The sequence below is a fragment of the Neophocaena asiaeorientalis genome, unplaced genomic scaffold, assembly GCF_003031525.2.
Source record: "Neophocaena asiaeorientalis asiaeorientalis breed wild unplaced genomic scaffold, Neophocaena_asiaeorientalis_V1.1 scaffold629, whole genome shotgun sequence".
In the NCBI taxonomy this organism is placed as follows: domain Eukaryota; kingdom Metazoa; phylum Chordata; class Mammalia; order Artiodactyla; family Phocoenidae; genus Neophocaena; species Neophocaena asiaeorientalis.
In genome coordinates, this window is record NW_020175468.1 from 824,825 (window position 1) to 884,688 (window position 59,864).

A 59,864-nucleotide genomic window follows, 5' to 3' on the forward strand; every position below is an offset into this window, starting at 1 on the left:
GCTGGGGAAGTGAGCATATCCTCTGTGACTTCATGGAGACAGGACTCTTGGAAGCTTGTGCCTCGTTTTCCCCCAGACTTTGCCACACCTTTTCCCTTTGCTGATTTTGCCTGGTATACTTTCATGGTAATACATCAGTTATGTGCTAAATCTTGGGAGTCCTAAGGAATCACTGAATCTGGGCGTTGTCTTAGGGACCTCCAGCACACCTGCCAAATATCCATTCACTTCCTTCTCCTTTTCTGCCAGATTCTCCAGACATTCCTTGGCTTATGGCAGCATAACTGATGTCTGCCTCTGTCTTCACATGGTCTCATCTTCCCTGTGTGTTTCTTCTCAGTGTGTCTGGTATAAGACACTCATTGGATTTTAGGGCCTACCTGGATAATCCTGGATGTTCTCATCTTGAGATCCCTATAATTACATCTGCAAAGACCCTTTTACCAAATCAGATCACATTCACGTGTTCATGGGGTTACGATGTGAACATATCTTTGGGTGGGGGGGTGGCACCATTCAACCCACTACAAAGGAGTATGTGGACACGTGATTTTAAGGGGAAAAAATGTCCAGAGCCTGACTTCTATATGTCTTCTTTCCCAAAACTGATCTGTGTGAGAAGTCTTCTGCCATTCTTCTGCCAGGCTTTGTGCTGTGCTGGTTTTCCTTTCCCATATTCCGTTTCTCATTCATGCTACTTATACTTCACAGAAGCAAGGCATACCTCTCCCCATGTAGATTGTTATGTTTTACTGCCTCAGGGGCATCAAATAAGGGACGGTTAGAAGCACTGGCCTTGACTTAAGGTGGGTAAACAGCAGCAGTGACAGCATCTGGGCCCAGAGGGAATATATCACCCAAATGAACGTACTCTTCACTCCACAGGTCCTGGCTTCGAGGAGCAAGAGAAATCAAGTAAAGGATGAGGAGGATGTTCCTGGAGTTGCATATGGTCATTTCGTGGGACATCCGTTACCTGAGACTGAGATTTTGGAACAGAAACTTAGGGCAGATCCAGAAGAGACTAAAAACAACATCCTAGTTACTTGGCATTTCACAAAACAAGATGATGAAGGCTCAGGTGACTTTTGGTTTGTTTTATTCTTGATTCCCTCATGGATTTCCAGAAGGCTGAAGAAAAAAGCAGTCCAATTAAATGAAAAGTATAAATTGGGAAAAGATGGGCTCTGGGGAGAAATAAACTACCTTCAAAATCATGATGAAGTAGAATCAGATATATATTGTTCGTAGATTTCGTACTACATGACCAATGTTGGTATATAATGTATGACTCTGCAGGTCCCTCCTGGTTACATAAACCATCAACTTGCATGTAATCTGTCAGCCACTGCAACCAGAGAATCATGAAAAGTTATTTGATATGCATTGAATCTGAGGAGAAGGCAGATAATTTCCTCAGGAGATGTCACAATTTCATGGTACTTAAGTCTTGGGAAATTTCTTTGATGGTTTCTTTCTAGAGGTGATAACATGCATTGTGTTCATAGCATTCTTCTAATACTGATAGATATACAAGCAGGTTGTGTATGGCTGTTTCTTATATGATTATTCTGAGTCCTCTGCTGGACTAGACCAAGTAGAATTCAGTGCACAGAGTTTTTCAAAAGACCACAGCTTGGTGACTTATATACCCACACTTGTTTTGGGCTGGTTTTATCCTTGAATAAAACCTAAAGTGCCCAGGAAAATGTAAGGTTTGCCCAGTTATCAAAGGACATCTGTGAACAGGTTGTAGAATGGGTGTTTCAGTACAGATTTGGCCACAGGGAGTTATAAATTCTTGTTTGGTAATGGCTTGGGTTTTTGAGATCCACAGTTTGCTTTAGAACTTTACCTTATCTCAGAAAATACAGAGCCCTTCCGTGTGTTCAAAATCTAGTTATTACTGTACTTTTCGTACCCAAAAATGTTAAATATTTTGTGTAGACAGGAAAGAGCTAGACGTTGTTATATTTAATTGGAATAAAATTAGTGAACTATATTGAAAAGAAGAACTCATCTAAATATTGAAACTAGCAAAATAATAATCATCAAATTGATGTTTGGTCAGTTTAAAGCAATTACATCTAATCGTGGTACTGCTACTGTGCCATTCAACGAGGTACCAGTATTTCTGTGTGTGATGACGGTTATTATGTATTGACACTAAATTTAAATTCCCAAGTTGATAGAGCTATTGAAAATGAAATAATTGATCGAGTAATAAGGAAAATTTAACCAGAAAAAGTTCAATTGCTTATAAAATTTTGATAAATGAAAGAGAATATCCCCCCAAGAATCTAGTTGTTACCTCCCACCTCCTTATTGTCTTTATTTTATTTATTTGCCTTTATTTTAATTAAACAAATGATTCTTTGTGGTATAATTATATATATATTTATATATATATATATAACTTTATATATAGTTCCTAAAACCTTTGGAATTTCCTGAGAGACAGGAGTGTCTTTTTTTATCCATAACAAGCCCCTTTGAGCCATATGTGAGTTTATGCTAATTAGGTGACTCAGGATGGGCCCCTAGAGAGCTTCAGGGTGGGAGCTGATCCCCAGAAAGACCAAGCCTTGATTGGAACTTCTGGCTCTACCCTCTGATCTCAGTAGACAGGAGAGGGGCTGGAGATTGAGCTCTATCACTTGTAGGCAGTGGTTTAATCAGTTATGCCTATGTAATGGAACGTCCATAAAAACCCCAACGGGGTTCAGAGAGCTTCCAAGTAGGCAAACAGTCCACTTTCTGGGATGGTGACTCACCCCAACTCGACAGGGACAGAGGCCCTTGCACTCAGGACCCTTTTAGATTTGGCTCTATGAGCCTCTTCATGTGACCATTCATTTGTGTCCTTCATAATAAACTATAAAAGTAAGCATAATAATTTCCTGAGTTCTGTGAGTGGTTCTAACAAATTATCAAACCTTAGCAGAGAAGTTATGGGAACCCCCGAATTTGTAGCTAAGTTGGACACAAGTGCAGGGAACCTGGAATCTGGGACTTTGGACTGGTGGCTGAAGTGAAGGCAGTCTTGTGGGACTGAGCTCTTTAGCCTGTGGAGCCTGATGGTAACTCTGAGTTGTGTCAGATTAGGATTGAATTCAAAGACCAACTGTTAGGACAAAAGATGCTCCTAGTGCTTTTATCACTTAGGAGACTACAAGGTTTTAGGAGCGCTAAGCCGGCAACCAGGGACAGAGAACATTATATATATTTTCTATTATTTCACACCTTCCATTTCAATAATGAGAGAAACACTCTTATCGCATGGACTGTGTTGTTACAGGGATCGCTGACACTGAAGGATGTGGCCGTGGACTTCACATGGGAGGAGTGGCAGCTCCTGGACCCTGATCAGAAGGACCTGTACAGGGACGTGATGCTGGAGAACTATAGCAACCTGGTGTCCGTAGGTGAGGACGGCTCCCCTGTGCCCCTTGGATGGTGACTTTTCTTTCTTCAGCTTCTGAAAGAGTTGTTGCGTCTGTGGTGCTCTGAAGTGGGAGATTTTCAATCTCCTCCCCCCGGCCCCAGATGAGAAGGTATAATCTCTCCGCGGTTTAGAGACAAGCCTTTAATTTCCAGACATGCAGATCGTGCAGTCCCTAAAGTGTACCATTCTCATAGCATCACAGATCCCTAGTGCCATTTGATGAGCCTAAGTCTTCTGTTATTTCCCACGAACAGGGTATCAAGTTAACAAACCTGATATACTCTCCATGTTGGAACAAGGAGAACCACCATGGACCTTAGAAGATGAAGTTCACAGTCACCCCCATCCAGGTAAGTGAGAGAGAACCAGCAAGAGGGGGAAGGCTGTGGAAATCACTTTCTAGTCCTTTAGAGAAGGCATCCCAGTGGTGAGGGTGTCTGAAGATATAGAAACAGCCTCCATGTATCCCTTTCCTCATATGAGAGCTCTTTTTCTGTGCAAAAACTTAGAGGAAAGTATACCACTTTATCTCATCTTGGAATGAATCCCTGTTTATTTCTTCTTAGATGTCAACTTTCCCCCTCCTAGGATTATTCTTGCTTGGTTTTTCAAATCCTCCCATTCTTCACTTGTTAGAGTATAATTTTATGTTCCTTTCACATCTCTTGGTATGAAATTCCTCCTTCCGTGTCTCTCTTCTAAGACAAAACTTTGAATTCATCATTGTCTTCTGACTCATACACCTTCCTGCTCCATTGTGAAATATTTATTTCCCTTTACGACATCCAACTGCACCCCAGGTGCCTTACTCTTGTAGTAATGTGGTCTCTTAATGTGTATTCATCTGCTTGCTTGACTTCTTTTTACCCTCTCTGAGATTCTTCAAAGGTTCTGTTGTCATCCCTCTGCTCTGTCTCATAGGCTATAAAACCTTACTTTATTCAAATGTGTTAAGCTCTTTGTGGAGACTTGCAATTGACATGTCCCTTAACACTGTCTAATATACCTGCTGGTACCATATATTTTAACCTGTCTCCATGGCAGTTCCCAATGAGTTCACTCTTTTTGTGTGAGAAACTAGAACCATCTTCCCTCCCAGAAAATCCCTTTCCAACATCCTTTTTAAAATTGAGATTCTCTTGTACTTCTGTACATCTTAAATCCTGGCATTACCTTGAATCTTCTCTACCTTCTGGGATCCTGTATTTAATGCCTCTGCTGTTCCTGTTCTTTGTGTAATTAGGAAAGACGTTTCTAAAATTTCTCATTCTCATTTCCTAGCCTAAACAAAATCATAAAACCTCATGCCCACCTTACTGTAGTTCCTTTTTATATTTGTTAATCATTCTCTTAGTTAAACTTTAGATTTTGTTGCTGGATTCTTTTCCCTAAAGCTATCCTTTTCCTCCTCATAGTCTGATGGCATTAAGTCCCAGTTGACCATATTACTATGACATAGAAATTTCTCTTCTATCAAACACCTAAGTCCCCACTCTCAAAGAGGAGGCAGAAATTTAACAAAAATAGAGTTTCAGTTCTATAAGATGAAAAGAGTTAATGGAGAGAGATAGTGGTGATGGTTATACACCATTGTGAATGCATTTTTTTTTTTTTTTTTTTTTTTTGTGGTACGTGGGCCTCTCACTATTGTGGCCTCTCCCGCTGCAGAGCACAGGCTCCGGATGCGCAGGCCCAGCGGCCATGGCTCACGGGCCCAGCCGCTCCGCGGCACGTGGGATCCTCCCGGACCGGGGCACGAACCCGCGTCCCCCGCATCGGCAGGCACACTCCCAACCACCGCGCCACCAGGGAAGCCCCTGTGAATGCATTTTAATACACTGAACTGTACACTCAGAAATGATTAAGATGGTAAATTTTGTGTTATGTGTAATTTATCACAATAAAAATAAATGGGAAAAAATACACAGATACTATGTCTGGTGGTGAAAACGACTGTAAACCCCAAACCATCAGCATGGAAAATGGGGTAATAACTGGGGGTTTGCAATAGGTCATTTGGTCACATAGGGCCTTGTCATCCATTTCAAACACTTGATTTTCCTCCTAATGAGAAAACCTTTAGAAGGATTAGGGTATAGCAGTGACGGGATATAATTTATGTTTTAGAGGTATCACCTTGGCTATCAGTAGAAAATAGACTGGAATAGGCAGGTGTTGAAGCAGAAAACCAGATGTGAGACCTGGTTGTTGGTGACTTCAACCCAGCTTGAGGATGGTATGAAAAGATTCTGGAACAATAAAGACTGAATTTGCCACTTAAGTAGGTATGGGGTATATTTGTTTCCTAGGTAACAAATTACCACAAACTGTGTGACTTGAAACAACCGAAATGTATTCTCACGGTTTTAGATGCTAGAATTTGAAAATCAAGATATTGGTAGAGCCATGCTCCCTTTCAAAGACCTAGGAATGAATCCTTTCTTGTCTATTCGTTGCTTCTGGTGTGGCCAGAAATCTTTGATGTTCCTTAGATTGTAGACATGTCATTCCAGTCTTTGCCTCTCTTATTACATGACCTTCTCCCTGTATGTCTCTGTGTGTCTGTAGCCAAATCTCCGTCTCCTTAGAAGGACCCCAGTCATTGGATTAGGGTTCACTCCAATCCATTTTGACCTCGTCTTAACTTGATTACATATGCAAAGACCCTGATTCCAAATAGGGTCACATTCATAGCTACTAGGGGTTAGGGTTTAAACATCTCTTTGGGGGACATATTCAACCCACAATATGGAGTGTGAGAGGGGAAAAAGCAGATGGAAGATGATGCTAAGTATTTTTGATAGAAGAGACTAAATTTAGTGGGAAACAAAGAAATGTCTTTCAGAGCGAAGATTTTATGAGCAAAGCTAGGACAAATCATGTAATATTTACAAATTAAGCTTTTTAACCTGTGAAATGTTTCTGCTATCATTGAAGGCTGTACAAAATTCAAGTAAATGGTAAATATAGAGACTATTTCAGAAATTTAGAAGAAAAGTAGCCTAAAGTGGTATAGAGGGAATGAAGAGTGATAGTATCATAAAGTATCTTAGGTGAGAGAAATAGCTCAGTTTTGAATTAAGATGATAAGGAAACATGGCAAGAAACTGGAAATGTGCAAGGCCATGTGGGGACTGTCAAAAGATTGGCCTGAAACCAGCCATGTGGAGACCAATGTTTGAAAGTATTTGTTGGGGAGCTAGTGGAGTGGAAACTTGGATAAACTGGGTACATCATGGTAATGTAAACTTTTATCACCAGGCTTACTGTTGTGACTTTTGTGGTTAATAATAAAGGAGGCATGGTGGAGGTTAGGTTTTGTATATTCTAATTCTAGATAGTCTTATTTTTAACCTCGGTGGCAGCATTATAGAAATAATAAGGTATAGCCAGATGTTCTAAGAAAAACTAAAGATAAAATTGTCACGTCTTGATTCAGGAGGAAGGTGGTCCTATAAGACCCTTTAATTAATGCCAGCAGAGACATTACTGTATGATTAAGGAAGAAGACGCTGTTGTTGGCAAGTTGAGAGATTAGTATATCAGGGACAATGAAATGGGAAAAGTCCACCATGACATCCATACAGGTACAGAATAGTGAAGAAGGTGAGCATTCCCATGTCTGGTGCAGCAGATCTGCTTCTAAAAAAGGCTGTGCCCCACTAGCCTGTTGTGAAAGTCCATCAGGATCATCATGTCCCTTTCTGTGGGAACGTATGAGAATGTGTCACAGCTCCATGCAAGGTTAGAATGTGAGATTGGTGCTTTGGGAAAGTGAATTTGATGATGGTCTACCTAACGAAGAAGAATGGCAAGTTTTATCAACAGGATGAGCACCCAAGAGTCTGTTAGAATTTTCTTGAAATCATGACCTGTATGTCCAACATTCTGAGTTGCCTCTTTGATGTATATGTTCTAACACCCACGTCTTCTTCTTTCTCTACCAGCGTGGTTATGTTAGGGTCTCTTCAGAGGGCTCTAAGAATCCCAAAACTCTATGTTGACTGACTAAAGCTTTCGTCTGTGCCTTCATCTTTTTTCAGTCTTCATGTTTCTCAGAAAGTGATCTCATACAATACTCTGACCTTAAATAATATATATTTCTTTGTTTTGGGTTTTTGTTTTTGTTTTTTTGGCTGCACCATGCAGCTTGTGGGATCTTAATTCCCCAACCAGGATTGAACCTGGGCCCATGGCAGTGAAAGTGCCAAGTCCTAATCACTGGACTGCCAGGGAAGTCCCCTTAAATAATATTTACATACTGATGTTTCCACATTGCTATTTTCAGTCAAGACCTTACTCAAGTCTTATCATCTGACTGGCTTTTCCGTGTCTGTGCTTGGATATTATCTCAAAAATGATATGTTTCAAAATGTACTTGGTTTTTCCCTCACATTCTGAACTTGGTTTCCCTCACATTCTGAAGTTCGGCGATATTCCTCATCTTGTTAAAAGGCACTACCCAACTACCCAATGGGTCAAGCCAAATACTCAGGCGTGCACTTTGATTCCCTCTTTTGTTACCTCTCCTCACATCAAATCCATTAGTGAGTCTTGTTTATCCTTCCTTCCAAATAAATCCTGATATCTTCCACTTCTTATTTCCTTTGCTTCTTCAAATCACTGTCACACTTGGAACTGCCTACTTTATTCCTTATCTTATTTGTTTATTGTTTCCCTTTCCACCCATAGAATATGGCTTCAGTGAAAGTAAAGAATTTTTACCCTGACGGCTGTTATCTTTTGGGTTGTTTGGCGTTTTATATTACTCTGTCTTTAACAATTTCCAAGAGACAGGAGTTAGTGTTTAATGGATACAGAGTTTTTCAGATGGGGAAGATGAAAAAGAACTAGAGATGAATGGTCGTGATGGTTGTACAACAATGTGATTGTACTTAATGCCACATAAATATACACTTAAAAATGGTAAAATTTATCTTATGTATATTTAACAATTGTGAAAAGTTTTTTTTTAAAAAAAGATAAGGTACTTTTATACTTGGAATTTCTTTTATATTTGATATCATAGGTTTTCCATTAAAGAGCCAGCTCACCCCAAGGTATTTTTTTTAAGTCTTTATTGAATTTGTTGCAATATTGCTTCTGTTTTATGTTTTGGTTTTATGGCCATGAGGCATGCGGGATCCCAGCTCCCCAACAAGGCACCGAACCCACACCCTCTGCATTGGAAGGTGAAGTCTTAACCACTGGACCACCAGGGAAGTCCCCCAGGGTATTTTTGAAGCAGTTTTATTCCATATGATACTCATGGAAGGGTTAATTGTTCTCTTTCCTAGAAACTGATAAAGTGGATGATCATATGCAGCCACACTGGCAAAACCAAAATATACTGAAGAGGTTGGAACAGTGTTATGAACAGAATACATTTGAGAATATTATTTATCAGAGCAAAAGTTGTTTTCCTTTGAGGCCAAATCATGATGTATTTGATTTACATGGGAAAACTTTGAAATCATATTTAGATGTAATCAACCTGAGTACAAGCTGCAAAAAAATGGAGCCTGCTGAGTTTAATGGAGATAGGAGATCCTTTCTCCATGCTGATCATGAGCAAACTCATACTGAAATTAAACATCGGGACATACACAAAATAGAGAACACCCACGAATGTACTGAATGTGGGAAAGCCTTCCTCAAGAAGTCTCGGCTCAATGAACATAAGAGAATTCATACAGGAAAGAAACCCCACAGATGTAGTGTCTGTGGGAAAACCTTCTCCAAGAAGTTCAAGCTCACTGAACATCAGCAAACTCACAAAGGAGAGAAACCCCATGAGTGCTGTGAATGTGGAAAAGCCTTCCTCAGGAAATTTCAGCTTACTGAACATCAGAAGACTCATACAGGAAATAAACCCCATGTATGCAGTGTATGTGCGAAAGCATTCTACAGAAAGTTCAAGCTAACTGAACACCAGAGAACTCATACAGGAGAGAAACCCTATGAATGTCCTGAATGTGGCAAAGCCTTCTTTAGGAAGGCAGAGCTTGTTATACATCAGAGAAACAAAAGAGGAGAAAAACCCCATGTATGCAATGAGTGTGGGAAAGGTTTCTCCAGAAAATCACAGCTCATCCTGCACCAGAAAATTCATACAGGAGAGAAATCTTATATATGCAGTGAATGTGGAAAAGGTTTCATACAGAAGGGCAATCTTATTATACATCAACGAACTCACACTGGAGAGAAACCCTATGGATGCACTGAATGTGGTAAGGCCTTCAGCCAGAAGGCATGCCTCATAGCACATCAGCGATTTCATACAGGAAAGACTCCCTTTGTATGTACTGACTGTGGAAAATCTTGTTCACAGAAATCAGGACTCATTAAACATCAGAGAATTCACACAGGAGAGAAACCTTATGCATGCAGTGACTGTGGGAAAGCCTTCACTACAAAGACAATGCTCATTGTCCATCAAAGAACTCACACGGGAGAGAGGCCCTATGGATGCAATGAGTGTGAGAAAGCTTTCTCCCACATGTCATGCTTGGTTAAACATAAGAGGACACACACGAGAGAGAAACAAGTAGATTCAGTGAAGGTGGAATATCCTTCCACAAAGGGTCACAGTTTATTAGATACTAGTGAACTCATGCAGGGGGAAAACACTGTTAATATGGTGACTGTGCAGGTGCCTTCTGCAACCCCTCAGACATCATTAAACATCAGTGGGCTCCTAGCAGATAGGAATGTAGTCCTTATGGAACAGCCAGAGGCCAGAGGTGCACCCTCAGGAGATAACAGAGAGTTTGTGCAGGAGAGAAACTTCATGAATGCAATGAATGTGGTTATGCCTTCAGTGGTCAATTATATCTTATTTTATGTCACAAAAAACACATAGGAAAAAACTGGTACATTCTATTTGGAAAAGCCTTGAGCAATAATGTATAGCTGATTATATGGTTATGTATAAAAAGCAAACCTATGAAGGCAGAGGTTAGGAAAGCTGTGTTTTGGAAGATAGACCCTATTATCAGTGATTACCAATGTCATCAGTGAGCTTATAGTGTGTAAAAATATGAGAGTGGTAAAGTCCTTCCCTCAATAGGTGTCACTATATACTGGAGAGAAACTTGGAAGGCAGTGAATGTGGCAGGGTTTTCTGCCCCATCCATTAGCTGATGAAATCATATACAAATAAAACACTGTGAACACACTAATTGTGGAATATCTTACTAAAGTTCTTGTGAATCAAAGCCTGTGAAAATGAGAAACATTCGAGAGCTTTATGTACCAATTCCCACTTCATAATACATTACACAATATACCTGATGTACATTTTTGGACAGGAAACCTTGAACAATATTCCTAGTTACTATGCTTATGATTCCATAATTTTAAGGAGAAAGACAGTCTACCCCACATCACTGGTTAAGGTTATCATGTTATACTCATTTCTCCTAATTGTGGATTCTTTTTCTTTTTTTTTTTTTTTTTTTCTTTTTTTTTTTTTTTTGCGGTACGTGGGCCTCTCACTGTTGTGGCCTCTCCCGTTGCGGAGCACAGGCTCCAGACACACAGGCTCAGCAGCCATGGCTCATGGGCCCAGCTGCTCGGCATGTGGGATCTTCCCGGACCGGGGCGCGAACCCGCGTCCCCTGCATCGGCAGGCGGACTCTCAGCCACTGCGCCACCAGGGAAGCCCCTCTTTTTCTTTTTTTTAAAAAAAAAAATTATCTTCAATGCCCACCCAATATATGATTAGCTGCTGCATTTCTTAGGCTCTAAATTTATTTAAATATTATTTCAGACAACTGAATTCCCTCACAACAGAAATGAATATTAAATTCATAAATATAACTTAATGTCCTTGGATGAGCTTAAGTTCAATTTATAAATAAGACTAAGCATTATACCATAAAGGTCACTATAAATGTGATTTTAAAAATTTTCTAGACTTGAAAAGGTAGTGAAATCAGGTTTGCAAAATGAACTGAAAGCCCAAGGACAATTAGTAATTTAAACCTATAAATTAACTAACAAAATACATTCCAACATAACTCTTGGTAGTTTTTTTCCTGAAAACATGAAAATAAAATGGGCAATTTGAACACAAATTAAGATGACTCTTCTTGCTTCCATCCTAGCTCTCTCTTCTCTGATTATCCAAATTATTCTCAGAATCCTGGGAATATGAAAATCTAAACCGGATAACTATTCAGCTGCATTCTTCCCTCTGGAGATAGCTCCCTGCCCAACCCTTCCCTTTGCCTCACTGATGGAATTGATATAGATGTCAGGAAGAATGTTGGGGTGGTTCCATTTCCTCTCAACTAAGGGACTCTCGAGTCTTACATGTTTGAGTGTCACATGAGGAAGAGAAAAGTAGATCATCATAGAATCAACTGTGGCCTGGTATCATACTTCACAGAGCTGGATCGACTGAATCAGATTGGGAATAGGTCAAGGAGCTCTGGAAGTGTGGGCTCAATCTGGTTCTAGACTGGAATACTATAGGCCTTTAACCAATCTGGCAAATATTTTCAGAATCTCTATAATTACTGAGCTGTAGCCAGGAGTAATGTCAGTAGGGACTGGCATAAAACTGATGTAGTGTTAAGGTTCAGACCAAGTCTACTGCTGGAAAACTGGGATTTGAGGAAGAGCATGAGGTCAGGTCCCTTAGGGAGAAGCTAGGAGTGGAGGTATGTAAGTAGATGAGGTATCTTAGTGGCATTGTAAATGATTTCTAAAAAACACATGATGTAAAAACTTAGAATTACTTGAAGAGAACATCTCAATTGTTTTCTTAAGGATTTTAATGTGGAATATATGAGGATTTTAGATCATGTATAAACATTGCTATATCAGTTTCAATACAAAGAAGAAATATAACAAATATCAAATAACAAATATCATCTTCCTGAGTTTGTGCTCAAATATAAGGTCTTGAATGTAAGTTATAGTCTGTAAAATTTAGACTGTAAGCTTCATGAAGAAGTAACAAGTACTTCTACTGTTTAGGGACCTTCTGTTAACCCCTATATACCAGATGTCTAGAATGCCTGACAAAGAGTAGGCACTCATTGTTAATTGGCTGAGTCTCATCCAATAAGCAGTCCGGTCTTGCTCAACTGAGATCTAAAGTAGGATCAGAAAGGACCAAACTGTTTCCAAGTAACTTTAATGTATCTCAAAACAAACCTCAAGAATATTTATAGGAGTGCAAACACATTAATTAACAATGTTTGTCATCCAACCAAAAATTACCAAGCATGCATAAAAGCCAGAAAGTGTGACCAATATTGAGAAAAACCAATCAGAAGTGACCAGAAACTGACGTTGCTAGATTGAGCAAACAAGGACAGTATGATAACTGTATAAAGTTATAACTGTATTCCATTGGATCAAAAAGGCAGAGAAGTGATTAACATGTTAATTATAACAATGTGTAATGGAGTTTAAAAAATATTTTATATGTTACATGTTCATATTTTATAAGCCCTCCCATAATATTGTTTCTTCATTCACTATCTTGAGAAGAGAGTGGAGGGCAGTTTGAGAGATTTCCATCTGGCGTTCCTCACAATGATACCTCTTACCCCATTGGCTGAGAACTCAAGGCTTTTCTCTTTTTAATAAAAGCTTTTATTAGCTTTTGTTCTCTTTGTACGTGAGTTTCTTTTGCCTTGTCATCAACTTCACTGGTCTTTTCTTTTGCATACCCTAATAGGTTAAAAAACTGCTCATGCTTTTTAAGACCCCCCCAACACAGCCCCTTGTATCATTTTGGATAGTTTCTATTGCTGTGTCTTCAAGTTAACTAATCTTTTCCTATGCCATGTCTAATTGCCATTAATTCCATCAGTGTATGTTTTCTTTCAAATTGTAGTTTTTAATCTCTAGAAATTTGACTTGGGACTTTCTTTTTATATCTTTCACATCTCTATTTAACATGGTTTACTTTTAACCTATTTGTCACTTAATATTTAAAGTGGTTTTCTAGAAGGTAACATATAGTTAGGCCTTGCTTTTTTATCGAGTTGACAATATGTCTTTTTATTGGGGTGTTTAAATCATTTATGTTTAATGTGAGAATGTAGTTAGGTTGAGATTAAAAATGTACAATTTGCTATTCATCCCATCTATTTTTTTTTTTAATTTATATTTTTGGCTTGTGCTGGGTCTTCGTTGCTGTGCGTGGGCTTCCTCTAGTTGCAGCAAGCGGGGGCTACTCTTTGTTGTGGTGCACGGGCTTCTCATCACGGTGGCCTCTCCTGTTGCAGAGCACAGGCTCCCGGCACACAGGCCTCAGTAGTTGTGCAACGCAGGCTCAGTAGCTGTGGCGCACGGGCTTAGTTGCTCCGCAGCATGTGGGATCTTCCTGGGCCAGGGCTCGAACCCGTGTACCCTGCATTGGCAGGCAGATTCTTAACCACTGTGCTACCAGGGAAGCCCCCATCTATTCTTTGCTCCCCTTTTCCTACCATGTTTTGGAGTAACTGAGTATGTCTTATGATTATTTATCTTCTTTGTTGGCTTATTTTATTTACTTATTTATTTATTTATTTATCTATTTATTTATTTATTTATTTATGGCTGCACCATGCGCGGCTTGTGGGATCTTAGTTCCCTGACCAGAGATTGAACCCTGGGCCCCCAGCAGTGGAAGCACGGAGTCTAACTGCTAGACCACCAGGGAATTCCCCATAATTTTGTTATTTAAGTGGTTCCTTTAGTTTACAGCATGTATCATTAACTTGTCAGTATAAGTATTATTATATATACCTCTTCGTGTATAGTGACAGAATCTTATAATAGTATACTTCCATTTTCTGTAGCCAGATTAGCTTCATTGAAGAGACTGTCTTCTGGATGCTCCTGGGATATGTATTTAGGGGATGGGTAAGCTGGTTTTACATGATAAATCTACATTAGCATTCCTAATTCCATATACTTTTGGATACTTTACAGAATATGGAACAAGGAATTTCTGGCATTTAAACTTTAATGTAGTTCACCTTCGAGTCAAGTTTCAGTCAACCAACCAAGCAAACTGTTAGAGCCATTCTCACTGAGCTCACACATAAAAGCCAGAATCAATTCATAGTAAGCCCATATTAAATTTGCTTGATCCAAAATCATATTCCTTCCACCATGACCCCACAAATGTTTCCCAGATTTCTACTGAACACATTAAGCAACATTTTTAAAAGATAAATACTTCATGACTACATTGGGTTTATCCAAAGAATGCAAAGTCGGTTAAAAGTTGTCTAATTTTATAAACAATGTAATTCACCACTGTATTAGACTGCTCTTGCTGCCATAACAAAATACCAGCGTAGGTGGCTTAAACAACAGAAATTAATTTTCTCATAGTTCCAGAGGCTAGAAGTCCAAGATCTAGGTTCCAGCAGATATAGTTTCTGGTGAGACACTGCTTTCTGGTTTCTCTTCTTATAAATAAGGACACTAAACTTCCTGGAGCCCCACATTTACAACCTCATTTAACCTTAATTACTTACCTTAGGAGCCCCATCTCTGATTAGAGCCACACTGGGTCTTAGGGCTTCAATATGTGAATCTGAGGAGACACAAACATTCAGTCCATAGTATTCCTCCACTGGCCCTGTCCCCTCCATTTCATGTCCCTCTTGTATGCAAAATACATACATTCCATCCCAACAGCCCCAAAAGTCTTAACTCATTCCAACGTTAACTCTAAAATCTATATCCAGGCCTTCTCTGGTGGCGCAGTGGTCGAAATCCGCCTGCCAGTGCAGGGGACATGGGTTCGATCCCTGGGACGGGCAGATCCCACATGCCGTGGAGCAACTAAGCCCATCAGCGCAACTACTGAAGCCGTGCGCCTAGAGCCCATGCTCTGCAACAAGAGAAACCACAGCAATGAGAAACCCACGCACTGCAACAAAGAGTAGCCCCCACTCGCCGCAACTAGAGAAAGCCCACACAGCAACGAAAACCCAATGCAGCCAAAATAAAATAAAATACAATGTTAAAAAAAAAAAAAAAGTCTATATCCGAAGTCTCATCTAAGTCAGATATGTGTAAGACTTGAGGTACAATTCACCCTGAGGCAAAACTCCTCTCCAGCTTTGGACCCCTGAAAACAGGTAAGTTATGTGCTTCCAAAATACAATGGTGGGACAGAGGTGGGATAGATATTCCCATTCTAAGAGAGATAAATCGTAAGGAAAAAAGGGGTGACATGTCCCACGCAAATCCAAAACCTAGAGAAAAAAATTCCATTAGATCTTAAGGCTTCAGACTAAAGTCTTTTGTTCAATGCTCTACCCTCCAAGCATTTTAGGTCACTGTTGTAGGTGGGAATCATAACACTCGCTACAATGAGGAAATAAAACCAAGTAACTTTACTTTTCCATTCTGCACACCAGTAGTGAGACAGGCTGGAATCTGGGACACTTTGCTGCAGTGCTTGCACCTGGACAAAAGTCTCCTCCAGCAACAGAATACAATGAAGCTACAATAGAAGGGACTAAAAATAACTGCTGTGCATGCACAGTTGGGGCCAATTATGAACAAGATACAAGACCAAAACCCAACTGCCACTTCTGAGGTACTGAGAGCAAAAGCCAGGGTCCTGTGCTTAATCCCTGCACACAGTCCTACAGGGGATGGGCAGACTACCTAAACCACCCTCCTGCCCCACCCCTAGACCTGCGCCCTACCCTCACCCCATTTAAGGGACCAACTCCCCACCCCCCTACCCCCAGCAAGAAAGGGAACCTGTTACTTGTTTTCTCTCCCTCCTGCTGCAGCACCAGTCACAATAAAGCCTTGCCTGAGTTTCTTATCTGGCCTGTTACCAATTTCTATTGATTAAAGAGTCCAAGAACCCTAGTCTGTAACAGTACAATGTACAGCTCCACGAAAAAAAAGTGTTATTTTTGTCTGCTTTTATACCTTTCATATTTCCAGCACCCAGACCTCTGTTTGCCACACAGTACGCATTTTATAAACATCTGCTGGGTCAATAAATGAATGATTAATCTCTTTACTTCGAAGGTTCTCTGAGCCAGGTTGTACAATTATAGGGAGTGGGGTTTAATCAGTTGGGCTGCAATACTTAACAGAATCACTTCCCTTTGTCAGAGCTTTTTTTAAAAAAAATTAATTTATTTAATTTTATTTTTGGCTGCATTGGATCTTCGTTGCTGCGCGCAGGTTTTTTCTAATTGCGGCGGGGCGGGGGGGATACTATTCGTTGCGGTGCGGGGGCTTCTCTTGCTGCAAATCACGGGCTCTAGGTGCCCAGGCTCCAGTAGTTGTGCCACACGGGCTCAGCAGTTGTGGCTGCCGGGCGCAGACTCAGTAGTTGTGGCACACTGGCTTAGCTGCCCTGCGGCATGTGGGTTCTTCCTGGACCAGGGCTCGAACCGGTGTCCCCTGCATTGGCAGGTGGATTCTTAACCACTGCGCCACCAGGGAAGTCCCTTTCGTCCCTTTCTCAGAGCTTTTGCTTTAAGGACAGACTCTCTTTTTATTTATTTATTTTGCGTTACGCGGGCCTCTCACTGTTGTGACCTCTCCCGCTATGGAGCACAGGCTCCGGATGCGCAGGCTCAGTGGCCATGGCTCACGGGCCCAGCCGCTCCGCGGCATATGGGATCCTCCCGGACCGGGGCACGAACCCGTGTCCCCTGCATTGGCAGGCGGACTCTCAACCACTGCGCCACCAGGGAAGCCCCCAGAGCTTTTGCTTTAAAGTATTTCCCATCTTTGTGGAAGCCCGGCTCTTCCCACCGTGGTTGGGGGAACCACGCTTCTTCACAGCCTCAGCCCCTTTTGCCAGCCCCTGATGGACAATGTTCCCCATTTCCCTCCACACCAGTCAGAACAAGAGCTGTATAATCCTGCGTTTTGCCCACTCTCAGACCAATGCCCTCCTCAGCGGTTCTCTAAACCCTACAATGGCCTTAAATGCAGCTTCCTCCAACACCCCCTCCAGCCAGCATTCCACTAGCCGGTTCTCCTTCAATTGTTGCTAGGCTTGGCTTGGGTCCCTCCCCCCGCCCCTAAATTTCTTTGAGATGGTTGCGCTTGTTAGCTTCTCTTTATCCTTTAAATCAAAGTGCCTTCATGTCCGCGACCATCTCTGCGCTCCCTGCAGAGATCCGGGCAGGCTTGACTTTCTGAGAAGCTAAGCTTTTGTGCAGCGCCCCTGGCGAATGCTGCAAAGTCGGGGCCCAACGGATCAAGTGACCTGGAAAGGGGGTGAAATAGGTCGTTTTCAACTGCTTCTCACCGTTTTTGACCTTCCCGCGGAATGCAGGAAAAGGAAGACCTCCCCCGTCGCTCGGCAGTACGTGGGAAAATGGCGGCTCCCGGTAAAGACCCTATAAACCGGCGCGGAAATATTGCGTCATAGAAGGACGAGGAGGAGCCAGATTCCGGGGGTCTCTGGAACTGCGGTTTTTGGACCTCGTCGGCCACCATCCTTTCAGCTTCTGAGGGTCGTGTCCGCCGCGTGGGTTGGTCGCCGGGCTGCAGACATTGAGGCAAAGTGTTTAGAACAGCGGTATCGTGATTTGCCTCTAACGGTGAAGACGGAGCTCATCCATCAGGTCAGTGTCCGGTTCTGGGCGTGTCTCGGGGCCAGGGAGAGCGCGTTGGGGTGTTTTGCTGTTTTTGTTCCAAACCACGTAGAGGTCGGTGTTGGGGGGAAGCGAGTGATGATCCTCGCTGGGGTGTTGTGTGTTAGCGGATCAGTCGGGGAATCCGTGTTGAGAGTTCCCCATGGAAAGGGAGGTCACGGGGTTCCGTGTTGGTACGAGAACTTAGGAGGTTTTTTGGAGAGTAGCGTTTGGGGTGACTGAGGTTGGGGGGATTGGGAGTCGTATCCGCGTTGGGGACAGCGTTTGGGGAGCTTATCGCATATTTAATTTAGAAATGGGGTTTCTGGTCTTCTTGCGTCCATGTTTACTGTATATTCCTATTGAAAATAGGTTTTCAGGTTCATCCCGACCCAAGTAATGACATTCTCATCCTCCTAAATACGCCTCCAGAAAACAACTCTTGTTTAAATTTAGTATATCTCATTTTTGGCGTTGGGATCAGGTGTGTAGGTATTGGTATAATTTTATATATTTTTATCTAACTTCCTGTCATAACCATTTCCATATTACAAACTCTTTGGAAGTTTTCTTCTTTCTTTTCTTTTGAAAAAATTGTTCCAGGGCTTCCCTGGTGGCGCAGTGGTTTGAGAGTCCGCCTGCCGATGCAGGGAACACGGGTTCGTGCCCCGGTCCGGGAGGATCCCACGTGCCGCAGAGCGGCTGGGCCCGTGAGCCATGGCCGCTAAGCCTGCACGTCTGGAGCTTGTGCTCCGCAACGGGAGAGGCCACAACAGTGAGAGGCCCACGTACCGCAAAAACAAAAACAAAAACTGTTCCAGTTATGTTCCATCACGTGGGTGTTTTGATTGAGGTAGAACTGATGTAGATCTAGGTACTACACTTTCAGGAACACGTGATGGATTTCCTCTAACTCAAGTTTTTTTGTTTTTTCTTTGACCAGCTGTGATTTTTTTTGTATGTGTCTTGGACATGTTTTATTATGTTTATTTGTAAGTAGTTTACACTTTTGTTGTAACTGTAAATGGTGTCATTTTTTCCCCATATGACTCCGCTCCCTCTTTTTTGTTTCTTTTATGTAATGCACAAGAGCAAAAATTAAAAAGATATGCTGATTTTGTCACCTCATTCCACTCATGTTATTACTGATAGCTTCAAATTGATTACTTCATCTTTTCTAGTTGAGCATTTTTGTCATCTGCAAATAATGTTGGCCAGGTAGCAAGTGATGGGACTGGAGTAAGAAGAACCTGCTTCTGCCTCTGACCTGGGTAGGTTAATCACTGAGTTAAGCTTCATCAGTTGTGAAGAAAGCTGTCATGGTTCCCACTTCATAGCTGTTAGAAAGATTAAATGAGCAAAAGTTCTTTAAGTACAAAGTGTAGTGCCTGGCGCATGGTATAGTCTGGATAAATGGTACCTGCACTTTATCAAGTTATTATTCTTTCTCCAAGCCTTCCCCACCCCCAGCTTTATTGAGATGTAATTGACATAAAACATTCTATAAGTTCAAAGGTGTACAACGTGTTGATTTGATACACTTATATATTGCAAAACAAACCACCATAAGTTAGCTAACATCTGCATTATGTCACATAATTAGCATTTCTTTTTTGTGGTGAGAACATTAAAGATCTACTTTTTTTTAAAACAACTTTCAAGTATATAATACAGTATTATTAACTGTAATCACTATGCTATATATTAGATTCTCCTCAAAGGCTTTTTAATTTTATTTTCATTCATAATTTCTTTCTCTTTAAAATTTCCTTTGATTTATGTTGCTAGATTTCCCAATATCTTATATTCCTAGAAGAAACCATACTTGTTCATAATGATTTGTTTTTTTAACATGGGGCTGGATTCTATTTGTTAATATTTTATTTAATATTTTTGCATCTAGAAATAAAAAGATGTTTTGGATTTGCTTCAAAAATAATGTGTGTGGGGGGAAATAATAATCCAGTGGTGGTAGGGAAGTGAGTGGTGGTGTATATAAAAAGAATTAGATTTGAGTTGATAATTATTGAAGTCACATGATGGATGTGTGGAGTTTGATTATACTGTTCTTTGTTGGGTTTTTTTTTTATACATGACGTTTAATTATACTGTTCCATCTTTTGCTTGAAATTTTAAAAAAATTTTGTGAAAATTTATAGGTGAAACTGATCTGTACTTTCCTTTAAAAGTTTTTTTCAAGTATAACAATAAAAAGTATAATAAAAATTAATTATTAATTAATTAAAATTAATTGATATATTAATTAATTTAAATTTATAATTAATTATAAAAATTAATTTAAAATTAAAGAATAGAATATTACAGCACCTTAGAAGCCCCCACTTCATCCTTATCTCCTCCCTCCTCTCCAGAGGCAATTATTATCCTAAAAACATCATATTAAATATGCCTGATTGTTAACTTTATATGAGTAGAATCATACAGTACATGTTCTTTTGTGTCTGGCTTCCTTTGTTCAGTATTTTGTTGTGAAATTCATCTAAGTTATTGCATATAGCAGTAGATTGTTTCTTTCTATTGCTGTATAGTATTCCATTCTATGACTATACCCCAGTTTATTTATCCATTCTGCTATTCATAGACATTTGGCTTGTTACTGGCTCGTGGCTATTATGAATAACGCTTATGTGAACATTTTTGTACATGTATTTTGGTGCTGCTGGATATATACTTAGTAGAATTCCTGAAGTATAAAGTATGCTAGATACAAGGAAAAATGACAAATGCTCAGTCGTAACAGGTACATGTTAATATACCTGTCTCAGTAACAGAGACCAAGGAGACAAAAATCCAGAAGGCTATAGATTAATGGGCCAGCAAACTTTTTCTGTAAGGGGGTAGATAGTCAATATTTTAAGCTCTACAAGCCCAGTGATCTCTGTCTGTACCTATGCAACTCCGCCACCGTAACATGAAAGGAGCTTTTGAGAATACATTAAAAAAATGGGTGTGCCTGTGTTCTAAGAAAACATTATTTACAAAAACAGGTCACCAGCCCACCAGTGCTGACCCCTAAAAGATTAGAATAACATGATTAAAAAACTGACCAATATAAAACTCTCCAACAATTTTTCTTAAACGCACATAGAAAATTTCTAAAAAGTTACTGTATGGTGGGCCATAAAGCAAGTCTAAACAAATTTCAAAGGATTGAAATCATACAGAATATTTTCTTTAACTGCAGTGGAATTAAGCTCTAAAGCAATACCAAAACAACACCTAGAATTTCCCCATTTGTTTGGCAAGTATGCCATAACCCATCTAAATCATCCATGAATCAAAAATAATTACAGTGGAAATGTCTGAATTGCATTTTTAAAATTGAGATATAGTTGAGTGAATTGCATTTTATCCTACATGTCAGTTCTTGTTGAGTTCAACTAAAGGAGTCAGTGGAGGGAATTTATAGCCTCAAATACATATGTTAGAAAAGAAGGAAGGATGAAAATCAATGAATAAACATCTATCTCTACAGGTCTCTTTCTTCTAATCTATCAATTAGTATTTTGAAATGCCTGCTTCATACAATTAGTTGAGAAACTTTTCATCGTTTTCTGTGATGTGTGAGAGTTTACATAATATTGGCATCATCTGTACTGTACGGATTAGGTAGAACTCATAAAGCCCTAATGACTTTTTTCTTCTTTTTTTCATGGAAACTCACAGTAGAGAGAATAGTATAATATGTACCCATCACTCGGCTTCAGCGTGGCCAATCATGCTCATCTGTGCCGCCACCACTTCTGTTTTTCCTTTGGAGCGTTTCATAGCATGTCCAAGGTTTCGTGTCCTTAAACTTGTAAATCGTCCAGTATGCATATCTAACTTGTAAGGTCATTTAAAAAATTTATAACCAGAAGGTTGTTTTCAAATGTATCAAAGTTAATAACAATTCTTTTATTTCATCCAATATCCAGTCCATATTCAGTGTTTTTATGATCATCTCAAAGTTGTCATTTAACATTGGATTGTTTGCATCATGATCCAAGTAATGTACGTGCGTTACATTTGCTTCTTATATCTCTTAGGTCCCTTTATTTTAAACTTACTTTATTGAAGTATAGTTGATTTACAAAGTTGTGTTAATTTCTGCTGTCTAGCAAAGTGATTCAGTTATATGTATATATATTCTTTTTTTTTTTTTTTTTTTTTTTATTTTTTTTTTTTTTTTTTTTTGGACAATTTTTTTTTTTTTTTTTTAAATATATTTATTTATTTATGGCTGTGTTGGGTCTTCGTTTCTGTGCGAGGGCTTTCTCTAGTTGTGGCAAGTGGGGGCCACTCTTCATCGCAGTGCGCGGGCCTCTCACTGTCGCGGCCTCTCTTGCTGCGGAGCACAGGCTCCAGACGCGCAGGCTCAGTCGTTATGGCTCACGGGCCCAGTTGCTCTGCGGCATGTGGGATCCTCCCAGACCAGGGCTCGAACCCGTGTCCCCTGCATTGGCAGGCAGATTCTCAACCACTGCGCCACCAGGGAAGCCCTATATATTCTTTTTCATGTTCCTTTCCATTATGTTTTATTACAGGATATTGAATACAGTTCCCTGTGCTATACAGTAGGAGTTTGTTGTTTATCCATTAGATCCCTTTTATTCTATAACAGTCCCTCTTCCATTTTTTATTTTGTCCTCATGTCTCAATATGTTGTGCTAAGAAGCATACAGCATCATTAATGAAGGATTCTTGCCTAAAAAGTTAAATATAGAAATAATCAAACCTCTAATTTAACTACCCAGTTTATAGGAAAAACTGAGAGTGAGGTGGTGAGGAACTGGGGAGGTGAGGAAAGATAAGGAAGCAATCAGCCAAATCCAGAAGGTAGTATATCCTATGGGACAAATGACTTGTTCCCTTCTGCCTTCCCTCCGTTCCTTCCAAAGCATATATAGTTATTGATTTATAATGACTTGGCAACATCTTTACTTTTATTTCAAGTGGGGATGTTTTTAATTTAAATTTTTAAAATTTAAATTTTTAATTTTAATTTAAAATATTTTGTGCTCATTGAAAAAGATGTAAAATTCACATCCTAATCTATTGAGCCAACCATAATAATTTTTTATATAATTTTAAAATTTTTATTTATTTATTTTTGACTGCGTTGGGTCTTTGTTGCTGCGCGCGGGCTTTCTCTAGTTGCAGCGAACGGGAGCTACTCTTCATTGCGGTGCGCAGGCTTCTCGTTTGATGGCTTCTCTTGTTGTGGAACATGGGCTCTAGGCTTGTGGGCTTCAGAAGTTGTGGCGCACGGGCTCAGTAGTCGTAGCATGCGGGCTCTAGAGCACAGGCTCAGTAGTTGTGGCACACGGGCTTAGTTGCTCCGTGGCATGTGGAATCTTCCCGGACCAGGGATAAAACCCGTGTCCCCTGCATTGTCAGGTGGATTCTTAACCACTGAGCCACCAGGGCAGCCCCTACCATAATAATTTTAACATTGTTATATTTCCTTTTGTGAAATACAGAATCATATGATACATAATGGGTAGAACGTGCTTTGTTCACTGAGCTGTATATTATGGACATTTTTAATTTCAGGAAGTATGTTAAAATTTTAAATTATTACAGTTTTCCATTAGATGGATTGTGACTATTCATTCAATTAATCGTCTCTCAATGGACCTTACATATGTTTTGTGAACCTTACATATATGTTTGCTCACTTTGCCACTGTTTTCTTTGCATAAATTCCCCAAAACAGAATGTTGGATCAGAAGCGATTTTATTTTGAAAATGTTCAGTACATAATGTGAGAATATCCCCCAGTAATATTCTATCATATAATACTTACAGTATTTATCTAAAGGAGTGTTATCATTTTTCATATCATTTTCATGTCAGTTTCAAGCACTAACTAAACTCTTATTTTTTATTACTGTCCATTTCAATTACTTGGGTTTTCTGGGTCTATAGTAATATTGTGCAGAAGGTTATTTAACTCTTTTTTTCTACTATTAACAATTGCTATTTGATTCTTTTTTCTAATTGCATTTGGAAGCATGGTCGGACCAGTGATGAATGAAAACAGTGATTCTTGCACCCCCTCTGAGGAATGCTTACAAAGTGTCACTGGCTCTCAGTTGGGCATATAAAGTGTTTAATGTTCGCTTTGTTTTTGTTTTGCTTTAAATCTTTTTCCTTTTTTCTTCTTTAAGTTTGGAAAGAAATAACGCGTTACGTGTACAATTTAAATGTCAACTACAGGTCCCAACTCCATTCCTTCCTCTTCCTCCCTAGATGTAACCACTAACTTGGAATTTTACATTATGATTATTTTTGGACTTTTAAGTGTGTGTGTGTGTGTGTGTATCTACAAACAATATATAATATTTTTGTGTGTTTTACAAGTTTACATAAGTTATGTTATATTTTATATATCCTTTTACCAGAGATTTTGTTCATTATTGTTTTTTTTATCAGTGAGTCGGTTTTTTTTTTTTTTTTCACAGCGTTACTGACACCAAATGTGCATGACTTTTCCCCCACACCGGCCAGTTCTCCAACTCCCTGGATGTCCTACTGGGTGTCCTACAGTTCACCTCAGTTCTGGCACTACCAGGATTCAGCAGAGACCTCCTCCGCCACAGGTTAAGGGCTCAGTCCCACACGACCGCCTCCACTTCAGATGTCAGTTGCAAGTCCCAGGGTGCCACCAGTAATTCTGGCCAGCTGGCTATAAGTTGGAGGTTTCCATGCCTCCCGCTCCAGTTCAGTAATTTACCAGAACAGCTCACAGAACTCAGGAAGACGCTTTACTATTACCAGTTTATTATAAAGGATACAGAAGAACAGCCAGATGAAGAGGTACACAGGGCAAGGTCCAGATGAGTCCTGATCACAGGAGCTTCTGGCTCTATGGACTTGGGTTGACCACCCTCCAGGCACCTCAGAATGTTCAGCAACTCAGAAGCTCTCTAAACCCTGTGGTTTAAGAATTTTAATGGAGGTTCCATTACATAGGCATGCTTGATTAAATCATTGGCCATTGATGGTTAGGCTCGATCTCCAGTCCCTCTCCCTTCCCCAGAGGGCCAGTGGTGGGGCTCAATGTTTCAATCCTTTAATCATGCCTTGGTCGTTCTGGGCGCCAGCCACTATAATCTCATTAGCATACAAAAGATACTCTTGTCACTGCAGAGATTCCAAGGATTTTAGGAGCTGTGTGCCAGGAACCCAGGACAAAGGCTGGCTATCTATTTCCCATTGTACCGCAGCGAGTCTAAGGAAAGTAGCCACTCCATTCCAAGCCTATTATGGGTTTGTAGCAAAAGCAGTACCAAATTTAATGAACTGTTTTTTCAGTACCATTTAGACTTTTTCCCCCTAACGTATTATTTATTGGCTACTCTTGGCTGCCAACCTGACATCCCTGCCCCCTTTGTTAAGAAAATGCCTATTTTATTTCAGTAACCATCCACCTGGGAACTTGACCTTAACCTCAGTTTGGTAGGAAATGCAGATTAGTCTTACCAATGGGGGTAGTTCCATTGCTATTCTCAGTTTCACTGATGTGTTCCAGGCATGAGCATTTGGTGCAGCTCTGATCTGCTGGGCGTGAAGGAAAGTCAGGCAAGGAGCTTCTGGGAATCGTTGGATCCTTCATCCTCCCACAGTAGAGATCTCAGTTCCAACCCATTCCAGCCTAACCACCTCTTCCTACCTCTCTCCTGTCCATAAGGAATTCTGCACTTGAGATGTGTACCATCTCTTTTTGGGCTGCACTGCAGGGACGCTAGACTGAAGGGCTGGGGCTGGGACAGAGTGGTCTCAGGATTGGAGATGGGGGTGGTGTGCATGTTCACCAGTATGTTTACCAGTAATTGGTCAGAGAATGGGCAGGGACGAGCTCTCTGGATGTGGAGGATTCAGGAGAGCTCAAGAGAGTCTTTAAGAATAATTTGCTGCCTCATGGGATGGAAGCAAAATTCAAGTTGACCTTATGGTGTTCGTGTCCTCAGAGTGTGAGTTTCTTTTGTTTTCTTTCTTTCTTTCTTTTTTTTTTTCCTGCATATGGGACTTAGTTCCCCAACCAGGGATTGAACCGGAGGCACGGATGGGGCTTCCTTTGCATTCCTTGTGTGGAGGGAGCTGTCTGGATGTGCACAGGGAATATGACAAGTGCTGATTCCAAAGGCCCTGTTTTTGCAACTGTGACTGTATGACCCCCTCACAGTATGATACACCAGGGAAGTTTAGTTGTTAAAGTACCTGAGAAAGAGAACAAGTTTGTATTGTGAGGCTGTTGGAGGAGGGAAGTGTCATAATGGAGAGGCGCAGATATGAATGCAGATTCCCACATTGCTCCTGAGGAAGGGTGTTAACTTGGGCAACACGCTTCACCTGACCAAGCTTCAACTTACTGGTGTTTAAAATTGGAGATGATAATGAAGACCTTACAGAACAGTGTTGAGGATTACAGAAGATACGGCTTGTGATCTGTTAAGTACCTTGATCTTTAAACTGGGATAATTGCCTCAGTACAGTAAACAGAAAATTTAGATGTATGTGGGCTCAGGTGGTTTTAAGTCAGTTTCCAGAGCCACCTTTTTTAAAAAAATTTTTTTTGAAGTATAGTTGATTTACAATATTGTGTTAATTTCGACTGTACGGCAAAGTGATCCAGCCATACATATATATACATTCCGGTTTTTTGGTATTCTTTTCCAGTATGGTTTATCGTAGGATATTGAATATAGTTCCCTGTGCTATACAGTAGGACCTTGTTGTTTATAGAGTCACCATTTTTGTACTTTATCTTTTCTGAAATGGATCTATGTGACAAGACCATGAGCTGGTTTTTGTTTCCCATCTCCTCTTACACATTCACTCTCTTCCAACTTTACGAAAATAAAAGGCATCCCTCTCGCCCATTCCATATCTTCCTGTGAGCCACAGCCCCATGATGTAAAAGCTTTCAGAGGGTTAAAGAGACATGAAATATTGGGGCCCCTTCTCTTAGTGTGAGTCCACATAGCAAGGGAGAGAGAGCTGTGGTCCCAGGCTCAATCATTGAATTTGCTCTTGAATTCACAGGTTCTAGTAATAGAAGAAGAAGAAGGAACATTTCAGTAATAGAAGAAGAAGGTTCCAGGCTTGGGAGATCATCATTTCTGGCAGCAGCCTGACCTGAGATCTCTGACCACAACTTCCAGGCAGGCCCACAGAGACAGAAGACAGAACACCAGAACACACCCTAGAGTTACATGCCTTTTTTTTTTTTTTTTTTTTGGCCGAGCCGCTCGGCTTGTGGGATCTTAGTTCCCCGACAAAGGATTGAACTCACACCCTCGGCAGTGAAAGCACAAGAGTCCTAACCACTGGACTGCCAGGGAATTCCCGACACGCCCTTTCTTAAGAACTGGAGAAGATGATCAAGGTCCAGGTGAGGTTTGTTTTATTGATTTTATCCTTTGTTTCCCGGTGGACTTGTGGATGCTTCTAAAAAAGTTTGGTAAAATTAGAACAGTATATGTTGATAAAAATCAGGATCTGTTGGAAAATAAATTTAGCCTGTAATCTTAAAATCAAGGCAAGTTCAGAAGCAAGATATGAGGGCTCTAGGGTTCGTACAAAGTTCTTAATGTTGGAGCATAGGTAGGTGACTGTGTAAGACCCTCGGGTTGCCTTAGTTTTGAACTTGAGTCTACTTTTCTTGGCAGCCATTATAACAGGAAAAATGTGAAACGTTACATGATTTGCATTGTCTGTGAGGAGAAGGCACACCAGTTCTTTAGGGGAAGTACACATTTCACCACTCTTCAATCTTTTTTTTTTTTTAATAAATTTATTTATTTATTTATTTTTGGCTGCATTGGGTCTTGGTTGCTACGCACAGGCTTTCTCTAGTTGCAGCGAGCGGTGTCTACTCTTCATTGTGGTGCATGGGCTTCTCATTGTGGTGACTTCTCTTGTTGCAGAGCACGGGCTCTAGGTGTGTGGGTTCCAGTAGTTGTGGCATGTGGGCTCAGTAGTTGTGGCTCACGTGCTATAGAGCGCAGGCTCAGTAGTTGTGATGCACAGGCTTGTTTGCTCCATGGCATGTGGGGTCTTCCCGGACCAGGAATCAAACCTGTGTCCCCTGCATTGGCAGATGGGTTCTTAACCACCGCACCACCAGCGAAGTCTGCTCTTCAATCTTAAGAAATTTCTTTTGCTAGCTCTTCAGAGACGTTTTGTGATAGACAGAATTCTCATTATCAGTTTTGTAATAAAGGCCTAAGATGTTTCCTCTGGCTTTTTCTTAATCGTGTTCCTCGGACTAGGCATGCCAGAGCAGAATTGAATTGGACAAAATTCTTCTAAAGCAATGTGCCTTGACAATAGAGCCTTCTAATAGTCTGACTTTACCCAGGAATAAAGCCTGGATTATCCAATAGAATTAATGGGCTGCTTGACCTTTGAGTTGTCCTCCATGAAGAAGAATTCTCTCAACCAGATTTTTGTTATTGATTTGGCAGGAGACAGCTGACAGTTCCATTCTTCGCGAGCAACTTGGTGTAACAGATATTGACGAAAATTCTCCCTTTATTTCTTCTTAACCCTAGGTTCAAAAAATGAAGTCAGAGTCAATTATTCTTGGTTTGGTCTTTGTATTTTAATTATTCAAATGATACATGGCTACATTTGCATGCAAGAGATTCAAGCACATAGAGGTATCTGCACCAAAATAGAATATCCCGTTTTCCCTTTTCTTGCCAAACTCCCAACCCAAAGTTTAACAAATATTAATAGTTTGGGTCTCCCACCAGTGTCTTTCTATAATTGATGTGTGGTAAAATATATCTACATTTACTTTAATAGAATAAGAAGAAGGAACATTTCAGTAATAGAAGAAAAAGGTTCCAGGCTTGGGAGATCATCATTTCCGGCAGCAGCCTGAAATGTGTCCTTATACATATATAGCTGAATATATTATTAAGATTTTTCACATGTCTGGGATCATACTGTATATACTATTTGGGGACTTGATTTTTTTCATTGAAGGTCATTGGTACCAGTATATTTAAAACTACCTCATTGAGGACTTACCTGGTGGCACAGTGGTTAAGAATCCACCTGCCAGTGCAGGGGAGACGGGTTCGATCCCTGGTCCAGGAAGATCCCACATGCTGCAGAGCAGCTAAGCCCGTGTGCCACAACTACTGAGCCCACGTGCTACAACTACTGAAGCCTGCACACCTACAGCCACAACAAGAGAAGCAACTGCAATGTGAAGCACGTGCACCACAACGAAGAGTAGCCCCCACTCACCACAACTAGAGAAAGCCCGCGCGCAGCAACGAAGGCACAAGCCAAAAATTGAATAAATAAATCTAAAAATGAAAAATAAGTCTACCTCATTGATTTTAATGTTTGCATAGTATTTCATAGCATGGAGGTATAGCGTACGCTGTCTGCCTCTGATGGATATCTAAATTATTGATAGGTTTTTCATACTTATAAACAAAGACATTCTTACTGCACAGTGTTTTTTATTTCTATGAAAATATTATTTTAGTACTTTTTTAGGCTGGAAAGGACTAATTTGTAGAATTCCATGGGGCAGTGGTTTGAATGTTTGTGTTCCCCCCAAAATCATATGTTGAAATCTTAAACACCCAAAGATGATGGTATTAGGAGGTGGCACCTTTGAGAGGTGTGTAGGTTATGAGGGTGAGGCCTTCACGAATGGGATTAGTGTCCTTATAAGAGAGAATGCACAGAGATCCCTCGCCCTTCCATGTGAGAACACAGTGAGAAGGTGCCCACTACAAACCAGGAAGCAGGCCCTCACCAGAATGCAGCCATGCATTCACCTTGATCTAGAACTTCCCAGCCTCCATAACTGTGAGAAATATATATTTTAAAATATTTATTTATTATTTATTTGGCTGAGCTGGGTCTTAGTTGCGGCATGTGGGATCCTCGTTGCCACGTGCAGGATCTTCAGTGAGGCCTGCGGGAGCTGTCGTTGGGGCATGCGAGATCTTTAGGTGTGGCATGCGGGCTCTTAGTTGAGGCATGCAGTATCTAGTTCCCTGACCATGAATCAAACCCAGGCCCCCTGCATTGGGAATGTGGAGTCTTAACCACTGGACTACCAGGGAAGTCCCAATAGTTTTGTTTTTATAAGCTACCCAGCCTGTGGTATTTTGTTATAGCAACCCAGGCGGACTAAGACACATGGTCTATGGTATGTGACATAGTCACATTCACAGTGCACATAATTTATCATGGGAAAGATGAGCAGAACGTGCTCCTGTCCCTATTCTCCATATCATATTATTCCACCTCGGATTGCACTGGAATTTGTTATTGCAGGCATCTTTGTCATTTGAGGACGTGGCTGTACGTTTCACCTGGGAAGAGTGGCAGTTACTGGACCCATCTCAGAAGGACCTGTACAGAAATGTCATGTTGGAGAACTACTGCAACCTAGTGTCAGTAGGTAAGGGCAGTGTATGGTCAGGCCGCCCAAGGTGGCTGTTCTCTTGCTCTCTGTCCATCCCCTGCTTGACAAGTGCCTGCTTCTCCTGAACTCACGTGACTGACCTTCATGCATCCTTGCTCCAGGCCCCAGCTACTGATCTCTCTAGCTTTAGATCAGAACATCTCTACTCTGATAGGCTATCATAGGGGTGGTGAGGAATCTGCCCTTCTGCTGGTTTCCCTGGTAACCAATGAGCCAACCTGACGTCAGTTTCCCCTATAACTGGTAACACACCCCCAGCGAAGACTGCCGCCACGTCCTGCCCGCCATCTACCGCACACGGTGGGGTGTCACTCCAGGACCTTGCTTCAGACACATAAGCTCCCCCATCCATGAAACCATTGATGTCTCTGTCGCTGACTCCAGGCTCTTTCTTCAGTTTTGAAGCTGGATAAGTACGGTCTTGTAGGCCTGCAGGGTGCAGCCCAACAGGCAGCATCATAGCTGCCTTTTCTTTCTCATTTAGTGAAATCTGTAGGGTTCCTGGAATATTTCATGGTTTGGACTAAAGCATCATATGTTCTAGAGTGTATTCTTTCCCTTTCCGAGTTAAAGGTTTTTACTTTACCAAAGTATGAAGGGTGCGGTCCTTGAAATAGAACTGTCTCCAGTTTTCGTAGTTTCCCCAGGCTCAAATGCTCGGTGCCAAGCGTTCCGTGATTTCCTCTTTACAGGATATCAGACTCCCAAACCAGATTCACTCTTCCAGTTGGAACAAGGAGAGCCCCCATGGAGGGTAGAGGGAGCAGGCCAGAGTCAAACCTGTCCAGGTGAGTGAGTGGCAACCAAGATGGGGAGAAACGACATGGAAATTCCAGTTGGTCAGTGAAGGGTCGATACTTCTGAAATGCTGTCTAGAGAACTTTCCTTACACCAGTTGTGGCCCATAAGCCTAACACCTTTCTGCATGTTCTTTTTTTATTTGGCCATGCTGTGCAGCATGTGGGATCTTAGTTCCCCTCCCAGCGTTCTAGCCCGTGCCCCCTGCAGTGGAAGCTTGGAGTCTCAACCACTGGAACGCCAGGGAAGTCCTGCATGTTCTTTGTCAGGGCTGTTCTTCTTTGCCTGCCACTAAAGGATGATGTCTTCTTTTTTTTCAGCTTTCTGGATCTGACTGCAGTTTGTCTCATCCTGGACCCTGAGGTCTTAACCTGGTTCCATTCCTCCCAGCATGCCCCCTCGTGCCGTCTCCTTTTCTTTGTCTGCAGGGGCCTCACTTCCTGTTCTTCACCTTACCTGCTATGAGATACATCTCACTACCTGTTCACATTGCTTTGCACTTAGCGCTGCTCCCTACCTCTGCAATATCCCCATCCCTTTTGAAAGGGCTGATTAATATCATTCCGTGACAATCCACCTCAGCTTCATTCATCTGAAAACCACACACCCCTCGTATCCCAGGGCACCTCTGTCTACTAATTCACCCTCTGCTTCCCAAGCTTTCAGATTCTGTTTTTTTTCGTTTTTTTTCATCTTCTGTTAAAAGTTGAATTCATTCTTAAGGCCTAAGATTTCTGTTCTCTGCTGGAGAGTCCCACATTGACTCCTGCTAATATATGACCTGCGCTCTAATCATCTGTGCGTTGCCAGGCACCAGGGCCTCTGCCCTATGATGTACTACTTCCTGTATGTGAAACCAGAACCCTCCTTCCTGCCAGATAATGTCTTCACCATCAGAGTGTGTATTCGTATATACGGAAGATTTAACCTCTCTGCACTCTTAACAGGTATTCCCACCTCTCTTTCTATAGTCTGATCTGCCCTCTCATTCTATATTTTGCCTTCACCCAAGATATCCGTCCTGTGAAATCCTTTTTCCTTCACCTTCAGGAATGAGATCACTTTTCCTCCTGGCGAATCCTTTTCCTCCATGTGCATTTTATTTAGGTTCTCCCTGCTCTACACCCTGGTGCCCGGTCACCTTTGAGTTACCCTGAGTCTTTCCTATTTACTCTGCTCTATATTTCTGAAGGTCTCTGCTGTTCCTATTGAATTTTGTTTTCAAAATGCATTTTGGAAATTCCACCCTCTCAGGTCCCCTGATGGCCATGATGATATAGACTTGCTTTGTTCCAATTCCTACATATATAGGTTGATTTCAGTTTTTCTTTTAGTTCCCTTTGAGGTTCTGGTTGTATTCCTCTGTGGATAGGGGGCATGAAAGCAGTGGGACTTGATGAGAAAACATGAAGAGTGAGAGTTGGTTGAGAAAACAAGAGGTCCACATTTATTTTTTGAAGTTGAGAAGATAAGAACCCAGCCAAATAAAAAGAAAAGCATTGGGCTGTGGTAGAAACAGGGTCAGAAGATGTCCTGGAAACAAGTGACAAAATTACTCCAAAGAGGAGGAAGTGATCTATTTTACCGAATGCCACAGATTATGTCAAATAACCCGAAGACTGGCATCTACGCATTTGATTATATTGCATTTTTACATCCGGATGCCGCCTTCTTTCACTCTGAGTTCTCTTTTTCTGTCTGTGAAATTCAAGTGCACACTCAAAACTCCCTCTTTCCTGACTTCCCATCTGTTTTCATATCTATACCGCACTAACTCAGTCCTGAGCGTATATTTTATTGTATTGTTTTACTGTTGGTATGAGGCTTTTTCCATATAGAGGAAAGGGTCTGTATCTTATTCTTCCTTACTTAGCGTAACCACAGAATAATTCACTGACAGTATCACTTGCATCCATTTATCACATCTTTCATGAAAGCAGGTTTGGTGGTCCCCCACCCTGCCCCTGGGTGCATGGCTTGCCGGATCTTAGGTACCCAACCAAGGGTTGAACCCGCACCCTGGGCAGTGAAAGCGTGGAGTCCTAACCACTGGACCACCAGGGAATCCCCAAAACAGTTTTGGTTTGGTTGCATTTTGGTTTTAATTTTGCTTTTCATCAGGGATGTGTGTGAACTATGTGGGAGCCTTTTCCAAATACAGGCTCTGTCTCTTGAGGTTCGGCTTCTGGTTTGCTAGGTGTGGGGAGTGACCAGAGCCTATGAGGTATTTGAAAGGCTTGCCAGGCAATTCTGCTTTGATCCCTGTCATTGAAGAACCACAACTCTAATGTGCTCTGAGGGAGATGCAGATGAAATAAAAGACAAGTGTAAAAATCTGTTGGAAAGGGTTGATGTAGGTGCATAAAATTCTAAAATTTTTAGCATTTTATTATGAGGTATACACAAGGATTGATTTACAAAATCAGAGAAAACTGAGCTTTGATAAAGTGTTGCTGAGAGGATAACGTGTGCTTCTTTTTGAAAGCATAATAAAATAATTTCTGCAAGAAAGAGAGCTGGGTTTTAAGTAAAAATGTTGACAGAAGGCCTTGTGGGTCAGTAATAATGTAAAAAGAAGACTTTGGAGATGGAAATGAGGAAAGCAGTGTGGGAGATTCTTAATAGATTGGCCTATAGGAGACTGTCTGCAAAGAAATGGCTGATTACTCTGGGTTTTATGTTAATAATTGGCTTAGAAAGTGTGATTTTGGTTTTGTCTTGTCTTTTTTGGCTAGTTCTAGAGAGTCTTTCTTGATAGCTAGGTGGTAAAATTGTAACAATGGGAAAATATAGCTTGGAGTTCTAGGATGAGTGGAAGGTAAGGACAATGAGTATTTTCTTCATCCTGGATGGGAATGATTCTTCAGAATCTCTTCATTGGCGGGTGACAGAGATGATGTAGGAACAGAGATCAAGGAAGAATCTGGCATTAGTGGAAAGTAGAAAATTTGGAGATGAGTATATTAAACATATTATAATGGCAAATATAGGATATGATGGTCTATACCTGTGCTGTCCAGTGTGTTGGGCACTGGCCACATGTGGGCTACTTAAATTTAACATTTAATTAAATTTAATTAACATTCAGTAAAATTACAAATTTATTTCTGTAGTCAACTCTAGCCACATTCAAGTGCTCAACAGCCATACATGGCTAGTGGCTACCATATTGGAAACCACAGATATAGAATATTTCCATCACTGCAGAAATTTTTATGGGGCAGCTCTATATACAGTTACATTATGATTGAAGAAGGTGGTATTTCCACCAGTCAGTACATGGGATGTGGGTAGATGGCCCAAGGACTTATTTTTAAATTTCAGATGGTTATATGTGTGTCTGGATATATTAGATCATGTGAGGTTGTATCATACCTAATAGAAAATTGGAGTATTATCTACAATATTACTATTAAATAAGTGATTGATGTCTTAGAAAAGTTTCATTTTGGTGTGCAGTCAGAATGAGAGGGGAACGATTTAGTAACAAGGCGATTATTGAATATTTTACCTCAGTACTCTTGGATCGCACTCTGTAGATCCTGATTCTGATTCTGATTTTCCAGTTGTAACCCTTTGTTACTAAAACCCATGTTGCTTATTTGATCAGCATAGATACGGTTTGATGTCTCTGGATGGACTTTTCATGTTCTCTGTGTATTCCTCTCCCCAAACTCTAAAACTAGGAATGCCCTTGTCCTGGGCCCTCCCCTTTCTCTACTCATTCTTCTTAAATTATCTCATTTAGTTTCATGCAGTCCAGATATTTAAATAATATTTGTATACTCATGACTTAAAATTCTTATCTTAAGTCTAAAACTTTCTCCACACTCATAGATCCAGCCACGTACATCAAATTTTCTCTTGAGTGTGTATTAGTCATCTCAAACCTGATGTGTACCTCAAAATGGAGCACTTGATATCCCACAGATGCCAAACCTATGTCTTTATTCTTCCTCGTCTTATTAAATGGCACCAGCTCCTAAACAGATGCTTCAGCCGCATCTTGAGGCCCTGTCCTTGATTCTTCCCTTTTCTACCTCCAGAGTTCATTGTGATGGTGAGTCTTAGCTTTCCTTCCTCTATACTTATCTTTTCTTCTTCCATCATGCATAATTTGTTTTTGTACATTTTTTCATCTCCTTGGTAGTCATCCATGCTGAGGCTACTGTTATCTCTTGCTGGAACTCTACCATAGCCTCCTGTGTGTTTTCTCAACAATTTTATTTCTCCAATTCATTCTTCCTATGAGTCATGTGACCTTTTGGAAATATCAATTCAAAACCTGTTGTACTTCTGTCAAAAATTTTTTGGTTGCTTCCTGCTATTTTTCTTAGCATAAAATCCAATTTTTTAACAGTTTACAAGATCTATACACTCTCAATTCTACAGACCTTTCCAAACTTATCTATTTCTACTTCCCTCAAGCTCAGGATAGTCCAAGTATGCCAGCCTCCCTTATGTTTCTCTATCATGCCTAAGGTGTTTTTGCCTTTGAGTTTTTGCATTGCCTGTTTCCTCTTGGAATAGTCTTCATGTAGTTATTTGCATAACATTGCTCATTCTAGTCCTGTGATGTCAGCTTAACTTTTTTTTCTCTCGAGGATGACTACTTTGTCTAAGATTGGCCTTCCACTACTCTATCACCTCCTTCATACCATTTTTCATGTTCTATAATTTTCTTACTACTTTGATTACCTCTTGATTCTTGCTCTCTTTCTCTTTTGTTACTAGAATGACAGCTCCATGGAGACAGAATATATTAGTCAAACTGTAGTAACATACTAATTCTAATATTCTAATATATTATTCTAATATTCTAGTATATTCCCAAACACCAACCCATTCAGTGTTCGTTGGATGGATGGATCCATCCCTTCCATCTTCTTTTTTTGTATTCCAGTCACAGTGTGGTTCTATTTCTACTTCTGTCCCCATTTTGCGAGGTTCTATTTGGAAAGCAGCCCACACTATATTTATTCATTGTAGACTGCCCAACTTTGTTTCTAAAACAGCTGTTTTTCCTTTTACTGTTTTATAATATTGTCTCTTTTTAAAAAATATTTATTTATGGGCTTCCCTGGTGGTGCAGTGGTTGAGAGTCCACCTGTCGATGCAGGGGACAACAGGAGGGCTCCTTAGTTGCAGCTCACAAGCTCCTTAGTTGCAGCATGCAATACTGTCATTTTTCACAGAGCATAGGATACATTTCCATAGTGGACATTTCTCTTAGACTGGGATCTTATCAGAGCTAGCCCAAACCATGGCATTTTTGTACCTTTTTTACCCCCTAAAATTATCATGGATGTTTTCATTGTTCTTTTTCCTAGAAGAAATATGGGAGATTCACCCTATGCAATGGCACCCAGAAAACCAAAACGGGATTAAAACTTTGGAAAGATGTCAGCAAAGTTATGCACTTGGAAATAATTTCGATTTATGCAAAAGTCTTGTTCCTTTAACACAAAGATACAATAATTTTGGCCCACATTGTAAAAGTTTGAAATCACCTTTAGGTTTTGTTATTGAGAATAGAAGATATGCAGGAAAGGATTCTGATGAGTTCAGTGGATATGGGAAATCATCTCTCTACCTCCAGCATAATAGAACTCTTACCAGAATTAAATACCATGGCTGTGTGAAACCCAGTAGCACTAAGTCACAGCTCGATGACCATCAAAAAATTTATCCAGGAAAGAAACTACATACATGCAGTGAGTGCGGGAAAGCCTTCTCCAGGAAGGCAGAGCTCATTAGACATCAGAGAACTGAAAGAGGAGAGAAACCCCATGGATGCAATGAATGTGGGAAAAAATTCTTGAGGAAGATTCAGCTCACTGAACATCAGAGAACTCATACAGGAGAGAAACCCCATGAATGTAATGAATGTGGGAAAGCCTTTTCCAGGAAGTCACAGCTCATGGTCCATCAGCGAACTCATACAGGAGAGAAACCCTACGGATGCAGTGAATGTGGAAAAGCCTTCAGCCGGAAGTGCCGGCTCAAGAGACATCAGCGCTCTCATACTGGAGAGAAATTATATGGTTGCAGTGTGTGTGGGAAAGCCTTTTCCCAGAACTCATACGCCATTGCACATCAGAGACTTCACACAGGAGAGAAGCCTTACGAATGCAGGGAATGTGGAAAAACGTTCTTTTTTAAGTCAGACCTTACCAAGCATCAGAGAATTCATACAGGAGAGAAACCATATGAATGCAGTGATTGTGGAAAAGCCTTCAGAAGCAAGTCAGAGCTCATTCAGCACCACCGGACTCACACCGGAGAGAGACCATATGCCTGCAGTGAATGTGGCAAAGCCTTTGCCCACATGTCAGTCCTCACCAAACATAAGAAAACTCATACAAGAGAGAAAGCTGTGGATTCCCCAAAGCTGGAGAAATCTTCCTCAGTGAGTCATAGCTCTTTATTCATGAGTGAACTCATACAGGAGCAAAACCCTATGAACGCAGTGCCTGTGGAAATGTCTTTTATGGGAACCCAGCCCTTATTAAACATCAGTGAGTTCCTAGGGGACAGAAATGTAGTGATTGTGGACCAGCCTTTTCCAAGAAGTCAAGCCTCAGTAGAAAATCGGGAATTTACACAGGGATTAAGCCTTGCAAATACAGTGAATGCGACAACCTCTTCAGTAATAAGTTATGTCTTATATGTTACAGATACTGTGTAGGAAAAAAAAATCCTCAGATACCTGAGATGGGAAAAAGTCTTGAGCAAGAATCCTCCCCACATTCATTATGTGTCAGAGCTTGCTTAGGACAGAAATGCTGTGGATGGGGTGGTTGTGGAGAACACCTCTGTGAGAAGTTAGGCTTAGTAAATATCAGTGAGATCACATTGGGCAGAAATGCAGCTCCTGTGGGGAAGTCTTTTCCTAGAGGTGATATTGCAGTTGATATCAAAGAATTCCCACAGGACCAAAACCTTAGAGTGTGATGGGTTTTTATGATAAATTGTACCTTATCACTTGTCAGAGGAGCATAGAAAGACAACTCTAGAGGCACTGAAGGTGGAAGACATGTTTAGTAAAATGTGGGAGCACTCATAGAGAAGAAAAATCCCCCAAAGGCAATAAAAAATGGAAATTCTATCACCAAACTAAGTCATGTATCACAGTTTTACCTTGGAAAGTGGGAAAGACTTTTGTAAATAAAGGAAATCTTCTTGGACACCAGGAATTGCATTGTGCAGTGAAAACCTAAGAATATAATGAATGTAGAAGGACAGCTATATTCGTTTCTTATGGCTGCTGTAACCAGTTGTCACAAACTCAGCGTCTCATAACAGCACAATTTATTATCCTGGAGCTCAAGTCCAGAATGCATCTCTGGGCCAAAAGCAAGGTTGTTCACAGGGTTGCATTTCTTCTTGGAGGCTCTAGAGGAGAATCTGTTTCTTTGCTTTTCCAGCTTCTAGAAGCTGCCCAAATTCCATGGCTTGCGGCCCCTTTCCTTCCTCAGAGCCAGCAATGGCTGGTCAACTCTTTCATCCCTCCAACACTCATTCTTCTGTCTCCTCCTTCCACGTTTAAGAATGCTTGTGATTACATTGGGCCCACCCAGATAATCCAGGATAATCTCCTGTCTTAAAGTCAGTTAATTAGCAGCTTTAACTCCATCTACTACCTTGTATCCCCTTTGCCTTATAATATAACATGTTCACAGGTCCTAGACATAAGGATGTAGACATCTTTGGGAGGCCATCATTCTACCTACCAGAGGCCACCCTTGGGCGCCCAGTGATTCGTGTCTATCCTGCATGCAAATGGATTCATCCTATCCCAGCATCTCCAGATGTCTCAGCCCATTACAGGATCAACTCAGAATCCAAAACCTAACCTAAAACTGATCAGCTCAGGAGTGCCAAATTTCATCTTCTAAATCTAGTGTTGATAGGCTCTGGGTACAATCCATTCTGAGGTTTCTCTCTGTGAACCTTTAAAACTCTAGAAACAATTTATATGGTCCTAAAATAACTTAATTCCATCTTCTACCTTAATTCCCCTTTACCATGCAATGTAACATATTTACAGTTTCTAGGAATTAGGACATGAACACCTTTGGGATTTGCCATTATTTTGCCTACCACAAAAACATTAGATTTCAGAGAATTTACACTTTGATAAATTCCTACCTAGCCCTTAAGTAAATTTGGAAAAACATGTTTCCAGAGAAATAATTATCTAAAGTAATTATGATCTAAGTACATTAACATTTTTTCTTTAATCAGAGAATCTTACACTGATTGTTAGATGTGAACACCGTGGAATGCTCTTGAAATGTATAAATCAAATTCTCAGCACTGGAAAAGAACTCTTAAATGTCCTAAAGGAATATGAGATTTATGCTGCTAGAAATACTACCAAACATACGTTTGTATCTATTCTGAAATTGCACAAATTAATATATCCACATATATCATAGTGAACCTAAATCCTGACCAGTATTTTTCACAGCCAACTCCAAAAACACCTTTTTCTTCAACAGTATGATGTATATATCGTCCCACCTTAAATAACAAGAAAAGACAAAATACGTGAATGGACTTCTTCAGATGTTGGATAATAGGGAGCTCAGAACAGCTATCTCTGAGAGAAAGAAAACAAATGAAGTAAGCCTTATGATTGCCCCCCAGGCTACTGCCTGGAGAGAGTTTCCATTCTACAGCATAGGGAGGAGGAGCCCCAAAAGATCTCAGTCTCCTTGAATTGAGACAGAGTTTAGAGTTAGTGGAATTCAGTGTGGCTGAAATCAATCCATGGGGCAGATGACAGGAGAGGAGAGAGCTGTGCCCAGAGAGTGAGAGAGTTCCAGAGTTCTAGCAGTCCTACAAGAGATACTGTGAGAGCTATAATAATTATATATACTAAAGGCACTTGGTAATTATGAATTTAGTCATAGTCTAATGAGTCAAAATCATTTGTTTCAAACTAAATACAATATTCAGTTCATTCTAGTCCTTTTTTTTTTTTTTTTTCGTGGTACGCGGGCCTCTCACTGTTGTGGACCACAGGCTCCGGACGCACAGGCTCAGCAGCTATGGCTCACGGGCCCAGCCACTCCATGGCATGTGGGATCTTCCCAGACTGGGGCACAAGCCCATGTCCCCTGCATTGGCAGGCGGACTCTCAACCACTGCACCATCAGGGAAGCCCTCATTCTAGTCCTTTTTGAGTTCGTTCATAGGCCAGGCTAATTGCCAATAATGAGATTAGAAGCAGGGCTATGGTGAGTATTGTTTTTAGATTATTTGTTTGAGTAGCTCAGGGGAGGGGCAATAGGAGGGCAATTTCTAGGTCAGAATTCTAGAGTTCCTCCACAAGTTTTTAAGTTGTAATAGGCACATATATGTGAAGAAACTCCCTAGGCTGGAGAAAGAACCACTGGAAATGAACAGGCTGAACCATCCTTGGAGCTTGCACAAAGTTGGGAATAATTTGTGTTTCCACCAACTGGAATGGAAACACCTCCTTAACATTTGGAGACTCACAGTGGAACTTCAGAAGAGCATTGTCTCAGTGGGTGGCTCAAATTGGATCTAGAGTAAAGGCTCCTCTGAACTCTTACCAAAGCATAATGCAAACCACTAAAAAAAAAACTGTTTCTAAGTAACTTACTGCTTCCCAGGACAAAGCCCAATAGTATTCAAAAGGAATAGGAAGCAGTCCATCAACCAGTAATGTAAAATTCACAAAGTCTGAAATCTAATTAGAACCTACCCTGGTATGCCAAGAAGCAGGAAAATAGCACCCACAAACCTGAAGGAAAGTTGATAGAAAGAGACCCAGAAAAAAAAAGGAAAAAAATTTAAAGAAAAAAACCAAAAAATTTAAAACCAATAAAAAATGAAAAAATTTAAAAAGAGGAATAAAGTATAAATAAGAAACAAATAAATGAGACCCAGAAATGACACGGGTGATAGAATTAGCAGAAAATGATGTTAAAACAGCTATTATAAATACTACATATGCTCAAGAAGGTTGCATCAAGTGGATTATAGAAATTATAATTCACTGTGGGATTCTGCAGGTCTTTTGGTAGTGAATTCTCTCAGATTTTGTTTATTTTTAAATGTCTTTATTTCACAGTCATTTTTAGATAATATTTTCCCTGGAGATAGAATTCTAAATTGACAATGCTTCTCTATCATTTAAAAAGTGTGAATCTAGTATCTTCTGGCCTCCCAGAATTGTTTCTGGTGAGAAGTCAACCATCATTCATATTACTCTTTCCTTGTATCTAATGTGTCTTTTTTTTCTCTAGCTGTTTTCAAGATTTACTTTTTGTCTTTGGTTTTCAGCAATTTCACTATGATGTGTGTAAATATGCTTTGTCATTAAAAAATAGAAACCAAGTTGTCCTTGTAATGCCTTTAGGAATTGTAGTGTTGATTAGTTTTTCATCACTTTGTTTTAATTTGTCTTCTCTCTTTTTTCTTAATCAGTCTTGCTATAGATGTACCAAATTTAGTAACCTTATATAGCAGTTTAAGTTTTTTTATTCTACTTAAGGTTCAAGTTGGTTTTTTTTCCCCCTCGCCTTGTAAAGTGAGAAGCTTTGCCTACAGCCAGTGGTAGGCTACATTTATGTTACATAAGATCTTACCAGTATAACTGACAAGCACACACAGAATGATGTTTTTAAAGTGGACCATGGTTGTGAGAATTGGTAAAGATCTGTCTTGCCCGCTAATAACCCAATATTGTCAGTATTTCCCTGCCTAGTTCGTGCTTTTTGCATCTTGTTTATGAAATCTTTGCATATCTCATGATAGTCATGTAAGTTTTCCCCTAGAAATTTAAATATTTTACTATTTATATTTAGATCTGTGATCCATTTTGAATTTATTTTTCCCTGTGTGTGAGGCATGGGATGAAAGTTCCTTCTTTTTCTCTCCATATTGTTATCCAGTTGAACTAGTACAGTTTATTGAAAAGACTGTTCTTTATTCCCACTGAATTACGTTGGCATCGTGTCATAAACTAGATGGTAGTGTATACTGAATCTTTTTCCAGGATCTTTGTATTTTGTTCCATTGTTGTATTTACTATCCTTGTACTAATAATACAACACTGTCTAATTACAGTAGGTTTTTACTGAAATAAGTCCCTGAAATCTGGTAGGGTTATGCCCTCCAGTTTTTTTCTTCTTCAAGGTTGCCCTGGCTATTCAAGTCTTTTGTACATCCATTTAAATTTTAGAACTCACCTCCAGTATTTCTCACCCTCTCTTTCATATACTTTATCTCTTTGCATTCTTTATTCGAGTATACTAATTCTTCAGCCGTATCTATATGGCTATTAGTTTGTCGATTGGTCTCTAATTTTAGTTACCGTATCCAGTTGATTCTTGTTATTCACTGTGCTTACATTCTATAAAATCACTGTGAACACTGAATTAGCAAATATTGAACATTGCTCCTAGGGGGATTATGGACTAGGTTTCTGCAAGCCGCTGGTTACAACATTTGTGTCAGTCAATCAATGGATAACCTCGTTTTATGTGTGTTTCTGCTTAAAGACACCTTATTTAATATGTATCATTCATTTCTTAACATTAAACTCACTATAACTCTTGCCTGAACAAAGCTTATCTAACACATATATTTGCTCAAAAAGGTACATCACTGCCTTCTTGCACTTAAAAACACTAGACAGTACTTGAGCACTGTGCTTGGGGGCCATTTTAAACAACAAAATTACCAAAAAAAAAGTTTAAAAATGTGAAAAACGTGACACTAAGTAGACAACGAAAAGGACATTTGTTTACAATAGCAGAGCTGAAATAAGGCAGAACATCATTTTGTTCAGGGCAACTCAAATTATTCATTGCTCAAACTATTCTATGCATGTCTGCAAATGTTCATGAAAGTGCCGTGATTATTGATTTTGAGTCAGAAAGAAATTTTAGCAGGTAGGTGAATTCACAATAAATCCACGAATAATGAGGATCAACTATTTTATTTTTAAATTTTTCTGCTGGTTTATATATATCTAAATGGTCATTTTAATAATATCTTATTCCTTCCCCATATTTTAGATATCTTATTTCTCAATCTATTAAAGCTTTATATTAAACATTCATGGGCTTCCCTGGCGGCGCAGTGGTTGAGAGTCTGCCTGCTGATGCAGGGGACACGGGTTTGTGCCCCAGTCTGGGAGGATCCCACGTACCGCGGAACGGCTGGACCCGTGAGCCATGGCCGCTGAGCCTGCGCGTCCGGAGCCTGTGCTCCGCAGCAGGAGAGGCCACAACAGTGAGAGGCCCGTGTACCGCTAAATAAATAAATAAATATTCATAATATTCTGAGCTGATAATTCCTGCATGTGTAGTCATTTCATATCTGATTCTATTGTTCTATCTGTTGAAAAGTGTTCAGGATTAAAGCTCCTTGAGGACAGATTTTTGCTGTGTTTATATGAGCACTTAGTTCTTCTCCACCTTTTAAATATATGTTAAAAATATTTTACAGAGATTACTGTTTTAGGGATATTTTACCTGCAGGATATAGTGAATATGCCTTTCAAAAACTTCTGATTTACTGGATTAGTTGAAAATTAAGTGTTCAATTGCAAGATAGATAAAATGGCATTTTACTTCTTTCCATAATGACTGGTGAGAACTATGACACAGAGATATAGCCTTTGTAACTTACGGTGAAAACAGCCAGAACGTATACCTGTAGGTCCTTTTCTCATCAGCAATTGTCACCACACATTGGAAGAAGAATGTGTAATAACTACAGGAATTAGTATCATTTGAGTATATTTCTGTGGACTTTACCTGGGAGGAGTGATAGCCACTAGGTTCTGCTCAGAAGAACCTGTACCAGGATGTGTTGTTGGAGAATTCTAGTAACCTGTGACACTAGTTAAAGATGATTGCCCTATCATTTGGAGCACACAGCCAATAATAGCCCTTCCTTTTTCAGTTGCCCTAGCTTTCAAAGCGCCTCAAGATACTGAATTTGAGTTTGTAGACAATAGATTCTCAGACACTCTTCTGTTCCCAGGTGGAAATTAACGTGCTTTCACCTTCATTAGATTTTTAATATGCCAAGGTCAAAGTGTGTCCATTCCTGAAACATTCTGTACTCTTCCTAGACGTCCCCCACGAAGTCCAATTGTAAGTGTCCAAGTCTTTGTCGCTGCCCATGAACAAGCTATCAGGCTACCAAAGCAGATATAATCCTTAATTTCAAACCTGGAAAAGAGCCATGGAGAGTAGAAGATGAAATGCAGTGTCAGTACTTTTCAAGTGAGTGAGCAACTGAGAAGCAGCAAGATGGGAGACCTTGAAAGTAAAGTACTTAGCCATGAAGTGTTGACCCTTCCATATGTGTTTAACAAGGCTAAAACTCCGAAGGTCATTACAAATACCTAAATCATTGGCAAGGCTCTCTTGTTTGCTGTTTCAAGGGAGATGTGCCTCTTTTTCTCTCTTTTGGTTTGTTTCAGTGTTCAGTAGAACATTATTTTCTTTGCAGCATCCAGACTTCCTCCTTTTCTTCTGCTTCCTCTTTGGCAATGTCAGTTCCTGTTTTCTCCACATCTCTTGTTTTCACTTCTTTTACCTGGTCAAATGTAACAATTCTTCCAGTTAATACAGCAACACCTTTTATCCTGGGGTAAGGAGATTTGGTCCACTGTGCAGGTGGCTTTCTGTGGGCCATGTGAGAATGTATCAGAGCAAGCTAGAAGGTGGGACTGTTGACCACAGTGGTGGTCTCTAAGTATGATATTGAATCTTTGGGAAGGTTCATTGGCTATTGCTTTCAGAATTAATTAGAGAAGAAAGAATCAATAGGATAGGATAACTACACTTGAGGTGAGAAGCTGAGGGTCCTTTATTTTAACCTGCTTCCCCCAGATATTTTTTCAAGACTTTAGTTGGCATCTTTCCTTAGTAGTCATTGGTTGTGTCTGATGGATGGACTTTCTCCATGCTCTGGGCATCTTCTAAAGTCTTCAGAGTTGGAAAGCATAAAGCCTCATCTTTGTCTATTTCTATTGTTTGTTAGCAGTGTAATTTCATTAAATTTCATGGCCTTTACAATACTATTTATATGCTGATGACCCCCAAATTTCTGTCTACAGGCCAAACCTTCCCTTATCCTCATATAGTCACCTGGATACTTCCTTTCTGCACTTGGAGACCTAATATCTATCTCAAATTCATGTCATTTTTCGTTCCTCTTTTCACTCACACCACAAATTTAATCCATTACCAAGTCTGATCTTCCTGTCCCCTTATTATATCCTGAGGGCCTCCACTCTTTCCTGTAACTATTGTTTTCACTCAAGCCTCAATATCCAGTATTTTTTGCCAAAATTTTTATAGTTTGCTTGAAGATACTCTCACTTCTTTAATCTTATTTCTCTCTATTCTCCACGTAATAACCAGATGATTTTTTAAATTTTACTATTTTTATTTATTTATAAATAGTAAGTAAGGAAAGTCAGTGTTTCGGGCTACTCTCCCCCAAAGGTCATGAACATAAACTTCAGAAACATCTGGATTTTTAAAGACATAAGGTTTTGACAGTTACTTGGAAAGAAAAAAAGGGGTATGAGAAGATAAACCATCATACAGAAAGAACAGTCTTCAAGTGGAAGCGTAGAGAGAAAGATCTAACGTATAATCTTAAAAAAATGCTACATGACATAGCAGATCATTACCAATTTTCACAACCACAGTCCACAAACCTAAAAAAGTATTTATGTCACAAGATTAAAAACCTTGTGATACAGATACGTGAAGGATGACTTTTTTTTTTTTTTTTTTTTTTTTTTTTTAGCGGTACACAGGCCTCTCACTGTTGTGGCCTCTCCCGTTAAGGAGCACAGGCTCCGGACGCGCAGGCTCAGCGGCCATGGCTCACGGGCCCAGCCGTTCCGCGGCATGTGGGATCTTCCCGGACCGGAGCACGAACCCATGTCCCCTGCATCAGCAGGTGGACTCTCAACCACTGCGCCACCATGGAAGCCCAAGGATGACATTTTTTTTAAAAGGTGAATTTTAATTTTATTTATTTATTTATTTATTTATTTATTTTGGCTGCATTTCTTCTTTGTTGCTGTGCACGGGCTTTCTCTAGTTACGGTGAGTGAAGCCTATGGGCTTCTCATTGTGGTGGCTTCTTTTGTTGTGGAGCACGGGCTCTAGGTGTGCAGGCTTCAGTAGTTGTGGCTCACAGGCTTAGTTGCTCACCACATGTGAGATCTTCCTGGATCAGGGATCGAACCCGTGTCCCCTGCATTGGCAGGTAGATTCTTAACCACTGCACCACCAAGGAAGTCCAGGATGACATTTTTAAAGTGAAAACTAGTACATCTGTCTCCTACTATTACCTTGAATGGCATCCTGTTACTATTAGTATAATATCCAAATTCCTTCCAGGGTCCTCCTATACGTGAGCATTTCCTGACTACTGACTATATTTTTGTTTACTTCTTTGTATAAAAATATTTGAAGTATAACATAGTTAATTTTTACAATCAGCACACTGTATAATGAGCATTTAGATCAAGAATACCAGAGTACTGTTCCAGATGCCATTGTGTGAATATAAAATAATTTATTCATTCTGCATTCAGGCCTTTATGAGTAATCCTCCTATATAGTTTTATGTAAATGTCTTCCTTTATTTTTTTTTGAAAATATTTATTTCTAAATGGTTTAGACTTAATGTGAAATCCCAAGATTATACACAAATTTTATGCACATTGTTTTTGCAGATATCCTTAAGTGGTAATTTAACCACATTTGATTTATCATAGTCTATCTATCTGTCATTAGACACACACACACACACACACAGAGGTACATATTGTTTTCCTGAACTCTTTACCCCTAAATACCTAAGTGTGTATTTCCTAGAAACAAGGTCATTTTAAAAACATAAACAATACAGTTATCAAAATCAGAATATTAATATTGTTACAGAACTATTATCCAATCTACAGAGTTTATTCAGATTCTACTGATTGTCTCACTAATATTTTTTATAGTAAATGATAAAAAAAAACCTTCTTTTGCTGTCTTGCTCATTCTTCCGTGGGTACTCTGGCTTTAATCTAGACGTCAGAGCTTGCTAATTATGACTCAACTTCTTTAGGCAATAAACTATATGGATGCAACAAAAGTGCAGTGAATACTTGTAAACCACTCATGACCATGCCTTGGAGAACTCATGCAGGAAAGAAACCCCATGAATGCTGTGATTGTAAGAGAGCCTTTCCCAGTAAGTTAAAGCTAATCACTCATCAGGAAACTCACACAGGAGAGAAAACATATGGATGCAATCAACGTCAGAAAGTCTTCATTACAAAGTCAGCACTAATCTATCATCAGAAAACCCGTCACAGAGAAGGGACATCCTATGGATGCAACAAATGTGGGAAAGCTTTTCCTTGGAGGTCAAAACTCATTTTACATCAGAGGACTCATTCAGGAGAGAGACCTTTCAGATGCAGAGTATGTGATAAAGCCTTCATGGTTAGGACACATCTCACTGTACATCAGAGAACTCACACAGGAGAGAAAACATATGAATGCTCAGATTGTGAGAAAGCCTTCTCAAAAAAGGCTCAGCTCCTGATTCATCAGCGAATTCACACAGGAGAGAGACCATATGGATGCAGTGAATGTCCACAAGCCTTCATCCAGAAGTCAGATCTCAGTAATCATAAGAAAACTCATCATGCAGTAGGGAAATCCCATGAATGCAGTGAATGTGGGAAGGTTTTGTCCTCTAAGTCAACTCTCATTATACATCGGAGAAGCCATACAGGTGAGAAACCCTTCAAATGCAGTGCATGTGATAAAGCCTTCACATCAAAGGCACATCTCATTGTACATGAGAGAATTCATACAGGAGAGAGACCGTATGAATGCTTAAATTGTGAGAAAGCCTTCTCCGCTAAGGCACATCTCATGATTCATCAGCGAATTCACACAGGAGAGAGGCCTTATGGATGTAATGAATGTCAACAAGCTTTCATCCGGAAGTCAGGTCTCACTAACCATCTACAAAATTGTCATTCTGGGGTAAAGTCATACGGATGCAGTGAATGTGGGAAGGTTCTGTCCTGTAAGTCAACTCTCATTATACATCAGAGAACCCATACAGGTGAGAAACCGTTCAAATGTAGTGTATGTGACAAAGCTTTCGCAGCTAAATCCTATCTTACTGTACATCAGAGAATTCATACAGGAGAGAGACCATATGAATGCTGCAATTGTAAGAAAGCGTTTGCTACTTTGTCAACTCTCATTGGTCACCGGAGAACTCACACAGGAGAGAGACCCTATAGGTGCAATGAATGTCAGAAAGCCTTCTTTCGGAAATCAGCCCTCGCTAATCATCAGCAAACTCAGCATAGAGGAAAATCCTCTCTGCAATGACTGGGAATGTGAGAAATCTCTTTTGATTAATCTTATCTACTCGGAGAACTCATACAAAATAGAAATGCCTATGAACGCTCTGATTATATAGACCCTTTTGGAACTCCTGTAGGAAAGAAACCTTATATATGGAATGAAAGTTGTACACCTTCCACCTGAAGACATCTCCTCATTATACCATAGGGAATCTCACCAAAAAAGAAACATTATAAAGGCAGCAATTGTCAAAAGACTTTATTTGAAAGTCACAGCCTATGCATTTAGGAGGTAAAAACCTATGGATGCAGGGAAAGTGGGAAATTATTCTTTTTCAAGTCATATTTGTTAGACATTATGGTATTCATTCAGGAGAGGGACCCTACAGTTGCAGTGAATGCAGCCAAGATAAGAAAAATTACATCTCATTGTACATAAAAATAGAAATTTCAGGAACGTTGTGATAATGACAGTATTCCCTAGAAACTCAAAACTCTTTGAACATCTTGTACAGGAGAGAGATCCTGTAGGTGCAGTGAATGTGGTAGTGTTAATGCATATCTTCCGATAATGCATGTCTTCCTTACATCAACAAACCCAGATAGGAGGAAAGCCTTGTTAATGTAGTACATCCTTCACATAGATGTCAAAGCTCGCTAATCATCCACAGATTCATATAAGAGATAAATCTTTTTGAAACAAGGAATGTGGAAAGCTTTTGAAAGTGACATATTAAACACCAGTTACTTAATTCAGGAGAGAGTCCAGTGGATATAGTTAAAGTCTGCCTTTGGCCACAAAAGGGTACGAATTTCAGTGATTGTCAAAATGCTTTATTTACAATTCAGAGCTCCTTAATTGCCCACTAACTCATATAGCAGAAAGACTCCATTCTCAGGGGGATAATTTCTAGATTCAATGAAGTTATAAAATCCTTAAGGAGGGCTTCTCTGGTGGCACAGTGGTTGAGAATCTGCCTGCCGATGCAGGGGACACAGGTTCGAGCCCTGGTCTGGGAAGATCCTACATACCACGGAGCAACTAAGCCCGTGCGCCACAACTACTGAGCCTGCGCGTCTGGAGCCTGTGCTCCGCAACAAGAGAGGCCGCGATAGTGAGAGGCCCGCGCACTGAGATGAAGAGGGGCCCCCACTTGCCACAAGTAGAGAAAGTCCTCGCACAGAAACGAAGACCCAACACAGCAAAAATAAATTAATAAACTCCTACCCCCACCATCTAAAAAAAAAAAAATTAAAAAAAAAATCCTTAAGGAATGATATTTCTATTCTACTCCAGTAAACTTCTACTTCAGTAAACTCATACATTATAGAAAAACTGTGATTATAGTCACTAAAAATGCTTCCTATGGAGGACTGGCTATCATTAAGCACCATGAGCTCTTGAAAACAGAAACAATTTGCTCCACACAGAGACTTTATGAATGTGGCAAAAGCATCAGTGATAAATTATATTTTATTTTTGCATTTCATGGTTTTATTTCTTCACATCTGACTGTATCTTAAACTGTGATGCATGTTACAGTTGATGGAATGTCATCATTTCATTGTTAGGGCTTTTCCACATTTGGTGGCATTCTAGATTTGAGTAATTAAGTAAAATCTGGAAACTATAGAATGAAATAATTTTCTAAGGGTTTAATATAATTGTTTTAGAAAGGATTCCAGAGAATATTCTACTACAAATATTAGGTATTTTCACTGCAAATACAATGCTGTTTGAATATAGAAAAAAAACAGAACATAAGGATCAGTTGGATTTCGAACAAGGTTTGTAAGAGTTATGTTGTAGACTATATACTACATAAAATGGACTTTATGTATTTAATTTTATTTTTATTTTTGGAATTACATGAAGAATGTAATTTTTAGAGTTTAATAAATTTCCAGCATAGGCATAGAATGTTGAGTAATATAATCTAATATAAATAGAAATGTTCTATTTCCTTATAAATCAAAATTTAATATGTAATTTGACTCATTAATAAGTCTAAAGAATTACACCACATAAGTTTGTTGCCCTTATTTTTACTGTCTTTTTTAGTATTTCTGCCAACTGTGATGATACATCACTTCTTGAAGCCTACATTTTTCTAGAGCCTTATTTTTGAAATATCCAAAGATGATAAAAGATGTATATAAAATACTAAAAAACAAGCAGCACATGAGACTGAAGGAGGGAAGAAGACAGGGTTATGTGTGGTGAGTTCAAGTGCATTGTATTTCCACTGCTGTGTCAAACAGGAACTTTGGAATCATTATTATAACATGTCCTTGGGCACTACAAACATTTCCTTTCCTCTTAGCATTTCCTAAAATGCCTGGTATTTTTCTAATATTAAGAATAATTGCAGAAATTGGAACTCTTGCACATTGCTGGCATATAAAATGGTTCCGTTGCTATGGAAAAAAAAGTTGGTGGTCCCTCTAAAAAGTTAAATATAGAATTACTATATGACCCAGGAATTCCACTCTTGGGTATATACCCAATGAAATTGAAAACAGGTACTTAAATACTTGCATAACGTTATTCATAGCAGCACTATTCACAATAGCCAGAAGGTGGAAACAACTCAGATGCCCAGCAGTGGGTTATTGGAAAAACAAAATGTGGTATGTGTATATACATGTACCTATACATACACATATATGTGTAATGGAATATTAATCACCTTTACAAGTGAAGTACCGATATACATTATAACATGAATAAGCCTCAAAAACAGTACACTGAGTAAAAGAAGCCAGACACAAGAGATCACATATTGTATTTCTATTTATATGAAATGTGCAGAATAGGTAAATCTATAGAGACATAAAGCAAATTGGTGGTTACCAGGACCTGGGGGGAAGGAGAAATTGAGACTGAATGATTAATGGATATGTAGTTTTCTTTTAGAATAATGAAAATGTTTTGGAACTAGATAGAGGTGGTGGTTGCATAACATTGTCAATAGAGTAAGTGGTCACAGAATTGTATACTTTGAAATGGTTAGTTTTATATTTTGTGAATTTTTACATCAATAAAATATATTTGAAAAGAATAACATTGCAAGAAACTTTGCACTCAAAATGCAGATAAAAATCAAGTTGCTTACAAAAAAAAAAACCTGCTCAGCAAAACCGGTGTAAATATATATATTTTTTTTTTTTTTTTTTGCGGTACGCGGGCCTCTCACTGCTGTGGCCTCTCCCGTTGCGGAGCACAGGCTCCAGACGCGCAGGCTCAGCGGCCATGGCTCAAGGGTCCAGCCGCTCCGCAGCATGTGGGATCTTCCCGGACCAGGGCACGAACCCGTGTCCCCTGCATTGGCAGGCAGACTCTCAACCACTGCGCCACCAGGGAAGCCCAAATATGTCTTCTTTAACTTAACAGATATTAGCTACCAGAACTTTATAGCTAACATCATATTTAATGATGAAAGTTTGAAGACGTTCCCTAGTTGTTCACCATTGAGGTACAAGTCTGCTGCCTCTATTCCTGCTTAACACTCTGCTGGAGGTCTTAACCAGCACAGCATGACAGTAATAACAACTAAAGTGTTTAAAATTGGAAACAAACTTGTCATTATTTGCAGATGATGTGATTGCCTATGTGGAAAGAGGAGAACCCACAGACAACCATGTAAAATAATGAGAGTCCACCGTATAGCACAGGGAACTATATTCAATATCCTGTCATAAACCATAATGGAAAAGAACATAAAAAAAGAATGTGTATATATATGTATGTATGTATATATATATATGTATATATAACTGAATCAATTTGCTATACAGCAGAAATTAACTCAACATTGTAAATCAACTATACTTCAAGAAAAAAAAATAAAAGGAATCTAGTAGAATTCTCTAGATGCTTGCTTGCAACTTCAGTGGAGTGCTAGGCACTAGCGATAATCAGAACACTTTTGAAAAGTTCTCTATTCACAATAAAAATTATGAGAGAATTTGAAAGATTTATATCACTTTATTGAAAGACCTTTAAGATGACCAAAATAAAGGAAGTAGATTGTCTATTAAATGAGAAGGCTCAGTATAACAAAGATAATGGTTCGCCTCCAATAAATAAAGTCTTTTAAGTACCAAGATGCAAATAAACATTGTTGAACATCCAAGAACACGCATGAACTTCTCTTTTTTTTTTTTTTTTTTGCGGTACGCGGGCCTCTCACTGTTGTGGCCTCCCCTGTTGCGGAGCACAGGCTCCGGACGCGCAGGCCCAGCGGCCATGGCTCGGGCCCGGCCACTCCGCGGCATGTTGGATCTTCCCGGACCGGGGCACGAACCCGTCTCCCCTGCATCAGCAGGCGGACTCTCAACCACTGTGCCACCAGGGAAGCCCTCTTTTTTTTTTTTTTAACAAAAGGTTCAGAGCCAGCATGACTAAGCACAGGCAACAGAGCACAAAAGTTAAAGTAAAAAACAGATGTAATATGGAGTCAGAGTTATTCTTCCCTATTATAACACTGAAGCTCAGAGTCCAGTATGAACATGACAGATCTCATCCCCATGACCCTGGGGGTGGGTTTGGGGCAGGAATCGGAGATGAGGATCCACTTTGCTGTCTCAGCACAGCGCTGAGTGCCCTGTCTATCCCACGCTCCCTCACGCACACACAGTTCACAGCAGTGGACTCAGGAAAGTTTCCCCCTCAGCTGCACCTGCTCTTAATTAATTCTGTCTCAATCCCCGGGACCTGCAGATGCTGGCTTGGGACTAACGTTTACCGCTTCTTTGCAGATACACCACAATCCCTTTGCAGATAGTGTCGGTGCCTCACAGGTGACAGGGTAACTGCAGAGATTTGGGGGGAGATGGACTCGGGATCTCAAGACACATGACCGCCTTGGCTTACATGGCACGTATTTACTGACGGCCACAGTCCTGCTGTCCGTTTCCAAAGCAGAGATAAACCCTGGTGAGTGTTTGCTTATGGCTCGGACTTGAACAAGGTTTGGGAGACAGTGCCTAAGAGGAGAGAGCAGCTGAGGAACTGGACAGGACAGAGGTTTCCCCTTGGGTCTCAGGACAGTTTTGTCTCAGCTGGACTCTTTCCTGGACTGAGAGAGGGATGGGGAAGGTGTAACACCGGAGACCACACAGCAGCAGTAGATGGTCGTGGGTACTCGGCTGGAAGGGGAATGGACACTGCCGAGGCTGAGTCCAGCCTGAGGGTAAGGGTTGCTTTTCTTCCTCCTGCTCTTTCCCTTTAAGATTGGAGACTAGGTTTTCCATCAACTCAAACCACTGAGAACTAGACTCAGAGTTGAGAAATTTTGATGTCTAGAGTTCAGGGTTAATGTTCAGACTGTTCAGCTGTGGTCTCTGTTCTCTGCACACACATTTGCACTCAGACTCACACTGCTCCACTATTGTCCTCGTAGACAGATTCCAGAATCTGGATGGACCTGGACAAACGCATGGGCATGGGACCTAGAGGGGTTACAATATTGTATGCTTTTCTTTGCCACTGAAAGGCACAGTTTAAAAGCAATCCTGCGTAAGAGTCCAGCCTCTGGAGGCCAGAGCGGCTTATCTTCAATTCCTGGCTCTGCCTCCTACAGTCTGGGGGATTGGGAGCCCCTGAGTGAGTCTCAGCTTCCCAACCTGTGAGCCAGGAATAGGAACAGTGTCACTCTGAATACTGACTAGAGTGAATGAACATTAAAGAGGGTGATATGCCGGCCCACAGCAAGTCTCTAGCAAATGGTAGTCATGACGGTCTCCCGCATGATTCTAGAGCCAGTATTTTGCAGCCAGACACACAGCTGGCCACACTGTCATCAAACTTCACCCTATCTCTCTGTAATTCTATATTGATTTCCCAATTCCATCTTGTGTTGTTTTGGACGTTTTGTGGGATGAATCTGAATGACTCTTCTCTCTGTGTGTTTGTGTGAGAGAGAGACAGACAGAGAGACTGTATCTAGACCACACCCACATTTACCAGTATACCAGTGAATTAATCCCAAGAAAACTTATGAATAATGGGACATTACATCCAAACATTATCTCTTATTCAGCAAAGAAGGCTATCGAAGATGTACTTAGGAATTTCTTCTCAGCAAAGATTTCCATAGCAGAGGATAACCCCTTTAAACAGATCCGTGTTTTTCTTTTTTTGCTTTGGCTTTGTGATGCAGTGCCCCTTAGACCTTAAAAGGGGGGAAAAAATCTGCTTTCTCTCTTTTTTAAATTTTATTCAACATAGTTTTGGAAGTTTTAGCCACAGCAATCAGAGAAGAAAAAGAAATAAAAGGAATCCAAATCGGAAAAGAAGAAGTAAAGCTGTCACTGCTTGCAAATGACATGATACTATACATAGAGAATCCTAAAGATGCTACTAGAAAACTACCAGCGCTAATCAATGGATTTGGTAAAGTAGCAGGATACAAAATTAATGCACAGAAATCTCTTGCATTCCTATTTATTGTAGTTGATTTACAATGTTGTGTTAATTTCTGCTGTACAGCAAAGTTATTCAGTTATACATATACATATATATACACATATATGTGTGTGTATATATACATATATGTATACATTCTTTTTCATATTCTTTTCCATTATGGTTTATCACAGGATATTGAACATAGTTCCCTGTGCTATACAGTAGGATTTTGTTGTTTATCAAAAATCTGCTTTCTTAAAATTGGCTAGTAGGATTTGAATTATCCACTGACTGACTTTGAATTAGAAACTTCCATACTGAGTCACCTTTAATCTAGTAACAAAAGAGAAACCAGTCTGATTTAAATTTATTTTAAAACTAATACTCAGACAGTATTTACATACCTTGGGTCAGATCAGACCTAGCCTGCCATTTACTGGAATTTAGTGACCTTGAGAAAGTTAAAAAAAATCTCTCTGCCTCATTTTCCATCCATGTAAAATATAACAAGAATATCCTTTTACACTGAGCATTCAGTATTAACTTATATGAAGGGCCTATTCGTAGCCCTACATGCGAAAGCTCATCAATAAATTGTATCTCCTGGTATTTTGTCTGAACGGACTGTGAGCCACTTACTGGAAAATGGATTAGAAATACAGAAATTGGTAGCTCTGTTCTAATTTCACCCCTTCATATCTGTGTTTCTATCTTCCTAATCACTTTCACTTGTCATATCTCTCTTTATACTTCCCCCTTATGTGAATAAGTCTCTTCCAAATCCATCCTGCCTTTTCTTTTATTGTCTTCAAGTCAGTCTCCTTGAAGATACAGGGTTTGTTTCCAGCACTCTGGCAGCCGGGAACTCTCTCAAACATCACTGCCCCCAGCTCCAAGTAGCAAGTCTGACTGCCTGACTCACCAGTTCTTGATCTGTTCTTTACAATTCCATTTTCATTTTCATATTTATTTCTGCCTCATGTTTGCCTCTATGGCACTTGCAGTACTCAAGGTTTTCCCACTTGTCCCTGCTGTCAATTTCTTTTTTTTTTTTTTTCCATAAAGAGAAACCCATGAAGCACCAAGCACCAGGTGGAAAAAGCAAACTCAGCAGACATCTTGAGTCCTATTGCAGAAACTTTTCATCTATAGCAAACTAAGCCCATGCGCCACAACTACTGAGCCTGCACTCTAGAGCCCAGGAGCCACAACTACTGAGCCCGTATGCCTAGAGCAACAAGAGAAGCCACCGCAATGAGAAGCCCGCCCACCACAATGAAGAGTAGCTCCCGCCAGCCGCAACTAAAGAAAGCCTGTGCACAGCAACGAAGACCCAATGCAGCCTAAATAAATAAAATTTTAAAAACTGTGAGAGCAGTGCCTGGCGCAGGGTCAATACTCAGTACATTGTCACTCTTTGTATGCTTATTTTTCTGGTCTCACAAAGCATGGATTGCAGTGCACATTTCATCGTGAGCCTAGAGCAGGGCTGGGATATGGTAGGACATGAGGTATCGGGCCCACGTGTCATTCTAAGAGCTAACTTGGAAGGAAACACTAATTCACCCAGGGCTGATTTGATCCATAACCAGGCTGTCATTCTCTATCATGTTTTAGAGCCTTTGACCCTGGCAGGACCCCTCATTACTGGAGTAAACGAGGGTGGTCATGTTGACTAAGGTCAGTGGGGAGGGAATTGTGGAGGAGCTCAGCAGTACTGTCTTTAGGTCTCTTTTGGAGCCAACATTGTTACTTTATATGGAGAAAAGTCTCCTCAGGACAGACATGCAAGTGGGTCCTGTTACAATCTGTGCTGAAGGAGAAACATTAGAAAAAAGACATAAATAGATCACAAAAGGCAGAGATATGGTGGCAATCAAACTGATTTGTAGGTAGATCTAATATAATAGTCCCAGACTCTAACCCAGACCTTCAACCTTTATTCTTCAGGCCCAGCTGCTTCTGGGGACACACTTTCCCCTTAGTATGTGGAGTCCCTCATGATATTCAAACAAAACTATCATTTTTTATTGTTGTAAGAGCTTAGTCTTACATATAACTTTCTTTGTTCCCTGGTATACCGTATTGACATTAAAATGGAAAAAACAGAATCCTGGAGAAATTTGCTGCTTATTAACTATTTTTGAAAACCATTCTTGTTTGTTGGTAAAGATGGTATTAAATTCATCTATTGGGTTATTTTAAATCCTTTGTGTGTGTGTGTGTGTGTGTGTGTGTGTGTATTTTAACTAGGAAAAAAATGTCCAAAAGTCATATACCTTGCCTCCTATGGGGCCCTGAGTAACTGTGATGCCTCCAGAAATGTGATGGACGGCCACATGGGGGAGTGGTGGAGCATGGTTCCGATGAAATTCAATTACTATCGTTTCACAAAAAATTGCTGACCATGTCCTGCGGGCCACATAGTCCGCTGAGTGCTGGCTGGGTAGAGGTACCAGGGAAAACATGCCTCCTGCTGATACTAAATTTAAGCTCAAGGGGTGAAATGCAAATTAAGTACAAAATCTTAGGTAAATAGCAGAAAGAGACCTGGATGAAAGCTAAAGAATTTTTGCTCTAAGAGAAAATAACTGGTGGTACCTAATTTAGAATGAAGGATTAGAGGTGGCCTCTCAGATAGAATGATGTTCGCTGAGACCAAAATAATGACTATGCCGGTATATACAGTAGATTGTGGGAAATGCTGCAGGCAGAAAGAAGAGAATGTCAGATGTCCCTGATGTGGGAATGAGCCTGAAAACTCAAGTCATCAAAAAGACACCTGTGTAACTGAAGTGTCCTGGGTGAGGAGAGGAACAGTGGAAGATAAAGCTGGGACAGGATGAAGGATTTTGTCTTTTACCCTAAATAGACTGGGAAGTCTGTCAAAGCGTATCGAGGGGAGTGACGTGATACAAACCCGGTTTGAAATGTACCAGTCTGCCTGCTTTGGAGAATGCATGGGAGGGAAGCAAGGGTGCAGTCAGGTTTAAATGGGAGAAAAGATTCAACATCGTCACTATTTGCTGATAACAGCCTTGCCGGACAGTCCAAGAGAATCAATGGAAAGAATATGAATAGCAATGGGATTGTTCGGTTAGAGGGATAAGAGATGATAATCAATAGCTTTCTTGTACACAAGCAAGAAAAATTTGAAAATAAGAAGCAAATCAGGGCTTCCCTGGTGGCGCAGTGGTTGAAAGTCCGCTTGCCGATGCAGGGGGCACGGGTTCGTGCCCCGGTCCAGGAAGATCCCACATGCTGCGGAGAGGATAGGCCCGTGAGCCATGGCCGCTGAGCCTGCGCGTCCGGAGCCTGTACTCCGCAATGGGAGAGGCCACAGCAGTGAGAGGCCCGCATACCGCAAAAAAAAAAGAAGCAAATCAATATGCAGCCTCCCCCCCAAAAAAACAGGTTAAGAAGAAATGTGCAAGCTGAACATAAGTAAAAATCATTGCCTTAAAAGCAGTAAAGAAGGGGAAATAATTAAGAAATATATCTCACAATATTATATGGATGTTAGTTGCTCTGTCTTTATCTGTGAATTTAGAGAAATTTCAACCAAAACTTAAACTGATCCTATAATTCATTTAGAGGAGAAAATCACAAATAATTTGAAAAGAAAACAATACTTAAAAGAGACCTGCCAGGTATGCCTATCGTAGGTCAGTTATGGTAGTAATTAAAAGTGCCATTTTAAGTTCTTTCTGCTTTTTTTTTTTTTTTGAGGGGAATATTTGTTTTACTACATAAATGTTTGGTATTTTCTGTTCAGGTTTGTTTTGTTTTTAATTTTATTTATTTTTGGCTGTGTTGGGTCTTTGTTGCTGTGCATGGGCTTTCTGTAGTTGCGGCGAGCAGGGGCTACTCTTAGTTGCAGTACGTGGGCTTCTCATTGTGGTGGTTTCTCTTATTGCGGAGCACAGGCTCTAGGAGCATGGGCTTCAGTAGTTGTGGCACGCAGGTTCAGTAGTTGTGGCTCGTGGGCTCTAGAGCACAGGCTCAGCAGTTGTGGCACTCGGGCTTAGTTGCTCCACAGCATGTGGAATCTTTCCGCACAAGGGCTCGAACCCGTGTCTCCTGCATTAGCAGGCGGATTCTTAACTACTGAGCCACCAGAGAAGTCCCCTCTTCAGTTTTAATTTTCTTCTTATATCAACATTTAGGATATAAATTTACCTCTAAGAGTAGCTCTAATAGAAACTCTAAGACTTAGAATATTTTCTGTATCGTTTAACTTTAAGCACTTTTTAAAATCCTTTTTATTTAGAAGTTGCAGAGAAGTTCCCCAGGCCTTCTGGGATCGCCCCCGCCTCTGTGCAGTTTTGGTGTCAGGGGTTTGGGAAGAATTCATATTTAGATTTGAGTGTTTATTCCTTCTTCAATTCTCCCACTTCCAGGATTTCCCCTATAAATTTCCAGCTTTTTAAAAAAATCCCTGGGGGGCTTCCCTGGTGGCACAGTGGTTGAGAGTCTGCCTACCGATGCTGGGGACACGGGTTCGTGCCCCGGTCCGGGAAGATCCCACATGCCGCGGAGCGGCTGCGGCCGTGAGCCATGGCCGCTGAGCCTGCGCGTCCGGAGCCCGTGCTCCGCGATGGGAGAGGCCACAACAGTGAGAGGCCTGCGTACTGCAAAACAAAAAACAAAAAACAAAGAACAAAACAAACAAACAGAAAAAACTACAAGATGGGTATAAAGTTTCCAATGCATAAGAACTGAGGAGCAAAAAAAAAAAAAAAAAAAAAAAAAACCCCGGGGAA

General features: G+C 40.3%; 2 protein-coding genes and 1 long non-coding RNA gene across 4 annotated transcripts; 2 read left to right on the plus strand and 1 right to left on the minus strand.

The window, feature by feature from the left end:
• The first annotated feature begins 951 nt into the window (after positions 1–951).
• On the plus strand, positions 952–38,478 carry LOC112415429 (zinc finger protein 649-like). Of its 2 annotated transcripts, XM_024768432.1 has the most exons (7): positions 17,841–18,015; positions 24,492–24,629; positions 26,064–26,480; positions 27,076–27,424; positions 30,343–30,469; positions 31,186–31,281; positions 36,622–38,478. In XM_024768432.1, exons 4-7 carry the CDS (start codon positions 27,410–27,412, stop codon positions 37,977–37,979), a joined length of 1,596 nt encoding a protein of 531 aa, XP_024624200.1. In that variant the 5' UTR covers positions 17,841–18,015; positions 24,492–24,629; positions 26,064–26,480; positions 27,076–27,409; the 3' UTR covers positions 37,980–38,478. The 2 variants fall into 2 exon arrangements, with proteins under 2 accessions (XP_024624201.1, XP_024624200.1); XM_024768433.1 differs by lacking the exons at positions 17,841–18,015; positions 24,492–24,629; positions 26,064–26,480; ... (1 more) ...; positions 30,343–30,469; positions 31,186–31,281 and adding exons at positions 952–1,081; positions 3,299–3,425; positions 3,700–3,795; positions 8,743–9,992 and having other exon boundaries at positions 36,990–38,478.
• Positions 1,006–17,779, minus strand: LOC112415439 (uncharacterized). The gene is made up of 3 exons (XR_003006314.1): positions 17,697–17,779; positions 14,935–14,993; positions 1,006–1,131 (listed from the first exon to the last, which is right to left on the minus strand). It is a non-coding gene; the product is annotated as an uncharacterized LOC112415439 (long non-coding RNA).
• An 8,875-nt stretch (positions 38,479–47,353) lies between the features above and the next one.
• On the plus strand, positions 47,354–48,874 carry LOC112415434 (zinc finger protein 84-like). Its single transcript, XM_024768437.1, has one exon. It carries the CDS (start codon positions 47,479–47,481, stop codon positions 48,712–48,714), a length of 1,236 nt encoding a protein of 411 aa, XP_024624205.1. The 5' UTR covers positions 47,354–47,478; the 3' UTR covers positions 48,715–48,874.
• The last annotated feature ends 10,990 nt before the right edge of the window (positions 48,875–59,864 follow it).

Bases quoted from the DNA above. Each gene is read 5' to 3' on its own strand.
- LOC112415429 (XM_024768433.1), top strand. The intron at 3,426-3,699 runs GTGAGGACGGCT...TCCCACGAACAG, and splicing joins TAGCAACCTGGTGTCCGTAG to GGTATCAAGTTAACAAACCT. The intron at 9,993-36,989 runs GTAGATTCAGTG...TATCCAGGAAAG, and splicing joins CACACACGAGAGAGAAACAA to AAACTACATACATGCAGTGA.
- LOC112415434 (XM_024768437.1), top strand. From the start codon at position 47,479: ATGACCATGCCTTGGAGAACTCATGCAGGAAAGAAACCCCATGAATGC.